The following is a 64,409-nucleotide window of genomic DNA, read 5'->3' on the forward strand; positions in this document are numbered from 1 at the left end:
GTGGCCTGGGAGACCCAGGAACCAATAGAGGAGATTTGCAGTTTGTTCGGAACTACAAATTGGACAAGTTCGCTTCTGCGGAGGAGGCGTTTGGGAGGCGAGACTTTCAGGGCATTCATACCAGCTTAGAGACCCTGAACTCAACAGCTTCCCGCCCTAGTGACACTTAGCTTGGGACCCTCCAAGCAGCACACAGGAAAATGACCATTGGCTTACCTGAGGGGTTGTTTACTGTGTGCTGCGGGAGAGTCCAGCCTCACCCACGGGTCTTTCTCCGCTATTCTGTACAGACCTTTTTTGGGGGAGATTTTTATGGACTTACTTGGTCAACCTTTCAACGCGCAACAGTCTACTCCTTGAAAAAACTGGAAGTCAAGGCAACACCAGAGGCATAGCTAAAGTAGTGCTGGGCAGTTTGGCTGAATTTAATCCATGCTTTCCCGCACTGCACAGAAAACAACCCTTCAGGTAAGCCAATGGTCATTTTCATCCTCTTACATGATTCCTGCCAAAAGCAGGTTCCTTCACTGTGAATGTTGCTGTGTGATAGAGCCAACTGTAGATCTTGTGCATAGTTGAAGGAATAGTTTGGATATTAAGAATGAGAAAACAGGCCACCATTCAGAAGAGATGCAAACTGTGGTGCTTGCATGAATCTCTTGTGCTAATTTGTGTTCAACGTTTATTGCTGACCTGATCTGTGGAAACTTGGATTTTGTGATCTCTGAGTACAGTATTTTGATTAACCTGCATTCCTTATCTCTTCATTTGTGTCTCCAGGATCACCTCAGCATGAATCTACTTTTATGTCTTACATACCAGATGGCGATTACAAATACCCTGATTTGCCCATCTCAAGATACAAGGGAGAGGTTACCAATTTATTTTTAAATATAGCTAAAATTACAACTGTGTTAGGTCTTTCTTCCCCCCTGCCCCATCACTTTTCTTTGATTTCTTTTGATTTTGTCCATTAATGGTTTTTGTGATGCTGAATTAACTTTATTTTTCAGTCTTTCAAGCATGTCTGCATAAATATAAGTTTACATTAGGCTAACTGGGTTTGTTATTCATCCTATTTTAATGGGAAATTCACTGCCTCAGAAGGTAACAAGTGCAGAGCCAAAGATGCTGATAAATATGCCACTTACTTTGCAGATTCAAAAGACATATGTGTCCTGAAATGTTTTTCTTCAGCAGCATTGATGTGACAGTGGTAATCTTTTCTTTAGTTTGAATAATGTTGTCACAGTTATTTACACTTCAATAATGTCTCAAAGAAATTATTCAGAAGCATGGAGTCTTATATTTGCCAGGCATTTGACTTAAACACAATTTTCCAGAGCATTCTGTCCTTGTTTGCTTGTTTTAATGGAAAATGAATTTAACAATACAGTAAACGATCTTCTGCTGATTGTACTCCAGCAATCTAAGGGATGCTTCATAAATTAAATATAAGTGAACTAAAGGAGTGTTGGTTAAAAAGGATTGGAGAATAAAAGGAAATTCATGTATAAACAAATGTTTTATGGAATATGGCTTAAAAGTATGGGTTAAAAAAACAACAACAGTTAGTATTTAACAATATCTGGAGACTTGCTCTTAATGTAGATCTAGAGGAGAATATTTAGCAGTTGAATCAGCAAAAAAGGAGAAATGAATAATAATTTTTAGGGGTAGGCATCCAAATATGGTAGAAGTGGAGGAGGCTAAAAAGCGAGACAAAGCAGTTTTGGAAACTGTAAAGATACTCCCAAGAATTTTCTACAGAGAATATAGAAAAGAGACATCCTGAAAGAAAATGGCAAGGCATAAAAAAGAAGGCAGAACTGCAAAGATACTTTAAGATTTGGGTCTCTCATCCTTTTAATAACATTTTTTTTAAAATTTCAGATGCTTTCATTGATAGAAAACCACTCAGTGGTAATTGTACATGGATCTACGGGTAGTGGCAAAAGCACACAACTTCCACAGTATGTTTTGGATCACTGTGCGCAGCACTCAATTTATTGTAACATTGCAGTTACACAGCCCAGGAGAATTGGTGCCAGCAGCATTGCAAGATGGATTAGCAAGCAGAGATCATGGCCCTTGGGTGAACTTGTAGGATACCAGGTACAGAAGTGTGTTACTCCTCATCACATGATATCTCCAATGGAAATCACATGCAGGTTTTGCTTCCCCCTCCTTTTAAACTTCATTTACTGTGCTGTAAGAGACAGTTCATTTAATTTATTTCATAGCTTCTGGGCGTATTAAAATTAGAAATGTTGAAAAGACAGTGGTCAAAATACAAAGTTGTATAAGTGGAACAGGAGTTTACTTTCCCATCGTTCCATCAGTAGCTTATTTATGTCCAAATTTGGTCTAAACAGTTATTAACTCTTGGGAGTGGGTCTTGAGATTGAAGGAGGAATGAGAAATTCAATCTGTATAGCCTTTTGGCCATTGAACCAACCATCTTGTTATTTTGGACGCAAGCTTATGGTTGAGGCTTCTTGGATTCCTTCCACTGATAAATCCTATCCTTGACTCAAAAGTATTTTTTATGGTCTATCATTAAGATCCTCCAGTTTGATGACTGAGCTCATATTTTTATATTTTCTTTGTAAATATGTTTGTATAGTTCTTCTGAATTTGTCTTTAATCAGACATTTAAAATGCTTCTGTTGCGGTGTTTTATTAATGCATTATGCATTGTTTTTTTTTAACTTCAAATTGTTATAATTTAATCTTGTTTTAAATTTTCATAAGATATTCTGGGAAATCTTCCTTTCATCTAAAGCAGGCCTATCAAACCCTTGGACTGCGGGCCGGATGTGTCACACGCTGACCACGCCTATGCCCAGTTTAGCAAAGGGTGGAAAATTCCCGATACATTACAATACACCAATATGCGTGATGACGCATGTTTGACACCCCTCATCTAAAGAGTAGAAGTCACTACCTTAAGCATCAAAATGTATTTGACTTTATGACACTGAAGTACATTACTACACACCATATACAAATAATTGGAATCCAGGCACAAATGTAAAAGACACATAGTGGCAGCAACTTAAACATGGATAATACCAGCTACAATGAGGGATAATGCAACATTAATGCTCTGGGATAATTTTAATTTTTTAAAGAAAATTTTATCACATGATAAGTTTTGTATCCTTTTATTTATTCTCAACCATTTGTGTGTGTAATGTCTTAAAGACCATGGAATTATTTTGGCAAGTGAGATTACAGTACTTGCTGCAACACATGCTGTTCATTCAAATAAATGTGGGGCTTCTATTTAATACTTCAATATTTTAAAATGTAATGGTGAGTTTATCTCGGATATTTATAGTTTTCCTAATTATTTCTAAATAAATGCAACATGTGCTGTACCTTTACAACATTCCAGGTTGGTTTAGAAAAAGTTGCAACAAAGAACACGAAGCTGATTTATATGACAACTGGTGTCCTCCTGCAGAAAGTAGTTGGAGCCAAAAGTCTTTTGGAGTTCACCCATATCTTCATAGATGAAGTAAGATGGAGAAAAGTAGAACATCACTTTAGAACTGGCCTGTTTATTTTGAATACATCTGGTTTCTTTGGATTATGCATATGTAAAATTATATTTAGTCTTGTTTTTATCACAGATACTTTCCATGGATGTCTTCATGAGACTTCTGTTAATGATATACAGTATAAAACATTTGCTTAAACAATAAAATCATTGATATATTAAGATCTATGGTGATTCTCAGTCATTCAGGTTACGGTTGTCCCAAAGGTGGTTTTTCAAAAGGCAACTGGACTTTCTTTGTTTTTCCTTGAAGGTGTTTCACTTCTCATCCAAAAACTGAAGAAGCTTCTTGGATGAAAACTAAAATGCCTTCAAGGAAAAAACAAAGTCCAGTTGCCTTTTGAAAAAGCACCTTTGGGACATTAATACCTTAGGAATAAGTTTCCATTTCTTTGGAATACGGGTAGCCCTCGAGTTAGGTTCATAGTTGGACCAGAAGTGGCGCTAAGTGATGCATCACATTACTGCATATTCAGTCTTTAAGCAAATCACTGCAGCTGTTAAATGAATCGCACTGTCATTAGACAAATCTGACTTCCCCAGTGCTGCTTGTCAGAAGCCATCTGGGAAGTTTGCACATTGTGATCACATGACTGCAAGATGCTGCAACCGTCATAAATGCAACTAGTTGCCAAATGCTTAATTTGCGAGCATGTGACAGTGGAGACCATCATAATAATCATAACTGCAAGGGAAGGTTGTCATGTTTTTTCTTATATTTATTAATAATATTGCATAGTATAAAAGACAAGTAAGTGAACCGGATCCAGCATTTCAACACAATTGTCATTGTAATATATAGGGCCAATTAAATTTGACTATGAGTAAGTTAGCTCGTCAAGGAGTGACTTATCTCAAGAACAAAGGACAGTCATCTTGTATAAGCCTACTCTGAAAAGTACTGTGCAGTGGCAAAGTTCTGTGCTGCTGCAATGTACATAAGAAAAAAATTGACTACAGAAGTATAGTACCATCTTGTACCAATTATCTGGACATACCTCTAACAATCTTTGGACCATTATATTATTATTCACTTTTAATGTCAATACTTTTTAATTACATTTTAATGTTAGTATTTTTTAATATAGTGTAAAAACTAATGTGTATTGCTGGTCTTTGACCGTAATAAAGATTTTACTTACTTTACTCTGAAAAGAAGAGTGTATAGCTGAGACAAAATTTATTTGATTTAATTGGAATTACATTAATATTTATTGTAATAAAATTAATATAATTACTCGTCAATCATGTATGTTATAACCCCTACAAGGGGTGTATGTATGTTATAACCCCTGCAGCCGAGGTGGCGCAGTGGTTAAATGCAGCACTGCAGGCTACTTCAGCTAACTGCAGTTCTGCAGTTCGGCTGTTCAAATCTCACCGGCTCAGGGTTGACTCAGCCTTCCATCCTTCCGAGGTGGGTAAAATGAGGACCCGGATTGTTGTTGGGGGCAATATGCTGACTCTGTAAACCGCTTAGAGAGGGCTGAAAGCCCTATGAAGCGGTATATAAGTCTAACTGCTATTGCTACAAAAATTCAAACTTAAAATTGGATAACTGTTGCTAGAAGCTTTTAGGACCAAATTCAAAGCTTTTAAAAATTGTACAATACTGTTGGGGCCTTAGGACATTCATGTCTGATTTAGCTCTTACGTTTATAACTCTCTCATTTAGGTCATTAACTGTATTTCAGCGAAGCTTTTTCACTGTGTACCTTCTTCTTTTATATAACTATTGAAAGCCTGCTGTTTGCTAATGGTTCATCTCAAAATCCATGTGCATCTTTAGTAAACTCATTTCAAGTTGGAGCTGTCTCATCTTTTAAAATAATGTTTTAGATACATGAGCGTACAGAAGACATGGATCTCTTGCTGTTGGTGATCCGTAAATTGCTGCGAACAAATTCACGATTTGTGAAGGTAACTGAGAATTTCCAGGATTACTCAATAATATAGTGATACTCTACCACAGCTGTGGGGAAAAGTTCTGAAGTTTCTGTTATTAATATTTACCAATAGGATATAGGAAGCTGTTTGTAGAAAGTTTTCATTGTTTTTGATCATGTACATACATTATTTTTCGCGTTTACAAAGCACAAATCAATCAATCAAATCACACCAATACTGGCAGTCCTTACTTAATAACTGATCATTTAGCAACTGTTCACGATTACCATGGAACACCCCCCCCCCCAAAAAAAAGACCCAGTTAGTCCTTGACTTCAACAGTTCATTTAGTGACCAAGGTTACAATGGTACTGAAAAACATGATTTATGTCCATTTTTCACAATTAACAAGCTTTGTAGCATCCCCATGGTCATGTGATCAAAATTCAGATGCTTGGCGACTTCTGGTTCATATGACCATTGCTGTATTCCAAGGTCATGTGGATAACCTTTTGCGACCTTCTGACAAGCAAAGTCAATGGGGAAGCCAGATTCACTTAACAACGGGATTACTAACTTGTCAACTCCAGTGATTCACTTAACAATTGTGACAAGGTCATAAAATGGGGTAAAACTCACTTAACAAATGCCTCCCTTAACAACAGAAATTTTGGGCTCAATTGTGGTTGTAAGTTAAGGACTATCTCTGTTGACCCCCCAAATTCAAAATTGTGATGTCACACACTCCTCCTTGGTCACATGATTGCATTTGGGATGCTCTGCAATCAATCCACATTTATAGGTGTTTTGTGGTCAGATGACTATGATTTACAATATTTGGGGGGGGGGGGCTGGAAATTAGCATTTACTTTTGATTTCTTGCAAAGAAACACCCAAATGACCATTGTAAACAATGGATTAGTTTAGCAACCACAATGTCCATTTAATAATCATGGCATTTGCTTAATGACCGGCACAAAAAATAATGTAAACTCAGTTACGTGATCACCTGCTGAAGAACTGATGTGACATTCAACTGTAATTTCAGGCTCAATTACGGTCATAAGTCAAATAATACCTGTACCTTATTCTTAAAATGTTTGGCTTCAGCATTGCCCTATATTTAAGAAAGTGAATAATCTTTAGCTTAAGATAAATTCTTCTCACTCCTGAATTCGTTTTCAGTCTTTTCTCCACTGCCATCTGCTACTAATGCTTAACTTGTTCCCCAGCTGATGAAAAGCTAAACTCAATCCTCTTAAATCTAAGAGTTGCAGTTAAGTTTATTCTGAAACAATTCCATTGTCCCAGTCCCCCCCCCCCCAATATTGGGGGATCACTCTTCTCCTCTGGAGAGTTCAAAGGTCTGCATGACATTAATAAGGGGCCAGCCATGAAAGTTCAGAGTGCCTCTTGTGAGCATCCATCTTTAAACATTGGCTTCTGCCTTTAAAATGCTTGAAGGGATAACTCTGACATTAACAACTTTATGGCACTGAAAACTATGCAGAGTTTAGTGTGCTATATTGATGGCTGTAAAATTATTTTCTCTCAACTGTGAAAGAAATTCAAGAGGAACCACTGTGTAGTGTAGTGTCTCAACAGACATTGACAGTTGACAACCCCAGGGATACAGGTGGGTGCGGATAAAAAAACGAAGTAGGCAGCTAAAAATATTGTCCTGAAACGGAAGTGTTGCATCTTAACAACTCACTCAGGTTTTAATCATCAGTCCTAAACCCAAAAATGTTTTATGACATTTTCCCATATATAAAATTGGAATTGATTTTAGACATATAAGAAAGTTTCTTCTTCTTCACATTAATGTGATATTTTCTCATATATGTATCATTTTTAAATTGGAAAGATATGACTAAAATTGCACATTCTATTAAGGAAATTCTATTTTATGTGATGTTGCTTGGATTATAAAGGCCAAATTGAAAGGGGGGGGGAGTGTGCAGTCACAAGCCTGCATTTTTATATTTGCATATAAAATGAAAAACTTCATTTTTTTATTTAGGAAGTTTGAGGAATGGACCAGATATGAATTTCTTTTTATTTATTTTATTTATTAAATTGATATTCCTACCACTGCTCCATTCACTTAAACATTTTCCTGCTTATATGTCCAAAGTTCGATTCTTTGGATAGATTCATGACTCCCCTAAGTCTTAATGTGATTTATTTAATCTTGCCTTGGCAAATTTCTTAAACCAGATTTGTGAATGGTAGATTATGATTTAATACAATAGATGAATGCAGCATCACATGTGGCCTATTTCACACATAATACCATTTATGCAATTTCTTTAAGTTTGTTAATAAAAAAGAACATTGCAGTTTTAAAATGAGAATTAGTGATTAGCAAATTGCATATCCAAACTTGGAATTGATCATTGTATGAAGCATTACAAATTTATCAAGCTAAATGGATTAGTAAAGATAGAAATACTGCAAATTTATAGTTTTGGAGTATATGTGTTTGTGTTTGTGTGTGTGTGTGTATGTATATATTTTTCGTAGATTTTCACGGGTGTAGGTATGCTGGTCTTGTTGTATTCGGGTCTTTTCCCTTGTAAGATTGAGATTGTTTTGGCAACGTTTTGGCGAGGTCTTGCTCACCATCTTCAGGCTGGGTTTTGGGCTTAAAGGGCCCAAAACTTTAAGCCCAAAACCCAGCCTGAAGATGGCGAGTGAGACCTCGCCAAAACGTTGCCAAAACAATCTCAATCTTACACGAGAAAAGACCCGAATACAACAAGATCAGCATGCATACACATACACACACACACACACACACACACACACACACACACACCTCTGGATAATAAGCCCAATCGGGCTTTTGAGCACATGTGCTAAAATAAGCCCTCAGCTGAAAATAAGCCATCCCCAAAAATATTGTAATACAGCAGCAGTCATGAGGTGACCATGCTTGTCGCCTCCTGCACTTCAAAAAAAATAAGACCTCCCCAAAAATAAGGCCAAGTGCTTATTTCGGGGATCAAAAGAAAATAAGACCCTGACTTATTTTCGGGGAAACATCGTATACAATCCAAAACAACTTAGGTCCTTGAAGTCAGTTTGACTTCTGGTGAAATTTTTTTCAAAAGTGATTTGCCTTTGTTGTCTTCCTAGAATTGAGTATGATTAACTTGGCCCAATCTGGCTTTGTACCTTGTGTAAGGCAGAACTAGAACTAATGGTCCTCTAGTTTCTAGCCTGCTGCCTTAACAACCACGCCAGACTGGCTCTCAAAATACTTGATGTCAAAAAACAAAACATCCTTATGTTCTGAATTATGTTCTACAATCTTTGCAGCAAAATCAATAGCGTATAGTACATGTCCATATACATCTCTAAACCACTCCAGGAAGTAAACTCAACATTTTCTAAAACACTGTGAGATATTGGAAAACTCAAATGATTCTAACTTTTTGAACAATCAAAATGTGTTGTTGCCTAGACTGACCTTCTAAAATATTGTTTTTAAGGTAATTCTGATGTCTGCAACTATTGACTGTCAAGAGTTTGCCAACTATTTTGCACTACCAGTTCGCAACAAATTGTATCCAGCCTACGTATTTCAAGTGGAAGGAAAACCTCATGTGATTGACAAATACTACTTGGATGATCTGAAGCCTGTCCTTAGTCATATTAAGGTATGGAATAACCAACTTTGATTTATCTGTCATTGGATATCTAGAAGGTGGGGCCCTTCTGGTGCACGGCTTAGAATGCAGTATTGCAGGCAAACTGCCTATAGCCTGGAATTTGATCCTGACTGAGCTCAAGGTTAATTCAGCTTTCCGTCCTTCTGGGGTTAGTAAAATGAGGATCTAGATTGTTGGAAGCAATATGCTGCCATTGTAAACCACCCAGAAAGTGCTGTAAAGCACCATGGAGTGGTCATTAAGTACTATTACTATTTCTATCTAAAATATTTAGGTAGCAGAGATGATTGAAATTGAGAATTTTCCCAATTAGTTTTGAAATTATCATTATTAGCGTATGGCTTTTTTACAGTAGCCAGGAGACCACAATGCAAGTGCAAAGTAATAGTTTGGCTTGTCAAGGTACCAGCCCTATTGTAGCACACACTTGCACCATTCCCAAGATGCTCCACAGGAGGGCGAAGTGGTTTCACACCAATGAGAAAGATGAGGGCTTCCTGCAGCATTACCCAAGGCCCCTTCCCAGAGCTGCCTCGCAATAGGCACAGTAATCAGGAAGGTTCAGAGCTGTCAGGAATCTGACTGCCTGCACAGAGCACCAACTAGTCCCCTCATCGAAATGTTACCTATCGATCCACTTGCATAAAACATGCTTTCTAATAGTTACAAGGGCAGAAGCTGAGGCAAGTGACAGGAGCTCACCCTGCCACACAGTGCTAGGTCTTGAATCATCGAAGCAAAGGCCATCTCAGTGTCATTAAGTCTCCGAGCCACTGCTCTTCCAGTTTAGAAATCATACTGGTTTTAAATCTAACGAGATTCCATGCTATCATTACCTGAGCACATACATTTGCTATGTGTCATGCACTGTTTCAACGAGGATTTCTTGAATAAATTATAGCCATTTAAGTTAAAGAAAGAAAAAAAAATCTGAATTCAATGAGCAAGATACACTGGTTACAAATCATAATGGCTAATATTTTTAAACTCTATTATAGGGGTTTATCTAGTATGATGCAGTTGAAATGGTGAATCATACCAGATAATTGATTAATAGTTATAAAAGTTATGTGTTAGGAATTACAGGGAATGGGAAATGAAGATGATTTACTCTATGCTCTAGGCAGAGAGAATAGGCTTGCAAAAACATTGAAAGAATAGAAACTCTTCAATAGGATTTTGTCAATTATGTGTCAGTTTCAGTGGGTAGTGTCAGGAGGGAAGATTTAATAGTATTTGACATTTTTGAAAGATTGCTGGTGATGGGTTGACAACTGTAAAAATAACCAGGATGTTCACTGGATGACCTTTTGCTGTTGGGATAGATCTGTCAAATGTGCAGTTGCCTCAAGGGTAGATTAACTGGCATTCTTCAACCCCAGCATCCTCGTGAATGGGAGAGGAGTTATTTTGGCTTACTTTTTCATTATGTGACTTTAATCCTCATAATTTTTTTTTAAATCTGGCTGTGTATTTCTCCCCCCCCCCCCGCAATCTGTTTCCTTAGTAGCCTTAATTCCTTAACTGAGGATGAAAACTAGGATGCTATAGATAATGGTTTGTTTTACAGCTCCAGTGCAGTTTTAAAGGAGGTTTGCTTGGAATAGAAGGCTTTGCATTTCAGCTTGTTTAAATGATGGTTGTCCAATTCTAAAGTATAGAAATGAAGTCACAGTAGAACAGACAGAATGAATTCAAAAAACCTGGTTGATTACCGTATTTTTTGGAGTATAAGATACTCTGAAGTATAGGACGCACCTAGCTTGGGGAGGAAAACAAAGAAAAAATATCTCCCTCTGCCTCCCAGCAATTTCCCTCCTTGCAACAAACAGCAAACATTACAGACAATATACACGGGTGGTAGTATTACATTTTAGACTATACTTGTACAGATGCTGTTAAAATTGATGTGCTTTCTGGAAGTATAGTTATTCTCGTCTATTTAAAAGAAGATACAATAGTACTGGACCTCTGCAGATCAAGCATTCATTTTAAAAAGCTTCTTCATTTTGTTAAGCTGTCTAGAACAATAATAAAGCAGTCTTTTAAAAAATAAGTCTAAATTTGAACATTATATAGGCATTTATAGTTATTGACTTACCTCCTTGAAGCAAACAGCCTGATTAGCACAAGAAAAAAATATCTACCTCTGCCTCCCAGGATTTGTCTCATGAAGCAAAGAGCAAGTTTCACTTTCAATGTCTCCCGATCATCAGCTGTTTCAGGCTGCAGGGATTGCTATAGCCTATTGCAGCCTCCGCAAGCCCCTGTTTGCTGCAAGGAGATAAATTTCTGGGAGGCAGAGGCCAAAGGGTTGGGGCCAGTGGGTGGGTGGGTCTACATTCAGTGTATAAGACGCACCTAAATGTTCACCCTCTTTTAGGGGGGAAAAGGTGTGTCTTATACTCTGAAAAATATGGTATATAAATATGCTTAGAGCCTTTAGCCTAATATTGTGTAAAGAACTGCAAACCAAGTTGTGTTGAGGATATGGTGCAGCAGAGCTAAAACAAGCTTTAAAGTAACATACACCTTTTAACTATGTCCTTTCTTCCAGCCAGCTCACTAGAGATGAAATATCCTTTCTCATGCCACCTTTCCTGGTTTATTTATGCAAAATAAACCCATTTGAGGCAAAAGCATATCACATGAAGGGGCTCTTAGAAATTATTCTGTACTCTTCTTCACCAATCTGGTATACAGGTAGTTCTCAATTTTCAACAGTTCATTTAGTGACTGTTCAAAGTTACCATGATACTGAAAAACATGAGTTTTATGACCGTTTTTCACACTTATGACTTTTGCAGCATCCACATGATCCTGTGATCAAAATTCAGATGCATGGCAACTGGCTCCTATTTATGAGCGTTGCTGTGTCCCAGGGTCATGTGATCACCTTTTGTGATCTTCTGACAAGCAAAGTCAATGGGGAAGCCAGATTCACTTAACAACCAGGTTACTAACTGATCAACTGCAGTGATTCACTTAAAAACTATGGCAAGAAAGGCCGTAAAATGGAGCAAAACTCACTTAACAAGTGACTCACTTAACCACAGAAATTTTGGGGTCAGTTGTGGTTGTAGGTTGAGGACTACCTGTATTCCGGATGAGAAAATATTAACAAATCAGTTGTAACATCTGTTCTCTGCCCTCAGTCAAATTCTCTCAAAGTCTTTGTTTGGTCTTTGCATATCTTGTTTCTGTTCCATTGCCTACCATGAAAGAATGGCTTATGTAGTGCAAGAATGCCAGTAATGACTTTACTCCCCTCTTTTTTTCTCCCGAGATTCCTCTTCAAATTATTGAGGAACCACTGATTCACCCAGTTATGTACAAAGCTGCTATTGCTCTAATACAGTGGTTTGATGAGCTGGAGACAAAGGAAAATGGGTAAGATGTTTTCTTCTTCATAATTTCTATGGACTGATTCTATTCAATAAGTCTTGGAACATTGCAGAATCTTGCAGAGAGTTGACAGATGTATACCTTGATTTTGTTTTAATGTATTGTTATTAGGCGTCAAGAAGAAAGATTGTACCTTAATTTCTTGATGGGTTGGTTATTTAAAGTAATATGTCCTTGGCTTAAGAACATTCTGTTTTGCTTTTTAATTACTTTAAAACAAAGACAAAATTTGTGCTTCTTAAAAATCAACATACCCTGCCTATACTTATTCTTGGAGACTGGCCCAGATTAGATCATTGCTACCTGTATGAAGGAGTTATCAGGTTTAATTTTTTGTGTGTGTTGTAGTATTAGAGTCTGTGATGGGGAAAAATCCTTGTTGACCTTGGTTGCCTCATGGTAGCATCATGAAGACATTATCAGTATTACTTGGACTTTGTAAGGCTATTATGGAAGTTGTAAATAATCCTGTTTTGAAATCATTTACTGATTTTGAGTATTTCTTTTCCTTTCCTTAAAGAGGTGGCATATTTGTCTCTCATCACCATAACTGGCATAATTATATATTATTGCTATGCTAAAATAGACATTGTCAACTCTAATTAAAACATGCAGGAGATATTAGTAAAACATCACCAGGAGATGTCCCAATATTTGATTATATTCTGTTTTCTTATACTTTTTTTTTCAGAGTTATGCAAACTTTTGCTCAGATTAATCAGTGTTTACATATTATATTTTTTAAAAATATGTTCAAAATATTCTCAGTAACAACTATATATGGGTGAGTTGCCAAGCAATCTTGAATAAGGAGGTTGCTTTGTTAGCTGCAGGCAAGATGCTTAATATGATTCCCTTTTGTAGACATGAAATGCTTTAAGGGAAAATGCTTGAAGGGAAATTATTCAGTTTATCTGGTTTTGATACATAAAAGTCAAATATGTATTCACAGTGCAAAATAGAGTAAAGCAATTTCATTTAATAAGTATTTTGAAGCTTGGGGAGGTGCAGAAATATAAACTACAATGTATATTTTTAATCAAGACTTTTTGTACTTTAAATTGTATACAAGTATAATTTTAAAAAAGACAAGTCTGGTACAGTGTTTTTTTTTTTTAAACTCATTACATTGCATTACAGCAAGAAAATAATTGATGGAAAAATTTTTGGACAGTTAATTATTCTGCATCATGAAAACACAAGATCTTTTTCAAATAATGCTATATGGCCATGATGGCGAACCTACGGCACACAGAGCCATATTCGATGGAAGGCCAGCCGTCAGCTCCTGCGCACATGCGTGTACTGGCCAGCTAATTTTTCACCCATCCGTTTCTGGCTTCCAGAAGGCCTCTGGGGGGACTGGGGGAGGCCGTTTCGTCCTCCCCAGGCTTCAGAAAAATATCTGGAGCCTGGGAAGGTGTCATGTGCGCATGTGCATGGGTAGTGGTGTCAAGCACGCATGTGCAGGTGAGCGGGAAGATTGAGTGGGCTTGTGCGCGTGATAGCGTGCACGCGCACAATTTTGCCATGCCGTAAGAAAAAGGTTCACCATCACTGCTATAAGGCTTCCCTGAACCATCCTCCTCTCTCTGTTGTGTCTGACTTACCAAAGTCAAAATAAAATACTTACTACAACACCTTCAATTAATCCCAATACTTAAAATCTTGGATTTTTTGTTGAGAGTCTCATTCATACAAGGAAACTATGAAAATGAACCAAATTTGGATTAAATGTGGTAATATAGAAAATAACCTCATGCTAAGTTAGACCATTTGTCCATTTAGGTAAATCTTATACTGTATTCTCACGTCTTCTATATGGGTGAGGCCACCTTTCTGTTCTAGATATCTTTGTTATTGTGCAGCTCACAAAGATTCAGTTTGAGAAACCGAGAAATATATTCGAAGAAGAAAAGATATTGTTCAGTGGTGTTAACTTGATGGTGAAAGTTGCATGATTGCAGTAGGATACAAGTCCAATAAAATTCAAGGAAGGAGTTTGGAATTTTATTATAAGGCTCAAAATGCAATGCTGTTAATGTATTAATTTGCTTCTTCTGGTAACTACAGGGGATTGCCATGTAAAACTCCCTAAAAAGTGCAAATTTGGCAAATTTTGAAGGAACCATCAATCTCTTGTTTTAAGAGGAAGGTCATAGATAAAAGAATACCTAACATGTATGCAGAACATTGCTTAGTTGGTAGCCTGTTAAAAAGATCAGGTTGTGTATTCTGAAATACAACATGGCAAGCCATTATAGAAAAAGCTCATTTAGATGTAAAAATAATCTGAGTTTATATAAGAGTTGTTCTATTCCTCAGGCAGGGATAAGCAATCAAATGTGCCTATGGATGACTCCCCACACTGCCGGCTTTTATTTTTAAAAATCGTTTTAATTTACAAAAATGTTAAATGAGATGTTGACATGCTGTAAAGCAAAATGCCAGCTTCTAATTTCATCATTATTTGCACAAATGTCTCTAGGCTCCACATAGTTATTTCTTTGAAACAGTGAGTAGATAAATCTCAGTATTGCTTTTTGGAAGCAAGACAGGATACCTTAATTGCCTAGGAGGAAAAACAATTTAAAACAAATTGGGGTAGTAGGAGGGCATGTTGGGGAAGTAGAAGGGGAAAAAAACAAGTATGCAATGTATAGCATTTTGCTCTTAAGATACAGTTGATTGCACTTGGAATCAACTTCAAGGTCATCCAAGTTTTAAATGAGAATAAAATGCTATAGGATTGGATTGATGTTAACTATGGCAAGCATTTATGTCAGTGTTAGGGGAAAGCATATATGCATTTAGCTGAATATCATAAAGATGTATAAGGTAATTCGTAAAGCACACTTGCACATGCCTATTTTGTTGATCTTTTTTTTTTTTTTTAAACATTTTATTTTTTTCATTTTCATTTTCATTTTATACAATCACTTATATACTGTACATAACGAAAAACAAAAAAAAAGGAAAAAATCCACCATAAAAAAAAAACCCAACATGACACTTCAATCCCCCATACACCCTTTCTTCTCCCCCTCCAACTTTCATTTCTCCCCTCCAGCATTCCCCTCTTCTACTTCCCTTCCCCCTCAGACATCTCCCCCCCCTCCATCTCACCCTCCTTACATTCCCCTCTCGCTCCCTCTTTACTTCTCCCTCTTCTTTCCCTCTTCTCCTCACTTTGGTGTATCCCTACAATTAATCTATTCAGTTTATTTTTTAGAAAATAAAAGAGAGAAAAAAAAAAAAGAAAACGAGCCGCAGTATACAAGTGAATTCTTATTGTTCTAAGAATTGAAACTGTAATTCCACCCTCCCCCCTCCCCCCTATAATCCCCCCTCCCTAACCCCCTTACGGCTTCCCAGGTCCCATACCCGGCATAGTTCTTTAACAAGCACTTGAGTATAATAAAGCCAGCTAACTTTAAAGTTAAAAAAATAAAAGAAAAACAAAAAAAAAGGGAATAATAAAAAATAGAAAAGAAAAAAACACACACAGAAAAAAAAAGAAAAACAAGAAAGATCAATAAACCCACTACATTAACACAGCTTCCCATCATCTGTAAATCTTAAACAATGTAGCTCATTCCAAATTTCGGTTATTTTACTACTTGCAGGGTTTCAAACTATATTAGAGCCAGGTAAGTTAATCAATTAGAATTCCCCAACTAAAAGTCTCATTGCTTTATCTATCTATTCAGACCTTTAATTTATCTCTTTTTTATCCGAATATCCAAACCTTTCTATAAAACCATTAAACTCAAGTACTTCTTTCATTTTTCATTTCCAACACCTCCCATTCTATCCTTACCCAGATCCACATGTAAATTTTTTTACCTTCCACCCTGCCTTTATCCATATCCACATATATATTTTATCCGCGTCCATTGCTCCTCACATATTTACTCCACCTTCCTGGAGACTCTCTGACTAATCTTTCTTAACCTTATATTGAAATAGCAACTGGTACAAACATCAGCTTGCATTCTAGCCCCAAGTAGTCTAGTTAAGCTTTCGCTACCCTTCCCTCTCCCACGCGCCTCCCAACTCCGTTCGTCCCAGACCACAACTCAAAAAGATCGCGATCTCCGCTCTCCTCGCCTAGGAAAATAATTCATGCGCAATTTGAGTTAGAGTTCAAACAAATCTTATATACAATATGTGTCCACAATCAGCAACGCTTCTTTCAGTCTCCATGTCTCATCATCGATATACAACTTTTCCATTTTATCCCAGGCAGAAATCATAAAGTTTTAAGAACATCGCTAAGTCTTTATTCTTTACTCTTCTGCCCTTCCGGAAGAGGAAAGCAACACCCTCCGCCTTGTAGCCACGTGTCTCGCTGCTTGTCTTCTCCTTCTCCTTGTCTCTCTCCAGGTCCGGATGAATCAGGAAGTCCCGCCTTCAGGGTCTTGTAATAAAATTCTCGGGCTTCACAGACAGAATTAATGCGGTGTTTTTGATTGCCAAATGTAACTGTAATGCCAGCTGGGACTTCCCATTTGTATGGAATCTGAGAATTTCTGAGTTCTTCAGTTAAGAAAATGTAATCTCTCCTTGCTCTTAATATTTGAGATGGTATCTCTTTAAAAACAATCAAGTCCTGTCCATCAATTCTCAACCTCTTGTTGTAAAGCTTCTGTATTATCACATTTCTGGATTCCCTTGTGGTAAAGTATATAATTATGTCCCTCGGAAGCTGTCGCTGTTTTGCTACCCACGAATTCTGGCGGTAAATTTTTTGAATCTGCCAATCAAAGTTAAGTCCCGGACTTCCCACCGAGCGGCTAAGAGCCTCAAAGAAGATCTGTTTCAAATTCTCCTGTTCGTTTTCACGCAGTCCTCTAACTCTTATTGCGAAGGCAGTCTTATTATAATTTATCATGACAAGCTGTTTTTGAGCATTTTCAATTTCCTGTTGTAACGTTTGAATTTTGGATGTCAAATTAAGGTTAGTTTCTTCCAAAAGTTCCAATTTATCCTCCGTTTCAGCAATATAATCTGTCATGACTGTCATTACTCCGATCATATCCTCCTTTGCTTGAGCAATTTTAGCATCAAATTGATCATATAAATCCGATATCAGTTGATTAATTTCCTGTCTGAAATTATTAAGCGTTTTGAGAAGAAATTCTTGTGTTAACAAATCTCCAGTGGAGGACGTAGGAGGCAAGGGTAGCGGCTTCATAGCAGTTTTTTGAGATATGTTATTAAGGAAGCGCTTCTGCTTAGATTTGGGAGCCATTCCAGAATAAAAATAAAAGACAAGCAATCAGGCTAGCCAAGAATCAAAGTCTGTGCTCCCCTCAGTTAATCTTTTAACAGTTAATACGGAGAAGCCTTCAGGAGAGTGGGGCTGACTAAGTACGTCACATCAAACACAAAAGCTATAAGATCGCCATCTTGTGACGCAGCTAGAAAAGGGAGCCTTTTGCAAAGTTGAAGCTGGTATTTTAGATAGTAATAAAAAAAATTCCTCAGGAATGGTCCCCGCCCGGATTAATTTTTAAATAGCTTAGCTTTGTCCTGGGGGGGGGGGGCAATCTGCCTAGGGCTGCAAAAAAGGCAGCTGCGGAGAACTGGCTGGAGTAAAAGCTCAGCTAATGTTGAACCTCTTCTCCATTCACAGCAAAAAAAAAAGCTATGAATTACAAAGAGATCCTAACGACTGACCTTCTCCCTGCCCCTTTCTGCCAGAAAGGGGAGATATCTATAGATCTTATAAGATATACAGACCAGAATCCTGAGAGGAGCTTCGTTGAGCTCCCGACGGCGGCAGACTCCTCCCCCCGAAGCCCCGATCTTATTGTTACATTCAGTGCATAACTATGTTGTAGCATATATAAAATATTATGACTTAAAACAGGTAGACTTAACTGCTCAAAACCTGGAGTCGCCTTCCAAAAATTGCTCCGACTTGTAGCTTTTGAAGTGAAAAGAGAAAAACACAGGAAGGATAAATCACACTGAATGCTTTTAATTAATCAAATTAAATTTAAATGTAATCAAATTTAGTTTTCAACATGAATTGTTCCATTCTTTTCATTATGCACCCTAGGATGCTATTAAGGGCCTAAAATAGCTTTATGAGAATTTAAAGGTGAACAATTCACAAACTGCTTCTTCAGGTTGTGCTACATAAAATTCAGTAGAAAACTGGCTGATTTTCATTAGCGGGTGTGGGTATATATTCATTTACACACACACACACTCACTCACACAATATAGCCTTCCAAATTTGCAGCATTTTACTCTTGAATTTTGGCAGGATAATTCAGGCTATTTTCTGGACAATAAGAAAAGAAGGGGAGGATTTTTAAAAATGGAAATGGTAATCCAATATATTGTCTTTCATAGTTTCCATTCCTAATCTTATTGTGATGGTCCATTTTAGCCAGTTCTGACTTCTGGTTACTCCAGAGCCAAGTTGTAAGTGTCTGGGCAATATTTTTTGAAAGTGGCTCACCCATCCATCTTCCATGCCTCCAGCAAAACTGGAATTCTTCCAACTTCAAATCCATCCCAACTACTCAGGCAAACTAGCTTTTCCCCCCTATTTCTATCCTAATCTTAAAGGGACCAAAAGGAATTAAAATATTGCCCTCCCCTTCCTATTACATCATCCTGGTAATTCCATTTTTAGTGATACCACAAAGAGGAAGCACATTATGGTATACAGTGTTTTGCAGTATAACAGATATCAACACAACCTCATTAAAAATGCCGAGTTATATGATGTATCATAAATTATAACGATAACTCGCAAACAGCAAAAACATATCTGAGACAATCCAGTTCAACCTTTAAGCATCACTGTAGCACACATATCAACAAAACCTTTCCAAAGCATTTTAAACAAAATCAAAAACCCAATAACCAAACAAAAACAAAAAGCAGAAGTCCTCTACAACATGTAATGTAAAGGGAGTAATAGTGACTATGTAGGACAAATGGAGCAGATTGACAGAATGCATCCATGAACAACAACTGGCAGTCAAAATACTTTAAAATTCCTTAATCTCTCAACACATAGACAAATTCATTCAACCATTATTTAAGGGAAACTAATGTCATTTTAAGTTGTGCTAAATTCTAAGATATTGATTGAAATGCAAACATCATTGTAACTTGGATCACATCATTAACCTAGTTTTCTAAATTAATTACAATTAGCTGTGTTCAAACAACAAACCCAGCCATCTCTTTTGCTTGGTTTTGACCTTTGCTCTGTTATAATAAGCAACAATAAATACTTATTAATAAATAAACAAGCAAACTGAGCACCAAGTATTCCACAGTAAAACAAAGTTAGAAATCACTAAGAATCCAACAATATTACTTCAGGCCCTTCGCCTAGGAAGGTTTTTCCTTTCCCATCCCTGATGTAAGAGAAAAGTATCACACTGCAAAAACTTGTTACATAGCTCCAGTTTATTTCAAATTAAATATTGCATAAGTGAATAATTATCTTTCAGCTTCCCTCTCTGTATATATTACCACAAACCTAGCTTTAAGTAAGTCTTTGTGAATAGATAGATCTGTTTACCCAGTTAACTCATATTTCCTAACCATGGCCATTTCCAGAATTCAATTTCCCGTATTCTCAGTAGTCTGGTTTGGGACTTCTGGGATTTGATGTCCACACATAAAAAAGCTGCTTGGGTTGGAAATGCGCTAGAAAAAGTGTGTGAGTCAGTCTTTAAGCATATATGTATTGATGGTCTTCAGAGGAAATATTTGCTTTAATATAAACTAAAACAAAAACTGTGTTTTTAATATTAGGGATCGTAATTTGGAGTTTGTATCAGAACGTGGCAGTGTCCTAGTATTTTTACCAGGTAAGTTTTGTATTATTTTTTAATATATACGGTAGGAACTACAGTAGTTTTCTAACTCGGGGGAAAAATGTTAACCTTTTATTTTGGAAATTATGTCACCTGACTCCCAGAGACTCTGGGCAATGAACAAATTGTTTAACTATTTTAAAAAAAGGGAAACAAAACAAAAAGGAATACAGATGTCAGTTACGGCAAATCCAGATGAGAATAAAGAAAATGAAACAACCTAGAGAACTTAAACATAAATCTTCCCTGACTCCTGCTCCACCTGGGATCTCTACTGTCAACTAAGTACATTCTAAAAATCTGTTAGGGTTCCTGTCCCACTTGATTTTTGCATTTTAAAACCTCTTAATTAAAAGGGTAGAAAGCTGGCATGAGATAAAATACCCAGCCTCTAATACCATCTTTACTTTTAAGTATGACTCAAATAGGCCATAAAAGTTTTCTTAGTAAATGAAAATGAATGTAGCGACTACATTTATCTTCAGTGGCCATTGATGAGGGCACCCACCAGTCTGAAAAAGCTAGTCTCACCATTATTAGGTGAATATTTTTAAAGGAAAACTCATGGGAGATGCAAGTGATTGAAGGGGGTGGGGACATTTTGCATGCCATGTGCTCCATCTTTGGGGAAACTTATGGCTGAATTGAGACTTTCCTTAGATTAGGAGCCTGGCCTGATGATTTGCAATACTATAGATTGAGTGCATTTTGGGGGGAGCAGTCCTTGCCTTTGGCAGGTACTATAAAGCTTGTGGATTGACCAGATCTAGGGAAAGTATCTGTCTTCGATCAGTACTTGGTCAATGATGCCTGACTGCCTTTTTCATGGAGGGACTCTAGGTTTGTGAATAATCAATTTGTGATATGTTTACTACCAGGCTTAATGGTAAACTGGAGGATGAAATGCCAATATCATTGTAACTTGGTTCACATATTTAATCTATTTTACTAAATTAATTACAATTAGCTGTGCTCAGACAACAATCCCAGACATCTCTTTTGCTTGGTTTTGATCTTTGCCTTGTTATAATAAGCTAGCATAATTACTTATTAATTAACTAATAATTACACACCTAATAAGTATAATGACTAAAAATAAGAACATTAACCCATCATCTAAGCTGGAATCAGAGATGCTAAGATAGCTATTTTCAACTGAAGAAACTTCCAAATTATTCTTCTTAATAATTTTACATTATTATTTTTTATTGAGAGGAAACAGCATCATTACTTTTTATTTTCTACTCTTTAGGCTTGGCGGAAATAACTTACTTGCTTGAGCTTCTCACAAACATGGTTCACAGGAGGTAAGTCCAATTTTTGCTGGGTGCCTTTTCTGTGACAATGGGGTAAGGTTTAATGTGGTAGCACAGAATATCCCTGATAGTGTATGGATATTTTTTTTAAAAGGAGGAGGATTTTGAAATATACAAAGAGCATGAGAGGAAAAATGTGCTGTTGGTATGTTAATTCATCTCATTGCTACATGAGGTGAGATGCAAGAAATGGAAGCATTGTGGTCTTTTATCTGTTTGGTATCATATTCTTGATTAGAAGCCCCATTAAAGCATCAGATATGGGCCAAAGACCTGATGAATGGACTTTGAAATATTAAAGGACTATGTATTATATGATCCTTGGGTGTGCAAGCAACCCCATCATCTCCCACTCCTACATGAAATTGGCTTTACCAATTTCTCTCCCCCACCCCAAACATGCAACTCACAACTAGTTATTTGCGGACAACTTTGATCTGTTTTGTCCTTTTCCATGTGCTTAAGAGTTACAAATTTCCTACCCACTCCTGCCTGCCTTTTCTCCTTTTTGATTTTCTCTATTTCTGTAGGTAACTGAAAGCTTTTTGCAAGGGTTCTCCATTTGTTTTACTTCTTATGCATAGCCCCTTTAAGCATAAAGAGTAAAATGGAGGGAAAGGAATTTTCAGTGTGGGGGATTGAAGTGCTGGAATGAGCTGGTTTCTCTCTTTGCCTGCATGGCTCAATGCAGCTTTCCTTCTGCTAGATGATTACATTATTTTTGTCCTCTTTAGATGGAATCAGACAATAGCACATTTGTTGACTGAGTTAATACATTGAGATGCTATCAATTTTTAACAATGTTTTAAAAAATAAACCACAATTAACTAGGTTCATACAACAGGTTAAGTCATAAAACATGTATAAAGATGACTGAAACATAGGGAACAAGAGTGGTTGAAGTAGTGTCTTATTTCCATAGGGAATATTTCTAAGGTATCTGTTGAAAATTTCAACTATGTCGTTTTGGACTCAGCCTGGGGGAAATGTACATCTTTCTACATGTTCTGTTGTACAATTTCTCAAATGAATTTTTTAGGTTACAAGTATATCCACTTCACTCCAGTGTCACATTAGAAGAACAGAATAATGTGTTTTTGGCTCCAGTTCCTGGTTATCGAAAAGTGAGTTTTTAATTAGGGAATTTGTACTGTCATTTCTTTTTTTGAAGGCGGAAGGTGGGGTTGAGTAGGCAGCATTAGCTGACTTATGAATAAAAATGCTTACAGTAAAATATTGCTGAAGAAAAGGGAGAGATGAATTGATTAATGTATGGATGGCAAACAATTAATGAAACTCATTAAAATTTGATATTTTAATTCTGATCCCCCCCAAGTGCAAAATTACAATTTTACATTTTAAATACTATAGTTTTGTTGAATATGCTTAAGAAGAAATTAGTTATTTTTATTTGGGTTCCATTTAGATTTGGAGAAGCAGAATGTATAATTACATTTCGTAAGACGCCGAGCATCACTGTGAGATGGGCAGCATATAAATTTAATATTTATGTAAATAATATAATAGAATGACACATATCACTGTCTGTGATTGCATGAAATTATTGTAAATAAGATCAAGGATTAGATTTTTAAAATGTCTTAAATCTGATTTTAAAACCTCCTTGTAGATCCTTCTGTCTACAAATATAGCACAGAGCTCTGTAACAGTACCAGATGTCAAATATGGTAGGTATGTTTCTTATGGAAAAGAAATTTCTGCAATATTTTGTTTTTCTTTTATTCTGTAATCTGGCTTCAACAGTGATTAGAATCTTTAAACATCTTTGTTTAGGAGTACCCTCTGAAAATGATGTTTCTGTAAAGTGAAGGGTGCAGTTACTACAACTTTATTACAACCCTTCTCCCTTAGCAGCTTTTCAGAAAAGCACTGTTCTGTGTAAAAATCAAATTCTGTTAATGCCAATTTATACTTGTACAAAAAAGGGTGAAAAATGTTCGTACAACCAATTATTATTCTTTTATGACTACTAACTCTTTGGATTAAATTAAATATAGCATTTTAATTTGTTTTGATTCATTTGTTTTTTCAAGCATCAAGGGCAGTGCAGAAATTGGGTTTGTCTAGTCTAGTGAAAAGAAAACCTAGGGGTGACAAGATAGCAGTGTTCCAATATTTGAGGGGCTGCCACAAAGAAGAGCGGTCAACCGATTTTCCAAAGCTCCAGAAGGCAAGACAAGAAACAATGGATCGAAAGTAATCAATAGAGAAGAAACCTAGAACTAAGAAGAGATTTCCTGACAGAACAATTAACTAGTTGAATGGCTTGCCTTCAGAAGTTTTGCATGCTCCATTTAAGAAGAGATTGGACAACCTTTTGTCTGAAATAGTATAGGGTCTCCTGCTTGGACAGGGAATTGGAGTAGAAGACCTTCCAACTCAGTTATTCTGATCTGGCCTGTTCAATCATTTATCTTTGACAAACACCACAGAAGTAAGAAAGGGTAGAAATTATAGAGAGGAGAAGAAATGTGAGGTAGTTATTGTATGCAGACAAAGGATAAGACTATATAGAACAGTTGTAAACTTTCTTGTACCATTTTCAGCCCACAGCAGCTACAGGAGATCTTCCTCAAAACCATTTTGGTTTTTGTCAACTCGCATAAAAATCATAAATAGTACATTGGGCTAGAAATTGAAACTTTTCAAATTGGAAGTGACCAATTACAACAAACTAAATATTCTAACACTTGGCACTTTTATATGTTTTTATTTTATTAGCTTATTTTAATTTATTATATAATGCAAAAGAGGAAAAAACAACAAAATGCAAAATGATATAATTTAAAAATAAATATAAAATGCAAAAATAAACTATAAAGAGAAATTTTTTACACACCCATAAAAACACCTACACATATTATAATGACTGTATAAAGAGAAGTCAGTTTTGAAATAGTGAATTAAACCCTGCCCAAATAGAATCACGTGATAAAAAAAAGAATAGACATGTTGCATAGTAATAGGTAGGACCATAGGTTTAATGTAACAGTGCATGCTATAATAGTTTCATGGGATGTTATTCCCTGCTCTTGCATCAGGAAATTGTACTCAGGAAGTTAAGATTAAAGAACACATAGCATTCTATATGCCTTAGAAATCAGTGATATATCCGACTGGTTAATCTCACCAATTTCATTGATATTCACTTGACAAAGTAAATGTTCAGTGGTTATTGTCAAACCTAGTTCAATTCTTTCTCTCGTTCTCTCTCTCATTCTCTCTCTCGTTCTCTCTTATTCTCTCTCTCTCTCTCTTTTATATAGTAAATTGGAAATTCAATATATATTCTGCACGTACTGGCAGAGTAGTGCTTTTACTCTTTCATTTTGTTCACTTAAAGTATACTGTAGTTTTAGGACAATATTGAATGGAAATCAAAAAGCTATTGTATATTTAGCAATGTTATATCTTCTTTATGAGATAGTTTCTTTTACCTTTTTCCTCTGTAACCCGGAACAGGATAGTGAGAATTAACTTATATCTCATTTGGTTTCTGCTTTCTTTATGTGCATTTTCATTATTGGTTTTGCTTTCTAAAAAAAGAAAACACGGAAAGGAATTAAATGGAAAGAAGTCTTGGGAAGGAATCTTCGAATTACAGTTTAACACCCCCCCCCCCCACTCTTGCTCAGTTGAAGAGATACTCCTGAGTTAAATTACAGAAAGCCATGAGTGATTTCAGATATCATTGTAATATAATTAAAACCATTATCTTAATTTATCAGCTTCCAGAAAAGCAATGTTATTCTAGCAGGAAAAGATTCTAAATAGGGTAGTACTTGTCCTATCCCCACATCTACTTTATAATTCCATGCTGTTATTTCAGATTCTTCCCCCTCATTTAACTGAGTTGGGAGAACCATGAACTATGTTACCTCAGGTTGTATGTAAAAGTTTTGTTCTCACAAGGTGGAATTGAATCTAATTTCTCTTTAAAGTACTTCAGAATGTTCTAACATATTTCCTATTTATTTTTATCTTTTGCTTTTTATTCTACAGTCATTGATTTTTGTTTGAGTAAAAATCTTGTTTGTGATGAGGATACCAGCTATCAGAGTTTGAGACTTTGTTGGGCATCCAAGAACAGCTGTGATCAGAGGAAGGGTAAGGGGATTTCATTGTATAAAATTCCAGGTCTTTTGGAGACCCTAATCCTGAAAACATTTTATATATGGACTCTGTCTTACATATTTCCAGTAAAAGTATGTACTTAATCTGCAATTATGTGTTTGCATTAAGACATACATACGTGCTCTTCCTACTGGTTGTTTTAAGTTAGGGGTCCCAGAGCCTCGGGATGCGGACCAGTACTGGTCCACAGAACCAGGCTGCGGAAGCAAGGGAAGCTTCATCTGTAAATGCGCAGGATCTAGGTAGCACATAATACCATCCCCCTCCACCCTTCCTGATCCGTGGAAAAATTGTCTTTTCCAGAAACCAGTCCCTGATGCAAAAGAGGTTGGGGACCACTGGTTTAAGTAACCACATATGTATTTCAGAAATAAAAGCAGTGATGATTAGATGGCCAAGCCACTTTTAATGACAAAGGAATTTAACTTGACTAATTTCTGTATTCACAATGGAACAACTTGCCCCATGAAATCATGGATGCTCCATTCCTGGGCAGTCTTGTGCATGATGGTGTAAGGATTCATTTATTGGCCAGGAGTTGGACTAGAAAAACAGCTTCAAGGTCCCTTCCAACTCAATGATTCTATAATTCTACATTTGAAGTACAGTGATTTATGATTAAGAGCAGTGGTATTCATAAAATGTGTTAATTAAAATTATCCTGTATTAAATTAAAAAAATGGTGTCCCTTGTAACAATATATCTTAAATCATTATTTCACATCCTTTGTGTTATGGAATGTTTTGCTCATGACACGCAGGCAGAGTCAAACTAGGCATTTCCCCAATTTTTGAGAATCCTGAACCTAAGAGGTTCTCCATCATTGCACTAGACCGAAACAATCTTTTGATGAGTCCAGAAGCCTGTACTGAGGCATTGAGGCTTTGATTGTGAAAAGATAACCGGTGTGTTCCAATACTGGTCCCTGCTGCCATTAATAAGTATACGTGATATTGCAGCTTTTGAATTCTAAGTGCTGAAGATTTTTCTTTAATGTAAAGGTCGAGCTGGCCGTGTGTCTAAAGGATACTGCTACAGACTCGTATACAAAGACTTCTGGGCAAACTGTATACCGGAAAGCACTGTTCCTGAGATGATGGTAAGAATAACATGCACCCATTTGCTCGACTTTAGATTGGGAAGACCAGTTATATTTCTGCTGACCACCAAAAAATAGCCATTATGTTTAAGAACAATGGCAGGAAGTGATGAGAACACACTGATAAAATGTCAAAGGATGATAGAAGGGCAGTTTTACATTCTGACATTCTTAGAAACAATTGATAACTATTTAACTATTGTTAAGCCAGCAGCAAACAATTGTTACCTAAATCTGGTACATTCAATACACAACTCCGAAAGAGAAATATTTTTTTCTGACAGTTAACTTGATTCTTTTTTCTTTCTTTTTTTTAACAATTCATTTGATTCAATTTTACAACAATTTTTACAATGGTCATCATGATATTTCAGCGAATCATGTGACCATTAAACAAATCTATTCTCCTGAGTGATTTTTTCTCCCCAGAATCCAGCTAAAAATGTTGCAAACTGGTCTTTTGACCATGGGCCACTGCAGGCAGTCATAAATCCACAGAGTAATCCACTTATAGTAACCCCATGGTGAGATAGGTGACAAATTAATTTAACTAATAAATAAATAAATGGAAGCCTGTTGCCAAGTGCCTGAAGTGTGACCTTGTTTATGTGGATTCCACCACAAATGCGCGAACGACAAAAGTGCGCCTCACTAAACCGCGGTGACAAAACCGCGCCGACGAATGAGCGCTGAAGCGTGCCGACAACAGCGCGCCGACAGAAGCGCGCTGTAACATAACCCTAAACCTAACCCTAAACCTAACCCTAAACCTAACCCTAAACCTAACCCTAAACCTTACCTTAACTTAAATCGCGCTTCTGTCGGCGCGCTGTTGTCGGCGCGCTTTTGACATCGCGGTTTTAGCGCCGCGGTTTTGTCGGCGCGCTTTTGACGTTCGCGCTTTTGTCGTGCCACGGTTTATGTGGTGTGTGTTGCCATTTCAAGGACAGGTTATAAGTAATTTTTTGGAGGAGCTGTTTGCAAGATGTAAGCTGTTCCAAGAAAATTTGCCTTTTGCAATTGGCTGGTGATGATTTTGTCAATGCTGTTGGTGTTCAAGTGCTGCTTCCAATGTTTTGGGATTGCATTTGGCTGCATGAACTTTTGCTTTAGTGTTCATTTTGGAGAGTCACAAAGTCCATTGTTTTTACAGGTGGCATTTTTCTCTCGATCGTTTTCCTGTGTGGCCTTGGATTGTTGTGGTTGTCCATTTGGATCTGAGCAGCAAGATGGAAGCCACGTACTGTTAGAATGTGCAGTTTGAGGACTCAGATTTTGGCCAAGATTTTCTGCATTTAGTAACAAGGAAATGAGAAAAAGAATAGGGAATGTTGTATCATTCTCACTTCTTGCATTGCCAGTTACATGGCTTCCAACTTGCTGCTCAGCTCATTAATACTATTCATGGGTAAACTATAAATTTTACAAACTGTAAATTTTAAGTTTCCAGGCAGCCTTAACAGCAAATCAACTAAGGCACTGTCTCCTTGAAACATTTTCTTTGACCATACTAAACATCTGGGTGTGCTTCCTCTTTCATACCAGCTGAACTCCCCATATACTTGTTACAGTTTTCACTCATTTTTAGAAAAAGATAGTATTTCCCCTTATTGAATAAAAAGTATTACGATGTGTCTACATGGCAGGGAGTTGGACTGGAAGACCAACAAGGCGCCTTCCAACTCTGTTATTCTGTCGTTCTGTTATCTATAGGTTGCGCATAGCATAAAAGCAACTAGCTTTACCATCTACTATTGTTTAAAAAGAATCCTCAAAAGTATCCTTGTAGAATTGGGGAGTGTCAAACACAGGGCTTTTATTTATCCTTTTAGCGTTGTCCATTGGAAACTACTGTACTAAAAGTGAAGATGCTTGACATGGGAGAACCAAGAGCTCTGTTAGCAACCGCTCTCTCTCCTCCTGTTAGCAGTGATATTGAACGCACAATTCTGCACCTTAAAGAGGTGGGTGTTCTATTAAGTTAAAACAATTGTACACAATTCTTTTAAGTATGGGTTTGTTTGTTTTTTTGCAAAACCAAGCCATCTGTTTGGTTAGTAGGATGAAAAGTTAAATAATCCATAATATTTGTAATTTGTATATATTGGGTCACTGGAATTCAGCCTAACCAGTATGGTGCTACCTGCTGAGCATGGATAACCAATTCCCAGAATTCAATTTTGGGGAGATGACTCTGAATAATTAAAAATGAAATCAGGGAATGAGACCACATGCTTCACAAAAAAAGTATACTGTTTTGTCATTACTCTTATATGTGTGCATTCAGCATTGTTGGTTGCAAATTGTGCTAGCCTGACATTATTTGCTTCCAGGTTTTGAATGTAACTTTTGGCTTATACTAAAGGTTAGTCTTAAAAGTCATGATTGTGTCTCTAATTAATAATATTCTTTCTTTTGTTTTGAAATAGTTAGGAGCACTTGCTATTAATGATCATTTTGAAGAAAGAAATCCTTACGATGGTGAGTTGACCTTTCTGGGAAAGGTGCTGGCACAGTTACCTGTGAATCATCACCTAGGCAAACTAATAGTTCTTGGACATGTCTTTGGATGTCTGGAAGAAACACTTATAATAGGTGAGTAACAAATACAGACATATCTCAACTTGGTTAGTAATATCTTACAACCCGTTCACAATGGAAAAATAAGAGGGAGGCAGATCTTTAAACTTAGAAATGCATGACTATGGCCAAAGAGCCACCTAAAAATAATGTACTGAAATTGATGAAAGAAATTTGTTAAAATCAGTGATGCTAGATACTGCATGTAACGAGGAATGCATACATATATAAATATCCCATTAGTCTCCTGCATCTGCATTAATTATATAAATTCTGCACGTGGAAATAAAACTTGAGTCTGCTGCCTTTTTGTGATTAAAAGGCAAATACAATTTTTAGCAATGAATGTCATTCTTTCTCTCTCTTACAGCTGCAGCCCTCTCTTTGAACAGTTTCTTTGTGATACCTTTCAAGCAACATCTTGATGGATATAGGTATTTTCCCTAAAGCCACAATCTATTTTATTGACATTCGATCGTTCATTTTGTATGTGTGTATCATGGGTGGGTTCCTGAACCGGTTAGTTCTGGTTTGCTGCTCGTGTGCTCACCGGCCACGCATTGCTCGCACATGTGCAGTTGACTAAAAATTGTTCTGCACATGCGCAGAAACATGCCAGCAATGGGAGAAGAGACAGGGGGACCGGTTCAGGGGCGTGGCTGGCCTGGATCGCTGCCAGTTCTGCAACCCAGGCCAAATCACCACTACCAGTTTGGCCGAACTGGGAGCAACCCACCACTGGTGTGTATATACTATTTTTTATAAAATTTGCTCCAAGGTTCTAAACATATTAAAATTCCATAAAGACAAGCAACTGAGAAGTGGAAGGCAAGTTTTTATCCCACTTTTTCTTCAGAAGAGAGCAGTTTGGTCTAGTGCTTAAGGCACCAGGTTAGTAAGCCAGAGATTTGTGTTCTAGTCCTGCCTTAGCCATAAAAGCCAGCTGGGTAACTTTGAGCCAGTCACTGTCTCTCAGCCCAGCTTCCCTCACAGAGTTGTTATTTTAGAGAAAATAGGAAGAAGATGTATTGGATGTGTTCAAAACATATGAATTATTTCAGAGGTGGTATTCAGCCGGTTCTCTCCAGTTCGGGCGAACCGGTAGCGGTGATTGTGGGAGGCTTCGCCCACTCACCCTGACATAATGCATGAGCAATGCGCCTGCGCAGAGGTCGATGTGCAGACGCGGTGCGTGTTCTCACATTTGCGAACAGGTAGGGAAGGTAAGTGAATCCCACCGCTGAATTATTTGTAAAAATAATAAAGACAGGATACAAATAAATAAAGGAGCATTATGCAGTTGTAACAGCTGCATGTATTTAAGCTTGGTTATAAATAGATTTATATTAGACCTTGGGAGCTTCACAATATAAACCCTTGATATAATGTACCTAGGGCTGTGCGAAGCTTCTGATTCAGTTTAGTGTAAGTATATTGAAATGTATGGAACATAGGACTTCTATTCTTTAAAGCATTCACATTAGTTTCCATGATCCTAGGACAGGTGTTGGGTTCTTGTTCCTGTATGTTCTTAAGCCTTCCACATCAGATCCAAATATTTTAGACTTCTTGTTTCTGCTGTTTCTGAAGACTATCTGTAAATTGACTTGACCTTTTTCTTTTTTCATATACATGCAAATAATTTCAGAAATAAAATATGTTTTGCTGCATACATACTTTTTTTGAATTAATGGAATAAAAGGGTTGGCCAAAACAGAAAAAAATAGTATAGAGAACACTATATAAAAGAATATATATCTTGCTCTGCAGGAACAAGCTACAATTTTCTGGGAACAGCAGAAGTGATTGTATTGCAATTGTTAATGCATTTAAGGTAACTAATCTTCCTTATTCCCGCATTTATATATGTTACTGGCATAATTGGGGATTTTTTTGTGTTACTACCTGCATTTATTTATTTTTACTATCCATTAGTTATTATTACTATTGAATGAGCTACAGCAAGTTGTCCTTAAAATTTTAAATTAAAGGGCAATATAAAATGTTTTCCATGTAATAAAAATCACTATAGGATTTTGACTATTGGATTTTGGATCAATGTGCATTGCATATCCTGCATCAAGGTCAATTACAAATTATATTACTTCTTTTTTCATTGTTAGGAATGGCAAGGAAACAGGCAAAAAGGAAAACTTAGGCATCCAAAGGTTAGTTCTATTGGTAACCTGTTAACTTGGATATTTACTTGATCAAATGTTCTTTACACTGTGATGGGATGCATGTTCCCCTTCTGTGTCTTTCAGTAGTGTTGATTTGATCTTTCAAGATACAGGATTAGTGTCCTAAATTTAGAAAGAAGGAGAAACTGAGGGAAACCCATCCAATTGTAGGAGAAGAGATTAGCATGCAAAAATCTGTGTCTCAAATGAATCTTGATATTCAAATAGACCATCTAACAGCTGCGTGTAGAACATTTTCTTGCATCTGGTGTATGTTGACTAACAAGATTATTTCTCATCCAGCACTTGGTATTTGAACAGATTGGAAAACTCTGGCATTCAGAATATTACCTTGGCTGTTTGTTTTAAGAAAAGCAGCTAATCAGATGGGAATCCTTAAAGCATTTGTTTATTAGAATATTTCTGTCCTGTCTTAATCCATGAGATGATTGTTAAGCTTTTCTAAAGTTTTAAAGCTGCCAAACTATTTTGGGATAGAATAGGATAGGGTAGGGTAGGATAGAATAGAATAGAATAGAATAGAATAACAGAGTTGGAAGGAACCTTGGAGGTCTTCTAGTCCAACCCCCTGCTCAGGCAGGAAACCCTACACCACTTCAGACAAATAGTTATCTAACATCTTCTTAAAGACTTACAGTGTTGGAGCATTCACAGCTTCTGGAGGCAAGTTGTTCCACTGATTAATTGTTCTAACTGTCAGGAAATTTTTCCTCAGTTCTAAGTTGCTTCTCTCCTTAATTAGTTTCCACCCATTGCTTCTTGTTCTACCCTCAGGTGCTTTGGAGAATAGCTTGAACTCCCTCTTGGCAACCCATGAGATATTGGAACACTGATATCATGTCTCCTCTAGACCTTCTTTTCATTAAACTAGACATACACAGTTCCTGCAACCGTTCTTCATATGTTTTAGCCTCCAGTCCCCTAATCATCTTTGTTGCTCTTCTCTGCACTCTTTCTAGAGTCTCCACATCTTTTTTACATCGTGGCGACCAAAACTGAATTCAGTATTCCAAGTGTGGACTTATCAAGGCATTATAAAGTGATATTAACACTTCATGTGATCTTAATTCTATCCCTCTGTTTATGCAGCCTAGAAATGTGTTGGCTTCTTTTTTTGGCACTGATGCACTGATTCCACTTTGCTAGATTTCTCTAAGATTTTGTCTATTTGACAGTAATTATCGTAGAGAGCTGGGACTCTTGATTTCTCCCTTTTGGATTTGGCCCATCTGCAGAAATGCTTGTAGGATAGAGAAGAATTAACTGGAAGCTAAAGGGAACAACTTAGCCTGCCTCTGGAATCCTGGTTACACATATAAAATATCCTGCAACTAAAAATTGAGTGCATGGAGCTTTGTGTTCTCATATGATACATAATCAGTGGATGGAGGAGAACCTATATCTAGAGTAAAAATTATTATTTTTTGTTTGCTCTCTGCTCAACTGCCTGAATAGTTCTGGCAGGCTGCTAATGATTATAGGAACAAAACTTTGGTTTTAAAATAGGGCATGGCACAGAAACAAAAAACAGTTGAGGTTATGCAAGTTGTTTTTTCAACTTCTGTTCACAATTTGAGTTATTTTTAACTCTTTTGTTTCCCCCTCCAGAATGAAGTGGACTGGGGCCGTTCCAACTACATTCACATCAAGAGAATGAGAGAGGTGAATTTGATAATCTCTTTGCCTGTTTCACTGTTCTTCCCTTCCCATCATAAAAATAATTGCTTGGCCATCTCATTACATTTTTTTTGCAGCCCCCTAGTTGTATTGTTTGCAGCTTCCAGTTTACACTGCTGATATTTGGTAGTAGATGTGCCAAATTTTAGATAGGCTTTTTATTTTTGCAAAAAAAATTTCAGGGTAATAAAATTTTACTCCCGATGATTAGAAATATCCCCCCTCCAAATAGGTTATAATTTTTAAAGCTTCATTTACCTATGATGCCACTTCACTTCATTTATATCCCATCTATTATTTTTTATAAATAATCCAACCTATCTAGTACTCCTTTCTCCCCACATTTTTCCCACACAAGACCGGAAAGGTAATATGGGCCGAGAGAAAAGAAACTGGCCCAAAGTCATCTGGCCAACTTTCATGCCTAGGCAAAACTAGAGCTGAACATCTACCTGGTGCCTTTAAGATGGAAACAAAAGACCTGGCTCTCCACATATGACTTAGAAAGGCAATCCAGATTAATCAAATCTGCATTCCCAGGATGATGTCTATATCACTGAAAAAGTATTAAAAGTACTTTTAAAGTTTTATTTGAAGTAGGAATTTTCACATTAACTTTTGACAACAAACTGTTGTTTGACAACAAACTATGAATGATATAAGAGAGCTATGAATGATACAAGGGTTTTTTTACAGGGTTTTTTAAATCAAATTTTATGGGGTGGGCGGGTTGATTCGGATGGCTCAGACAGACTTGGGGAGGAGTCTGCTAGCACACAGGCCAGAACTAACTAATGGGTGCAGGTTGGGAGTGCTAGAAAGGGTTGGGATTCCGGGGGAGACATTAAACCATTCCATTGAGAGGTTTGCCATCTCTACTGTATGTGGGAGGGGCAGATACAGTGGGGGCCTAGGGCCAAATTATGTCCAAGGGACATGGGTTTGCTGTTTAAGAGCCATCTCACGCTCCAATCCTCATTGCCCCTCTGGCACCCCTGGGTGCTCGGGATTACAGGACCCAGATCTCCGGCTGATATTGCTTAACGCCAGGTCTGTGGTACATAAGGCTCCCCTCATTTACGACCTCATACAAGAGGGGAGAGCGGACCTGGCATGCATTACAGAGACCTGTTTGGGCCATGAGGGGGGTGTTCACCTCATTGAATTATGCCCACCAGGCTTCTGTGTGTTTCACCAGCCGAGAACCTAGGGCAGGGGTGGGTGGCGGTGGTTATTAGGGAAAGTCTTGGACCTCAGGAGGTCACTGTTCCTCAGATAGGTGGGTGTGAGTCCCTTTTTGTGAAGTGGGCCTTTTTGTTACGTACCTGTCTTCCCTGCTACATTTCATTGGTCCTGCTGGAGCTGCTGGATGTATTAGCCGGATTGGCGGTTGATTTCCCCACGCTTATGGTCTTGGGGGATTTCAATCTGCCTTCCATTGGCGAGACATTTGAGTCAGCTTGGGAATTCATGGCTTCCATGACGGCTATGGACCTAACTCAGTTAATTCAAGACCCCATTCATAACGGGGAACACATGCTCAACCTGATTTTCATCTCTGGACAGTGGATGAATGATCTAGATTTAGGGGATATTTCTAGCCAACCCTTGTCATGGTTGGATCATTTCCTCCTTAGGCTTGACTTCCATACTGCCACCCTTCACTGCAGGGAGGTGGAATTGATTAGATGGTTCCGCCCCAGGTGCCTGATGCACCCTGAAAGGTTCCTGATGGAGCTTGGGTCTTTTCCTGAATCCCTTGCTCACAGTTCGACCGAAGCCCTAGCAGAAGCCTGGGATAGGGCAGCTACTGGGGCCTTGGACCGCGTTGTGCCTTTGCGGCCTCTGACCCAGTGCCGATCCTGGGTAGCTCCCTGGTTTACCGAGGAGCTCTGGGAGATGAAACGCCAGAAAAGACACCTAGAGAGTGATTGGAGGGCCAGCCGGTCCAAATCTGACCGAACCCTAGTAAGAATTCATATTAAATCCTACTTAGTGGCAATAAAAGCGGAAAAAGGGCAACATTTTTCCACTATTATCGCGTCCGCAGATAACTGCCCAGCCGCCCTGTTTAGGGTGACCCGCTCCTTACTTAATCAAGGAATTGGGAAAGACCCCTTGCAGGGTATGGCTGAGGAATTTGTTCAGTATCTGCAGGATAAAATCGCTCAGATTCTGACAGGCTTGGACTCTGACTGGGTAGATTTGGGCGAGTCGACGGGGAATCTTGTGGAAACTATCTGGGATGAGTTTGACCCTGCGACTCCCGAGGGTATGGACAGGATTATGGAGAGACTCAGTGCTGCCACTTGTGTGCTGGACCTGTGTCCCTCTTGGTTAGTTTCGGCTTCCCGGGAGGTGACATGTGGCTGGCTCCAGACGATTACCAACACTTCATTGAGAGAGGGGTTCTTTCCCACCACCTTGAAGGAGGCGGTGGTGAAGTCCCTCCTTAAGAAGCCTTCCCTGGACCCAGCCTCTTTAAGCAACTATCGCCCAGTCTCCAACCTTCGCTTCGTAGTGAAGGTTGTTGAGTGCGTGGTAGCATGTCAGCTTCCCCAGTACCTGGACAAAGCTGCATATCTGGATCCATTTCAGTCGGGTTTCAGGCCCGGGTACAGCACGGAGACGGCATTGGTCATGTTGGTTGATGATCTCTGGCAGGCCCGAGACAGGGGTTGTTCTTCTGTCTTGGTCCTATTAGACCTCTCGGTGGCTTTTGATACCATCGACCATGGTATCCTACTGCGACAACCCGGGGGGTTGGGAGTGGGGGGCACCATTTTGCGGTGGTTCTCCTCCTACCTGTCAGATCGATTGCAATTCGTGTTGACTGAAGGGCAGAGATTGACCCCAAGGCACCTCACTTGTGGGGTGCCCCACGGATTGGTTCTCTCACCTCTCCTGTTCAACATATACATGAAATCGCTGGCGAGATCATCCGTGGTTTTGGGGTATGGTATCATCAATACGCTGATGATACCAAACTTTTCATCTCTACCCCAAACCATCCAAACAATGCCCTCGATGATGTTCCGATGCTTGAAGGCCACACGGATCTGAATGGGGATGAACAGGCTCAAGCTCAATCCCTCCAAGACTGAGTGGCTGTGGTTCCAGTCATCCCGATTTGTGCATCTTGTACCATCTTTGATGATAGGGGGAGAAATTTTAGCCCCCTCAGAGAGGGCCCGCAATCTGGGAGTCCTCCTGGATACGCAGCTTAGTTTAGAAGAACACCTGATGACCATGACCGGGGGTGGGGGGCTTTTACCAGGTTCGTCTGATATGCCAGTTGTGCCCCTTCCTGGATCGGGATGCCCTGTGCACAGTCACTTGCGCCCTCGTCCTTTCTCGCCTGGACTACTATCTTTTATAAGTATTAAAATGTCTCTTGTGTCCTGCATCTTCAGTAAACATTCTGCCAAATGCACAAATTCAATTATTGACTCTAGTTGTTTGCCGTGTATAGTCAACTCCATTTTTCAGATCAAACATAATTACTGAAAATTCAAACCTATATTCCTTTCTGAAGCATTCAGTTATATAACTGCAAAGCATGCATGATCTTAATTAACAAGGCACGTGACATGCAGAGAAAAGTACACGTATTCATGTCCTCAGTCAATACACTGTATTATTGAACTAAAGTGAATGAAATAGCCAAGGAGGCATGACTTATACCTGTTCAGTGTTGAACTGTTCGCTCAGCAGCCAGTTAATTTCCATAGGTGCTTTGCTTTATTTGTATCATGCAAAACACATGTTGCATTCAGCAGCCAACATTCAAATCTTATTCACACTGAGAATTAAGGATCTTAAGTCTTGGTAAACACTGGTGCATGTCACCCAAAACTTCATGGTGTGTCACTTCTGACACGCCTGTCATAGATTCATCATCACTGCGTTAGAATATGGGACAGCTGATTTTTAATAACTTCAATCTGTTGCTTAGGTAATATTAGGTGGGTTATCAGCAAAGGACATATATATAGAAAAGGACACATATATAGAAAAATACAAGAATTTATTTTCTACAAAATAAAGTGATGCATCTTTACCTTTTAGATCCCCATGTATTTTAAGACAGTTTTACAATTTTTAGATGGCTGAGTTGTATGAGGACTTGAAAAAAAGAGTTGGTGTATTCAATATGCACGTCAACACTCATTCTCCCATCATGGATCAAGAGCATGCATATAAGCAGCGTTTTATTTTGCAGGTGAGAGAGTTGGTTATATTAGAAATGTTTTCAAGGATATTCAAAACATTTATGAATCAGCTGAGACTTCAGCACAGGTTAATTTCAGAATGTGGCTTTGAATATTTTTTATTGTTTCTTTCCTATTTTAATTGTACAGTTTAGAAGCATACAAAGAAAAATAATTGGATAGACAATGGCTAAAATGGTGGTGATGATTGTTTGAATATGCTAATAGGGAAGGAAACCTTGAGCGAAGGTTTCCCTCTGGTCTGGCGGAAAAGACTGGAGATTTAAATGTATTGGTCCTCACTACAGGTGGGAAATTTCAAGAGATCTCAATGGCTGAGCTGTCAGAGAAGCTCCCTTTAAAAGAGGGAGCTACAGGATAGCTCTTGCACTTGGATATAGTGGGTTACCAATAAAGAGCTGTTGCACTACCAGAGAATCCTGCCTCTTTACTTGACACACACTTAACAATGATGACTCCCTCTTATTTCTCAGGTGGTGATTGCTGGAGCTTTCTATCCAAATTATTTTACCTTTGTGCACCATGATAAAGAGGTTGCTGTGAGGGAATTGTCAGGCAGAGATCCCAAAACAACGGTGATGGTATGTAAATTAAGTTTTAAGTGGCTATCACAATGGAGTCTTAATTTTCCACATAGTAGCTGCATTAATCTTTTGTGGCCAATGTAACAGAATTTTGTGACACTTTGAAGTATTTATTATGGCACACCTTTTCATGGCATATAGCAACCATAGCCGCTCCATTTCCCAGTTTATTTCAAGTCCACTTATAGAGGATTTAAAGAATATGAGGAAAAGAGCAAAATGTTGGAAGAGTAGATTGGGAAAAAAGAGGAAAAAAACCCAGAACTTTTCATGGCAGCCAGGAGACTATATTCTTCTAGCAGGAAGTAAGGTCACACTTGGCAGAAATTGGAAAATAATAGAAATTAGACTGCTCAAGATAGGAGAGCTGGATTTCAATAATTTCATGAAAATTGCCCTGGTAATCTCTTAAAATATATAAACATTGAATAATGATTTAAGAGTAATTCATGTTATTTAATTACTATTGTTATTTTTAAAATAATGTAAAGAATGCTACTTTTCTGAAGATGCATACTTTTTCCTTACAGTTAAAGAACATTCCTCACTATGGCTTCCTGTATTATAAGCAGCTGCAATCTCTGTTCAGACAATGTGGTCAAGTCAAATCCATTGTTTATGATGGAACCAAGTAAGCGGATTTGCATGTTTTCACTTTATGTTTTTGTTTGTTTTTTGTTAACCGTCTTCTGGTTAATCAGCTGCAGCTCTTCTCTTTCCTCTGACAGCCCTTCTGGCCTCTGCTCTTGTCCTCTGGGAATGTTCAGATTTCTATATTGTGGTTCTCAGATCTTTATATGTCGACTGTGTCTCTATTATAGCAAGAAGACGTCATTATGCCAGGAAGCGATAGAAAATGCTTAAATAGGACTCGCCCCTCTCTTGGTTCCTGCTCCCTTTTGCTTGCTCTAAATTTCCAGTTTTACATTACTTCCATCAATATTTAGAAGAGTCCTCCTGATAGCCAAGCTTTTGTTTCTGTATATTTCTATGGGAATCCTGGAGAATCAGATGGCACCAGGAACATTTCTTAGGACAGTTCTATCAACAATATCATATCTCACTTTATTCTTATTTTGCACATTCTCTCCCATGCACCTCACTTCCCTTCTTTCTTTCACCATTTGTGAACGAAGTGGCCTGCCTGCCTGCCTGCCTGCCTGCCTGCCTGCCTGCCTGCCTGCCTGCCTGCCTGCCTGCCTACCTACCTACCTATCTACCTACCTACCTACCTACCTATCTATCTATATCAGGGGTGTCAAACCTGCATCATCATAGCAATGTCACATGATGTATTGTGACTTTTTCCCCTTCGCTAAACTGGGCGTGGGTGTGCCCAGTGCATGATGCAACTGGCACTGCACCATGAGTTTGACAGCCCTGATTGTCTGTCTGTCTGTCTGTCTGTCTGTCTGTCTGTCTATCTATCTATCTATCTATCTATCTATCTATCTATCTATCTATCTATCTATCTATGTTCTTTTAAATATCTTAATAGCTATATATCTATATGTGTGTGTGCGTGTGCTTGTACACACACACACACACACACACTGTAGTCCCTATGAGACAGTTTTATTTCTTTTTAATTTTTTTATCTAGAGCCTTTGTAGAATTTACTCGGAATCCTACAGAGCGTTTTAAAACACTTCCCGCAGTGTATTTCGCTCTTAAAATGGCACAGATGAGGATTCCATTCGAACTGAACATCCATTCCCTAGAGGAGATAGAGGACAAAATGGCAGGTGGAAGTAGCACCATTCTAAGGGACATGAGGTATGTTGATATGAAACTGAATTTGGTTCCTTATCTGACAGGAAAGCAGTTTTGCTTTGATTCAACAACGCTTAAGCAGAACCAAAATATACTTTGCAAAAGTCTAATATGAAATGAGCTTTAAAAGAAACAAAATGCAGAGTTTGGAATACTAAAGAATGGGTGATGTGGAGCTCTGAAATGGAGAAGAGGCTTGGAATGTCCAAGAACATGACATGTGACTTTTTTGGCCTGATCTGGCATCTGATGACATGAATTAAGAGTAACACTCTCATCAGCTCCTTTCTACTCCACTGTTTGGAGTGCAGGTAAAAAACAGGTTTTTTAATACCTGTCAACAGTCATAGGCAAGAAATGGTTCTGTGGAAGGCGTGGCAAAACCATCCATCCTTTCTATAGAAAATAAAAGGGCTTTACACCCAGGAGAGAAATGCAGAGATACAATAAAGGAAATGTGGGTTCCCCATACTTCCTCTTCCAATCCTGATCAAGGTGTGTGTGTGTGTGTGTGTGTGTGTGTGTGTGTGTGTGTGAGAGAGAGAGAGAGAGAGAGAGAGAGAGAGAGAGGGAGAGAGGGAGAGAGGGAGAGAGAGAGAAACCAGGATTCATGGGCCATCTTTCAGGAATAGCGCTGAAGGTGTCTTACGACAGGGATGTCTTTAGATTATACATGATTAATGACTACCATTTATTTATTATTTTGATAACTTGTTTTTAGAGTGAACATTGACTTTCAGAAACATACCGTGACTCCTGTGCAGAAGTTTTGTAATGCCTTGGAAAAACTGCAGACTATAAATAGTCTTGATTTATCTATCTGTGTCACTGAGGTAGGTGATAAATATTTCTGTGTAGTACCAGTTCAGCTTTAGTGGGGTGAACTCTAAAAGGGAGGAGATTGAAAATCAACTTTCGGGTGTGAGTAAATTTTGAATGAATTACTCATGCATGCAAATATGTATTATTTCTAATCTATGGTAGTGCTGATAGAGTTAACAGTCATAAATAGAATAAAACTTAAACTCATTCTTACTCCAAAAAAGTTTGAAATGTAAATATTTATAATGTAAAAGTTTAAACTGTTAAACTGAATTCAAATTAAATCAAGGGAAGGGGCTGAATAAAACTGCCAGGAAACTCTCTTCCATATGTAGTAGTAACAAAGGAAAAGGATATCTCCTCTATTATGACCAAACAAATTCATATCCAGATGAACGGTTTCATAGGAAACTAAATCTTAAAATGACGTGTCAACCTTCACACCAGAAGCATTTATAAATCTCAACTCTCCAGTCATTTAATATCATGGCTTGACACAAGTGGGCAAGAGAGGTCTTTTTACTGGCTACAAGAACGAAACCACAATACATATTACATTTGCCTATTCTGCAAAGACTCGTGTGTTCCAGGATTTTTGAATGCTAGACTTTTCCCATCTGTCTTATAGAATAGAATGGAATGGAATAATAGAGTTGGAAGGGACCTTGGAGGTCTTTTAGTCCAACTGCTTAAAAGGGAATCCTATACCATTTCAGACAAATAGTTCTCAAATCCCTTCTTAAAAACTTCCAGTTTGAAGCATTTGCAACTTCTGGAGGCAAGTTCTGTCAGGAAATTTCTTCTTAATTTTAGGTTGCTTCTCTCCTTGATTAGTTTCCACCCATTCCTTCTTGTCCTACCCTCAGGTGCTTTGGAGAATAACTTGACTCCCTCTTCTTTGTGGCAGCCCATGAGTAATTGGATATAAATGTTCTAGAGTTGGGATATTTGGCCGGTCCCTTAATGGCTTTGAAAAGCACACATTTCTCTGTTTTTTTTTTTAAAAAAACCCGCTTCATTAGCTTGTGAATCACAATACAGGGAATCCTTGCTCAACGACTGTCCTGTTAGCCGCCATTTGAAGTTATCACAGCATTGAAAAAGTACCATATTTTTCGGAGTATAAGACGCACTGGAGTATAAGACGCACCAAGGTTTTGAAGAGGCATATTTTAAAAAAAGTTTTTGCACTCTGCAAACCTTCCCAAAACTGCCCGTTTTTCATGAAAACGGGCCCTTTCACTCATTTCTGTCTTCCCCAGCCCCCAGAATCTCTCTAAAAGCCTTCTACAGGCTCTGCACAGCCATTTTGGTGAAGGGGTGGGGTTTCGGGAAGCCAAAAATGCTGTAGTCAGTGTATAAGATGCACTCAGATTTTCAGCCTCTTTTTTGAGGGAAAAAGGTGCGTCTTATACTCTGAAAAATACAGTAAATTCAAGACCCATCCTTTTGTTTACAATCATTGCAGCATTCCCACAGTCACGTAATTGACATTTGAGTGTTTCACAGCCAGCTTTTGACAAGCAGAATTAGTAAAGAAGTTGACAGCAAAATTGCAAGTTGTGGTTATATAATTTCTTGTTTAATTAAATCCCATGATTTGCTTAACACTGTAGCGGAAATGAGGTCATAAATTGTTGCATTCATGTTTTGCCTCACTTAATGATCATCTTGCCTAGAGGCAGAATTGCCAATTACAATTGTCATTAAGCAAAGACTACCTGTAGCTTCATTCCTAAAGAGTAAACATGGTTAATTTTGCAGAAAAAAACATGCCCTTGATTTGCAATTTAGCTAAAAAAACATTTAAATGTTACAGAAGGTCAGAAATAATTAGCTCAAAATAGTCACTTGCCAAAGTACAATAATTTGGGGGTAAAGCCTGAGATAAATCACTTACATTTCTTCTATTTTTCTCTTGTCTGGATACTTGACACCCAAACTCTGCATTTAACTGAGTATTAACTGAATTCCTGTTAATTAACAGCGGTTTGAAAATCCAGGCTTGTTTCTGTGTGTGTGTTGTGTCAGAGGATGCTACAAACAAATCTTGCCCTTTTCAGATTGTAGAGGTTGGGCACTTCTGTGGATACAGAACAGATGAAAGAAGTATGGCGTTACTGCAAAATCTGTCTGTTGAGATCGGTCAGCTGGAGTTGACCTCTTTGCCTATTCGCCCTTATCCAGACTTGGTTTGTTTAGCACCTTTCACTGAATGGGAAAAAGAGACGTACTACCGTTGCCAAGTCCTGTATGTGTCTGGAGACAGTGCCGAGGTACTTCTTTTTCAAATCCTTGAGTATGTTCAAGTATAATCGTATGGAATATGTTTAAGTGCAGTGTTTCTCAATTTTGATGATTTTAAGATGGTTGGACTACAAATCCCAGAATTCTTCAGAGGAGAGCCAAGTTGTCTGGGGAATTCTGGAAGCCAAAGTCCATCCAATTTTCAACCAGAGTTGAAAAAATCTCTAGCATAACAGATGGCAACACCTGAATTTTTGTTTTTACTGGTTTCTGCTTACATTTTAAAAATACATTATGTACTGCTTGGAGTAAAAGCTGTTTTCCTTTACTCTCAGACCTCTTTTGGAAAGGAATAGAAGGCTGATTTTTTTTTTTTTAAAAAAATCCTACTTTGAATAGCAGGAGTCCACGTGTAGCTGTACAGTATTATCTTCCCATTTGAGATATGTTGAGCAATAAGTTATATTGTTTTGGCCAGCAGCAGTTGTGCTGCCTTGGAATGTATGTACTCCTAGTCACATAAAAATATTTGCTATTACTGTGTTTCTGGCATTTGCTGGCAGTAGCAGCAGAGGTGGTATTCAGCAGGTTCTGAACAGTTCTGGAGAACCGGTAGCGGAAATTTTGCATAATTCGGAGAACTGGTAAATACCACCTCTGACTGACCTCACCCCCATCTATTCTCTGCCTCCCGAGTCCCAGCTGATGGGGAAGAAATGGGGATTTTACAGTAACCTTGCCCTGGAGTGGAGAGGGAATGGAGATTTTACAGTATCCTTCCCCTGCCACGTGCACCAAGCCACGTCCAAGCCACGCCCACAAAACAGGTAGTAAACGTTTTTGAATCCCACCACTGACTAGCAGGGATATCCTTGAAGCATCCATGGGTATCCACAGATCAAATTGTTTTTCAGAGTTGTTTCTTTTGGGTGCTTTTGATTTGTTTTGGAGAAGTTTAAGTATAGCAGGGCCATGTTTCAATGAATGTTTGGAAAAAAATAGTCAATTACAATACTCTTTGGGAGAGATGATGGAAAAAGCTGACTGAAGCAACAATGGGAAATAGCATCCCGTTTTGAATGAAACATATCTCCACTTTCACAACATCTCTGCACTTTGTGCTAATCCACGTTTTGTTCAGTTTGGGTTTATGTAATGTGTTATATTTGTAATCCAGCTCACTGTCGCCTAGGATTGCACTCTTTTCTTCTCTAAGCCTTGGAAGAAGTTTCTTTTAATTGCTTTTTGTTGTACAGGTGTTCTATGTAGATTATGGCAATAGATCAAAAGTGGCTTTAGACCAGTTACGAGAGATTCCAGGCGACCTCCGAGAGCTTCCCTTTCAGGTAAACTTTTCTCTAGTTTTTAATGACTGACAGGACAGTATTCTGGGGAAAGTCAGAATATTTCATATTCTTGGAAAATATATATATATTTGTTTTAATATTTTTTGTTCAGGCTCTGGAATTCAAGGTGCGTAGAATACGTCCCTCTGCATGGTCTCTTGTTTGTGGAGAACAGTGGAGTTATGCTGCGAACCAAAGATTTGCTTCCTTGGTCAGTGGCCATGTTCTGACGGTGAAGATTTTCTCAATTGTCCATGGCATCTTGCATGTGGATGTGTTTCAAAGCTCTGGCATTGCGAACATGGTGAATATCTGCACCATACTTATTGAAGAAGGCTATGCAGAACCTGCAGATGACTCTTATGAATCAAAAGTAAGAGATTTTTCTCTTTATGTCATTTCTGTTAGGGAAACCATTTGAACTATAGTATGCATCTGTCTGCCTGTCCTACCACCCATCTCCTTCTTAGAGATGCTCTGGGTGGTTTCTTGAATTTGTGGATGGAAAAAACTAAGGAGTTGAGGATGGTTAGTGACACCCCTTAAACACTATTGTGCTTCTCTTTTGTGATTGTACACAGGAATGTATGCTATTTTGGGGCATGTTCCAATGCCCTTACAAAAGGACATTTAGAAAAGATGGATTTTATTGTGAGCTGAAATTGATTGGGAGATTTAACATTCTCATGATTTAAGTAGAGTGTAAAGTTACTAACACTACACAGCTCAACAGCATATAGTGAGGATAACTTTATTATATCAATTCAGCTTTTATTGCTCCCCACCCCCCACAATTCTGCCTTCCCCTCCCTTCCCTTCCCAGCTCTGTGCTAGGTTTTACATATGCAATGTGTAAAATTCTTCCATGCATCTAGTGAAAGGGACTGTGATCCATGAAACCTTAGACAATACACACCTTAGTTCCCTCTAAACATCTGTTGGTTTTTCCACCACCTAATAAATTTAGAAGACACAGGTAGAGTACCACAACTTCCATGCAATATATTATTTTTGTGAACTACATTATAAAACAAACGTCTTGAACTGACAATTTCTTCTCACAGCTCCTTTGGCAGACTAGAACCAGTTGAGCTTGCAGTTGTGGGTTCCCTTTCAATTATTTTCACTGATCTTCTTATTTGAGGAATACTGCCTATGACCTTGTGTTTGCCCTGCAAGAATTTTTTGTTCTCTATTCTTTGTATTCTACTTGTTGCTTGGACTTTGCTTCTCAAACTTTCCTTGGTGCAGTTGAGTCTTACAGTTTTCCTTATGTGTGAGAAAGAATTTCTCACTTGTCATGAGGAAGGGTGAAGATATGGAGTCTTCCACCAGAAGGATTAAAAGTAAGCTTGTTGAATCCTGTATTTGAAGTCAGAAGAAGTAGGAAATGGGCCACAGTGCTTTTTATCCATTGAAGAGAACGGGCTTTGGTAATGAGATGCTTATTGTGGGAGTCAGTGTGGTGTAATGGGTGGGGAGTGTGTTGCGATGTGACTGGAAAGTCTCAGGTTCATATTCATCCTTAGATAAACTTACAATGTAACTATGGGTTTCTCTCTCCCCCCACTCTCTCCCTCCCTCCCTCTCCCTCTCCCTCCCTCTTTCTCAGCCCACTTTACATCAAAGGAGATACTTGTAAAGCAAAATTAGAGGAGGGAGTGCTATAGATACGCACTATAGAAAAAGGCATGATATAAACTATTAAATAATAATATAAACTATTAAACAACAATATTGATAAAAAAATCAAGTATAGATAATGGACATTACAGTACCTGACTTGACAAAACCACAAAATATATAGACCTGCGAATAGAACAACTGTGGCAAAAGAAAGTAGAAATTGTAATAAGTGCCTTAGGTGTAATTCCAAAACATCTGGAGTACCACTGGAATGCCATTTGCATTGATAGAATCGCCATCATTCAGTTGCAAAAGCAGCTTTACTTGGAGCAGCTTAAAACAGGCGACATTGACCTATGTCAGCTCCTTGGGAAGGATGTGATTGGTGGATAAAAATGTCAAATCCAGTGTAAACTGACTGATTCACTGTTCAACCAACCATAATAATACAAATTTTTCTTCCTGCCTTCTCACTCACCTGTCAAAATCTTTCCCCCCAATCTCTTTAGCTAAATCATGAAACTCTCAAACAACTGTTTTCAAAGCCAGAAGAGAGTGAGAGGAATAAATCTGTATCCCTCCCGATGTGCTCAAGAGAAGAGAATGCCCTGACTGAAATACTGGAGAGTTGCTCTGCTAAGAGGATTAGTACCCCAAACTGCAAGGTAAATTTAAAGGGTATTAAAAGATCTTTGCCATTCCCCACCCCCATGTTAGCGGTGAGCATCTAATGATTCGCCTGAAGTATGAAATGCTGTTTTTTTCTGTTTCTATGAATAACAGTATTGCCTCATCATTCCATATTAAAACCAAAAGTTAATTTGTAATGCATTTGTGATGTTAATTTCTTGCTCATAGAGAATTAGACAATTTCTGGTTCAGAAAACGAACAAGACCAGGTCATAGGTGTAGGTGGGAGTTCACCTCTCTGGGATTTTATGGAAGAGGTTTCAAGAGCCTTCCTTCCTTCCTTCCTTCCTTCCTTCCTTCCTTCCTTCCTTCCTTCCTTCCTTCCTTCCTTCCTTCTTGTTTAATCTTACAATTTGTTGCAACAACCAACTTTACATTTTGAATTAAGAGACATTTGTTTCAAAATACCCTGATTGAGGTTAGTTGCAGTTTAGGTTTCACATGTTATTTAAATAATCCCTTTTTGGAAGTGACCAAAGAGAAGAGAAAATACATGTGTGCAAGATTTTTGTATCTTCAAAGAATGGCCAAGCATTATATTATTTATATTTTGTTTAAGTCAAGAGCTTTCTGCCTCCTTTTGGGCTGCATGCTAATCCTATAAACCACAGTTTACAATGCTAGTACAAGCTGTTTTGGTTCCTCTTCCGAGTTTTTTGTGGTGTATATGTTATCTAGGAAACCAAGACAAAAAATGAAAGATTGAATTTCACTTAATGTAGTAAAGACAACTCCCAAAATTAACAAACTGAAATGTTGCAGATGTCTTCTTAATCCCATTTTCTCTCTCTTTTCAAAAGGTCACACTACTTGGCCCCTTCAATGCCTACAACCTAAAATTCAGCAGTATGACCAGAATTTCCAGATTCAGGTAAGATGCAGTTCTACAGTGCTTTGAGGACAACTGGGTAAGATTATAAACTTCATGTTTTGCTTTTAGGCATCTCCAAGATATCTGGGGGACCATTGCAGAATACAGAACACTGCTTCAGATGGCCCTTTTATCCAGATGTTTGATTAAGAACTAAGGCTGAAAGCAGAACAAACTTTTTTTGTGTTTGTTTATTACCCTGTCCATTCATAACATTTTATGAAGGTTATGCAAACTGCAGATAACAGTATCTTCAATTCATTTCAGCACTCCCATTGTTCTAACCTTTCCTCTTTAGTTAACCAATAAGAAAATAGAATATAGAAAACCTACACATCCACCCCCCCGCCCCTTAGTAGTTCTTTGAATTCTTCCATCTGGAAGCACTCCTCCTTTTTATTTATTTTCTGCTTTCTGTCCTCTGCCGTTTATGTAATAGTTGTATGTAGAGAATTTTTAAATAGTGATAGCAGTATTTATTTTTAAACATTTGGGAAATTTTTAGTAAACTGACTGTCAACAAAATATTGCAGTTTTGGACTTTTAAAAGTTCTCATAATAATAAATCATGTTGAATTTCCCCCCATCCTTTAGAACAATCTTGGTAGAGAAGGAGAGCGTAAACTCTGTGGTTGTAGTTGATGCTCCTGAGAATGCATTTCAACAAATACTGGTTGCTGCTTCCATATCTGTAAATGCAACAGGTAAAAAAGTGCTTTGTCCAAGTATTTATGCTGACTGGGGAATTCTGGGAGTTGAAATCTATAGGTCTTAAAATTGCAAGTCTTAAAGTTGTCAAGGTTGGACACCCCAGGTTTATAGTAGGCAGTATAATCTTTCCTGCCTACACTATATTTCTAATCAAAGCTATAACTATTTGTATGACTTTTTTGTTTTGAAAGATCATAATACTTTGCTTTTTGTGGTGATAGGCTCAGTAATGATGCTAAAGGAAACTTCTCTCATGCCTCATATCCCGGGTCTCCCAGCATTACTGAGCATGCTGTTTGCTCCTGTGATAGACCTCAGGTATGTGAACATTTCTAAGGAGGAACTTGGGAATCACTGGGGAAAAAATGCTTCTACTCTCATTTTTCTTTGCATCCCCTGGAAATCTGCTTTCATTGGAGATGGGAGAGGGCAGTGTGGGGCTAGGAACGTGATGATGGAATAAGGAAGGTCTCAATTCATCCATCATTTTAACTGGAACCAGTTAAAAAAGCTTTCTGCAAATGGAAAGAATTCTTCCTTTTATGGAAATGATATAATGATGCAAACTCTTATGTCTGTATAGGACTGTTATAACATGTATCAGGCATAGGTGCTATATTTTCTTACACTTACTATTAATAATGTTGTTATTTCAGGGTTGATGAAAGCAGAACGAGATACACAGGTGTCCTATGTGGTTTGGGCTGGAACCAGTCTCTGGGAAGCCCAGTCCTCCAAGACCATGACATGGAACTTGCATTTGATGTGCAGATTGATGCAGATGACATAACACAGGTAAAATGTGCTTCAGCTTTTCAGATGTTATGCCAGCACATGATTGGAATGTCACATCTTAAGCTACTTCCTTGGTTTTCTTGGAATGAATCTGGCTTCTTCAGAATTGAGAAACTGTCTGGTTTCTGTGAAACAAGATTGCTTGGTTATAACCTATAGATAATTTTGCCTGTTCAATTGTAGGCATAGTATTATGTAACTGTTTTCTGAATCTTAGATCTGCAGCAGAATAAGGTAACAAAGCTGAAGAACTATAGCATCTCCGCCAAGTAGCTCCTAGATTTTGTTGGAGTTATAGAAACTACAAACAGTTTTATAAATGGGCCTCTGTTCTGAGGTAATCGGGTGAAGCTGATCCATTTCCGATTTATTATTCAGCTCCTAAAAATTAGGAGTTTGTAGTAAGTTTTTATTTGGGTTTCTTTTTTTGAGTTAAAAAAGGCTAGTAAAAATAATGATGACATAAGAAAACTTTCTGAATGTCTATGCTACTCTTGGAAAAGGAAAACAAATGTATTTGGTAATATGATAGGAAAATTCACTAATGAAATTGTGATGTTATTTAAATGGGCTGAAATGATTGCCATTTTTTTTTCTCTTCTATTTTGGGGACTTGTGGAGCTTAAGAGGCGGAATTATCCCTAATTTCAGCCTCCCTCTTTGGGGAAAAAATGAGTGATGGTATCAAGTTTCTGCCAGTCTTAAGATACCTGTTTGATTCTTAAAATTCCTAAATTTTTGACATATTTTTTTTAAAAGTTTCAAACATTTGACTTTACCCACTTAGATTACCAGGGCCTCACTAGAGAGTGCTGGATGCCAATTCTGGTCTTTCAAGCTGCTTTTTCTTGAGTTTTTGAATCAGGAAAGCAGCTCAGACTTAACAACTGTTTGGGGATGTCCACACTATGCATTTAAATCTGTTTAAAATTGATTGATTGTTCAGTTTTCCCTATGTATGCGCTAGCTTATAAAATACTACATTTTAAAACATTAACATTCATTCCCTGAAGGGGAAATAACAGTTTGCCTTCCAAATGTTTTAACAGCTTCCTTGGCAGATTGCCTGCATCTAATTGATGCCTGCCTTTATGTAAACAGGAACGTGGGTATATTCTTGAGCTCTATCCTAGGCTACTTGCAGATTACAAATTTCTAAAGACCTTTTAATGGCAAACCATTAAAAATATCAGTTAAGCGTAGTTTCATTTAATTGATGTATACCGTATAATATTGATGGGCAGTAAAGTCAGAAATAATCTGAATCATCAGAAGTGCAGAGAACTAGGTCTTGTGTCTGCAGTTGCAAAATTGAAAATTGCTATTAGTGGAAAAGTTTGGCGTTTGGAAATCATACAATATTTTGTAATTTAATCCCCAATCTGAAATGCCCAAAATACATTGGAACAATAGCTCACATAGTTCCAAGGGAGTATGATTATTTGCAGTTTAATGGACCATTTGTGAAGGCAAGTTGTTAGTATATTGCAAATTGTTGAAAGTAAGATTATTGTCAAACTCGATTTCATTGAGGGCCGCATCAGGGTTGTATTTGATCTTGGGAAGCTGGGATGGGTGAGGCCAGGGTGGGCGTGGCCAGCTTGATGTCATGTGTCAGAGGCGCCTGTGGTGCCTGAGTGCTCTGCCAGCAAAAAGGGCTCCCGAGCTCTGTTTTCGGCTCAGGCAGCCTCCTGCTACCCTCTGCCAGTGAAAACGGCACATGGGAGGGCCACATGCGGCCCTCGCGAACTCTGTGTTGGACCATGATGGCCTCCTGCAGTCCTCTGCCAGCAAAAATGGAGCGGGGGGAACTGCATGCGGCCCTCACGACCTCTACTTTTGTTGGCAGAGGCACCGCGGACCTTCGCTGTTTACAGGGCATCTCTGAGGACCAGATCTAAACACCCCATGAGCTGGATCTGGCCTTCGGGCTTTGAGTTTAATACCCCGATTTAGACAGATGCTGAATCTGTAATATGATGTCTTTAGGTTTTGGATTAGTATAATGTCCTACCTCAGGCACAAAACCAGCTGGGTGACCTTTCTCTCCGTCCTAGGAGAAAGAAGAAGAAACCACTTCTGAAAAACCTTACCAAGAAAACTGCAGGATTTCTCTAGGCGATCTCTGAGAATCTGATATGATTGAAGCGAAAGAAAGAAAAATAGCACAAATTAGGCCACATTAACTTTTTCAACAGGGATGGCTTTAAAAATCTTGATTAATTATTCTGTCTGAACCAGGCTCATGTGCTTTTTCTTTTTAAGGCGGTAACATGAGTTGATTAAATTGTATGGTCTTTCTCTTAAGAGGAATCTGGGACATTCCAAATGCCTCAGAATTCAGTTTCTATGATTTTTCCCCAGTCCAATTAATGATTTAATGGCTGGAGGTTAGCCAGAGAATCTGGATATCTCAAATTTTAATAGGCTGAAAGTTGAATCTAAATCTAATCAAGTAAATGCTTTTTGTTGGAAGCTAAAAAGTTTATTTTATTTTTTAAAACATAATTGCTGACTGCCACTGTTTTTGTTTTTAAAAAATCACTATCTTCATAGATAAACATTCTGAGGACATATATTAACAAATTAGCCTCTGATGAACCAAAAGGCCTGCTGCAGTTTGACCCTGAGAAAATTGCCCAATTGCAGAATACAGCTCGCGAAAAGCTTTTAAGGTAATGTTTTTCCCTTTACCTCTTCAATATTTTAAAGTTTGTTTCTATTCTTCATAATTGCCATGTGTGAACAAACAAATGTGGCTGTTTGTTTGTCTAATGTGCTATAATTATATTAATCCCTATTTGCTATAATTGGGCAGTCTCTAAACCCAGAGAAAAATGCACAAGGCTGCATCTTTGTATAATGTCTAAAGAAGGCTCCTTGGAAATTTAGCTTTTCCCCCTCATATTAGCCTTGAGCCAAAATACCCCGGCTCCACGTTTCATGTAGTAAATTGTACGGGAAGAGGCTACGGGCATTCACAGGAGAGATACATGATGAAATGAGTTCTGACATCATGATGCAAACTCTGCCTCTTTTGTGCCCCAGATGTCACATGGAAATGCATAAGGAGTACAGCTTGCATTGTGATGTTGTGACACATGCTTTGTCATTTTAACAAAATCTTGGCTTGCTGCAGATGACCCTGGAGGGGGCATTTCAGTAATTACAGTAGGAAGGACAATTTACTTGAGTCCTTCCAACTGGAAGCCAGAGTCTGTCAGCCTAAATCAAGCCTAGAGGAAGGCTGGTTAATAGGTCTCTCTCTCCCCCCCCCCCCCAAATCACCTTCACCTTTTCTCTAAGGAAGTGCTATCTATCTCTGCTGTCTTAAACTCCTGAGTGAAAAGTAAGTTTTGTATCGGAGAAATACAGAAGCCAGAAATGGAAGGAATGAAAGCAGTGATTGGTTTTGTTTTGTTTTTTGCTCTTTCTTTATATATTATCTCAATAAAGATGCCAATTTAAACCTGGGAAACTGTAGGGTGTAGTCCCATCAATGCATTTTAAAACCCTGTAGCTAGTTTTTCATCAAAATATGTGGAAAGATCTAATTACAGATCACCAATAATATAAAACAGGCTCAAGTGGACCTTTTCATATGCTGTATGGATAGTTCTCTGTTGTGACTCAGCAGCAGTCTTTTGTGAGTCTTTTCGGAATGCAAGATTAACGATGCAGCTGGGTCTCGTTAGTGGGGTTTTGGAAATAAAAGGACGGATGCTGCCATGCCCTAGTCGCAGGAGTCAACGTTCCTTGGTTCGTTCAACATTGATTGATCATCAGTCGTGGTTTATGTAAGATACACTTGGAAAAGTGCTTTGTTTTCTGTAACCCTGATTCAAGAAGATACACTTGGAGAAGTGCTTTGATTTCTGTAGCCCTGATTCGTAGAGACTTTGGAAGAAGTGCTTTGCTTTTGTTTTGTTCAACTTGTGTTGCCGTAAGAGAGATTTGTTTTGTATTCTGTTATCTGGTCAGAGACTGTATTTATGTTATTTTTGGGCTCACAGCCAGTCTGAGTCGAGAACTGATAAAGAGAGTTCCTTTTAAGTTTGCCTGCTTGCCGTTTGTTAACGAGCGGAGAAGGGGGGACAGAACAGTTCTCTACAGCAATTTTATTGAGCATCCAGATGATCTTGTCATTTTTTAGTATCAACCAGTGATTTATTTCTCCTAACACTCTTAGCTATAAGTGGACTGAATCAATTTAATTATGAAAGCCTATGTTGGTAGTGGAAATCTCCAATGATACGGAGCTTAAAAAACCCTATTGAGAAAGTTTTGAGGATAGAAGAGAAATAGCTACCTTCTAATAGGCAATTCTACTGTGTGTCATTTGGGGTGAAAGGGTTAGTTTTATAGACTTGAATTCGAAAAGAACAAACACACACTTGTTACAGTTGGAAGTGCTGGAATTTGGAAATGGATGGATGGAAAAATAAAGTGGAAGAAATTAAGTGCATGCGACTGTGTAAAAGAGCTGTGCTTATAATTTTATGTGTTGTGGCAGTGGAAAGAGGCTGAGATGAGTTGAAGAAGCATATTCTTCAACTCATAGACAATAGAGCCAAGGTGGCTCAGTGGTTAGGGTGCAGTACTGCAGTGGTTAGGGTGCAGTACTGCAGGCCACTTCAGCTGACTGTTATCTGCAGTTCAGCGGTTCTAATCTCACCGGCTCAAGGTTGACTCAGCCTTCCATCCTTCCGAGGTGGGTGAAATGAGGACCCAGACTGTGGGGGCGATATGCTGACTCTGTAAACCGCTTAGAGAGGGCTGAAAGCCCTATGAAGCGGTATATAAGTCTAACTGCTATTGCTATTGCTATATTCTGTCATTATCCGCTGGGATGTAATGTAAATTTTAAAAAATAAACGCAGAATACGAACACGTTGTATAGATTGTACGTCACTATGCCACAAACAATAAAGACAGAAGTGCAATGGGATAATATTAAGGTTCACATCTGGATACAACGTTCATTTGAGTTTCACTTGGTTTGTATGAAGTTATAGTTAGCTACAATGTAAGTAGCCCGTGATTTCTGATGCCTTAAAAAAAGACAAATCAGAAGTGCAAATCTCCCCAAAATAGAAAGACATTGAAAGAAAATAATTTCAGGTTTTATGATAGGAAGTGTGGAAATATTGTTGCCTTGTTCTCAGCACAATCTTTCTGATCAGGTAAGGATGCATATTTGTTGGATTCCTCTGTATGAAAAATACAAGCAATAACAGCATGCAAGAAAAAAAATTCTTACCTTTGCAATTCTGCAATTCTAGGAATAATGTTAAAACTATCTTTCAAGGAGAAATTGAATGGATGGTTTACTTTCCTTCCCAGTTTACCTGCTCTGTAGTTTTTTTTTTTTTAAATAGGATTAGAAAAAAATTAATAATGTGCCTGGATCCCAAAGTGCATTAAAAATAAAGAGGGGAATGACTTCATAAAATCATAGCCAAATCATATATCTGCATTTTAAGTTAATTGTATGTCTTATGTGTCTTCACTACTTAAGAGGAAGTTATGTATTTGAAAAACACATGTCTAGACAGAATGAATTAGAATACAAATACTGCTTTACTTTGCAGAGTTTAGAGAGGAAGGAGTTGGCAGAGAAAGAATCTGTAGCAATCGAGTTCCTGTACACAATAAGACATTCTAAAAATAGCCAGCATAGCTTTCCTTTCTATGGATGGATGAGTAGATAGATAGACAGAGGCACAAACAGTAAATATATTGTATATACATACATCCATCCATATTCATCATGGAGAAAACCTATGTGATCACTAAAAATCACTCCTGACTTGATGGCACATAATTATATGTATATACCTGGCTAGTGCAGAGTTTAAACACTGTGACTAAAATTATAATTTTAAAAATGTCTCTATCATCAGAATGTACTTAATAAATTCTTCCAGTTGGTATTTGAGCTGCTAGGATATGGAAGCAAGGAGAGAGAAGTACCTACCACCCTAGCTCAGGGGTCTCCAACGCCCGGTGTGCAGACTGCTACCAGTCTACAGCCTGTTGGGAACCGGGGCACGGAAGCAGTGTATGAGCATGCAAAGCTCCATTTGTGCAAAGTAGCCGGCATGTGCATGTGAAACCATTCTCTGCTCTCTGCCGGTCCATGGAGCCAGAAAGGTTGGGGACCCATGCCCTAGCTACTTTATTAACCTTAGATTGTGCGATAATTTGACTACCTTGTATAGATTTAGAAGTGGAGCTTCTGGATTTCGTTAAAGGCCATGTCCCTCCTATTCATACCTTTCAACGTCCCGTCCCCCCCCCCCCGCCTTTCTTATAAATGCTGAGAGTTACAACCCAATACATATGGAGACCACCCAATAGAAAAAGCTGATACAGGGGAAAGAAATCTCAATTGTTCTGAATCATAGATCACTTGATCGGCTCCAAGCATATGATATATATCTTGCATTAACCCTTTACAGGTAGTCCTCAACTTATGACCACAATTGAAGCCCAAAATTTACGTTGTTAAGTGAGAAATTTGTTGAATGAGTTTTAACCCATTTTACGAGTTTTATTGCCACATTTCTTAAGTGAATCACTGGAGTTGTTAAATTAGTAACACGGTTATTAAGTGAATCTGATTTCCCCATCGACTTTGCTTGTGAGAAGGTTGCAAAAGGTGATCCCGGACTATGGCAACTGTCATAAATGTGAGTCAATTGTCAAGCATACAAATGTAAATCACATGACCATGGGGATTCTGAAAAAATGGTCATAAGTCACTTATTTCAGCACCGTTGTAACTTTGAACAGTCACTAAGCAAACTGTTGTAAGTGAAGGACTACCTGTACTTTTTATTTTTTAGCGTTAGGTCCAAAAAAATACAGAATGATAAAATCTTAAGAGTTGGAAATGACCTTTTCGGTTTTGAAACCCAACGCTCTGTTTATTCCAGGAGCCCAAATCTAATTAATTAGATGGCTTGAGCACATCTAGTGAAGCATCACTCTCTGAATAATTATTTCCGCTGTTAAACTTCATTTATTGTTAAGATTTTTTTTTTAAAAAAGAAAAACCATTACTCAGAATCAGCTCTCTTATAACGTGAGTACTTTGTTCTGCACTCTGGAATGAGACCAAACAAGTCTTGACCTTCTGTGTGACATCCTTTCAGCATTTGAAGTGCTATTGTTTTCCTATTAATCTGCTCTCCATTGAAGGGATATTATTCATACGAATTTTTCTTTTATTTGCAATTCCTCTTTCAGCTTGATTTGCAAATCAAAACCTCGTGAAGCTGTTCCTCCCACGTGGTATAAGAAGTCATACGAATGGACCCAGGTAGATTTTGTTCCCAGTTTTAAATCTTGCTTTAATATATGAGCAAAACCTCTTTTAGCTTGAACTGCAAAGATGATGGGCTAAAAATAAAAAAGTTCTATCTGTTTCTACAAAAGATAAATATATGAAAGAAAAAAAAGGAACTGAAAATGAAAAATTGTTTAACTTTGTACCTGAAGACAACTTTTGGACTTTGGCTTGAAATTGAAAAAAATGAAGTTTTAATTTTGGGATTTGATAGCAATAGCACTTAGATTTATATACTGCTTCATAGTGCTTTACAGCCCTCTCTAAGTGGTTTACAGAGTCAGCATCTTTCCCCCAACTACCTGGGTCCTCATTTTACCCACCTCGGAAGGATGGAAGGCTGAGTCAACCTTGAGCCTAGTGAGATTCAAACTGCCAAATTCCAGGCAGCCTACAGTCAGCAGAAGTAGCCTGCAGTACTGCACTCTAACCACTGCGCCACTGTGGCTCTTGATAATTAGAACTGTTTATGATTCAGCAGGTTCTGACAGGTTCTGGAGAACTGGTAGCAGAAACTTTGAGTAGTTTGAAGAACCGGCAAATACCACCTCTTGCTGGTCCCAGAATGGGGAGGGAATGGGGATTTTGCAGTATCCTTCCCCTGGAGTGGGTGAGAAATGGAGATTTTGCAAGTATCCTTCTGCCATGCCCAGAGAACCTGTAGTAATTTTTTTGAATTTCATCACTGTTTATGACTATAGAAATACTATAGAAATAGTCCTTGACTCACAGCAGTTCATTTAGTGACCATTCAAAGTTACAATGGCACTGAAAACAGTGACTTATGACCATTGTTCAAGCTTACAACTGTTGCTACTTTCCCATGATCATGTGATCATAATCCAGATGCTCGGCAACTGAGCCGTATCTATAACGGATGCAGTATCTTGGGGTCATGTGATCACCTCTTGCAACCTTCTTACAAGCAAAGTCATTGGAGAAGACACATTCACTTAACAACCATATCACTAATTTAACAACTGTAGTGATTCACTTAACTGGGACAAGAAACCTAGTAAAATGGGGCAAAATTCACTTAACAAATGTCTCATTTAGCAACAAATGTTAGGCTCAATTGTGGTCATAAGTTGAGAAATACCTGTACTATTGAATTTTAAAGAAAAGGTTAATGTATTTTATATTTGTAACTGTATCTGAGAAAGTTAGAAGTTACTCAGTTTTCTTATTTTACTTGATATGGGCCAAAGGCTAATCAATAAAGACTTACTTTACTTGCATAAAAATGTGGTTTATTACTAACCTCTTTCTTAATTTCCCCCTTTTAGGTGAGATCATCACTTATTATTGATCAATCTGATCAACCAGCTGTAATCAGGAAAAATTCCTCTCTATTCCAGTTGCATAAGTTGGTGTTATTAAATGCCTAAATTCATGTTGGAAGACGTTCTGTTGTTAATGCCTTTATTTGGCCTTTATTTTGGAAAAAAAGTGTATTTAAGATTTAATAAGTTACCTGTTCTCATAAAAAGCCTTTATGAACGAAGTTAATTATTTAAAAATGTTAAAGTTTTTTTTTTTAAAAAAAGGGGTTTTTTTACCTTTAAAAAGATTCTGAAAAATTATATGTCCTGTTTTGGTGCTTGTTTTCAGTTATTCTGTGTTAAATTTCTAATATGCCTAAAAAATAAAATTATTGAACTTTAAAGCACTTTTTGCAAAGAGAGTTAAAAGAAAAGCAAGTGAGCATAAAAAATGTCTTCATTGTTTCAAACAATTATTTTTTACCGAAAAGGAAAATTGTTTATTTTCAATGTATTTTGAATACACCATATTGAATACACCATATTGAATACAATATGTATGTATTTATTTTCTACCCAGTCCTGAACGACTCTGCAATATATGGAAATATAATTACATACAAGGCTTACATGTACAAGATACATGTTCTCAGTCAAAACCCACTAAAAGCTGATACCTTACTGGTGCAACACAACTTTGTAGAGATTCTCAATCATACCATCATTTGGGACAACCTTGCCTTGCTTATCCCAAAGGTGCTTTTTTCAAGAGGACTTTTTGGGTTTTCTTTGAAGACGTTTCACTTCTCATCCAAGAAGCTTCTTCAGCTCTGATTGGATGGTGGGGAATGGAAGAATTTGCAGACAGCTGGTCGTTTGCATTGTTTTGGAGCATCGTTGAGGCCACCTGGAGGTTTATTTGTGTCATCTGGCTCCCTTGAGGGGGGAGGGATACCACATCATCTATTTCCAATCTACCACACAGTCCTTTCAACAGTTCCAAAAAGACTTCACACCAATTTGCACCACTCAGATGACCCTGATGACACAGATAAACCTCCAGGTGACTTTAAAAGACCCACTAAAAGAATGCAAATGACCAGCTGTCTGCAAGGAGTATAAATCCTTCCATTCCCCATGCTCCAGTGAGAGTTGAAGAGGCTTCTTGGATGAGAAGTGAAATGTCTTCAAAGAAAAACCAGAAAGCCCAGTTGCTGCTTAAAAATAGCAGCTTTGGGACAAGACCTGGATGACTGAGAATCTCCATAGACATTTGTCTTGCTTATGAAATACAAACAAAGGACAGACTGTATGTGCCTCTGAGGAAAGAGCTCCTGAAAGTGGGGGCTGCTGCAGAGAAGGTCTGTCGTTTGGCCAATATCTCACAAAACGGGCTCTTCCTATCTAAGTGACTAGAATGCACCGTGTTGTGATAAGTGTGCAACTCACAAATGAGCTGCAATCCTTTGCAAATCTATGAGAGTCCCCTCCTCCCCCTTTCCCATTACATAAGAACTCCCCGAATTGTCCTTGTAAGAAATAATTTACAGCAAGCGGAATTAACCCTGAATAGCACCCCAGAGGGAAGAATCAGTCACAGCTCAGTGGTCCTTTAATTTAAATTGTTGACATTTACTGGCCCTAGAGCTACAATGCTGACCTAGTAGGAAGGGATAAGCAATACGGCTATCCAGATGGCTTGATCGAAAACATTCCAACATCATGCTATAATTTACACTGCCTTTCCCTTTCCCTTATCTTTGAAATCTAGCAGGCCAAGGATATATTAAGCTGTGGCTCTGCTTTCCCACAGGTCTGCTCAGCAAGCTGCCAGTGCTTTGCTGGAAATTCAGTGTACACAGTAGTTGTTTGCATGCTTAATACATTTATATTGTATTTTCAGAGGGTTTTGATTAGTTTAGATGAATAACGCTTTGGCCCAGCAATGGGCAGATTTTGTTTTGACAAGGCATTACCTGATATATTGTAGTGTGCTACATAGGCTTTATTTTTTTTATTTGAAAAAATTATGTTTCCAAGCATTTAAATTCAAACTCTCGGTAACTTTAAAGTTAATGACTAGGATTTGGGGTGGTGGTGGTGGAAAGTACCTTGGAACTAATGAAGCAACTTTAATAAAAGAATTCTATATTACTGGGTATGTCCTGCCAACAATCTGGCTGTTGAATTTTGTACCAGTTGTACCTTCTAGGTCAGGGATGGCTAACCTTTGCCGGACCGAGTGCCCAAAGCGCATGCACGCAGCCCAAACTGCAATGCGTGTGCGACCCGTTGCATGCACCCCACCCCTGCAGGTGCACGCACCCCACCATGTGCATGCGCCCCCGCATATGCCCCCCACATGCACACATGGCTCTGCATGTGCATTGCCCCTGTGCATGTGCGCACGGCTCCCGCATGTGCCCCATTCCCTACACATACATGCATGCCCCCCGCATGTGCCCTGGCCCCCACATATGCACAGCAGAGACCAGAAGACCAGCTGGCTGACGGGAGGCGTGTGTGCATGCATAGCAGAGCTCAACTGGGGCGACAGCTCACATGCCCACAGAGAGGGCGCTACGTGCCACCTCTGGCACATGTGCCATAGGTTCGTCATCACGATCTAGGTCATCTCCAAAATAAGCCCCATACAGAGCAAGTTATAGTAGCCCAGTTGGTGATTGGGGTAACTGGTGTAGAGCCTCAGTTGTGCGAAGATCCCTCTGACTTCAGCTTCCCCCAGCTGATTGAGTAGGAACCAAGATTTGTAGGTTTGAGTTACTTCTACCAGGGAGACCATGATCTGTTTCAGAATGACTACTGAGACAAGCGTTACTAGATTATCACCAATGACTGCCAACTCCATCTTGATAGGATTTAATCCGAACTTCATTTAACCCATCCTGATCCTAAAGCTTCCAGATATTGGATCTGCTCCCATCCCCCTCAAAACAAGCACATATCAAAACTTTGTGTAAGAGGATAAATTGATGGTCAGACTTCACTAAAGTTCTGGGGTTTCTTCTCCTGCAAGAGTCTTTACCGTAAGAAAATGGTAATGGTATTTAGGGATGACCACTGAATGACAGGTCGAAGAGGCAGCAGCCAGGTGAGATAAAAGGCAGCTGAGTCCACGGCAGGAATGTTTGCAGCATAAGAGGTCTCGGAAGGGACCCTCCCAAGTCCTTGGGCTGTGAAGGAGATGGGGTGGAAGGGGAGAGGTATACTTTCTGGCTTGCAAGATTCTGTTAATTATCGTAGAACAAAGTACAATGAGCCTCACTTGGCTTTATTTTCTATTTGGTCTACCTTGCAAGGCTGACAAAAGTTCTGATTATATAAGAACTACCAAATTTAAGATGGCACTTGTTCCAGTATAAATGGATGTAAGTCCTTTCTTGGTATTAAGTGCAACCGTGAAATTAAGCAGTTTTCCTCAAGTCTTCAGTATTGGAGGGAAAGGTTGCTGCCATACCATTGAATTGAAAATCCCCCATCTTGCAGAAATTTTTTTTTTCTTAAACAGCAATGAATGATATCCTCTGCACCACGTTTAATACACTGTTGCTTCCTTACCTTATTTTCCTGAACTACTAAGCATGGAATGTCTTGTGAAAGTATGTGGTATTGAAGTAAGTACCTAGCATGCTTCACAATTGGTACACTGCTGGCTGGGAATGTAGAAATGGCATCTGTACTGTAGTAAGGAATCACTTTGCAATTCCACGTGAAGTTTACAATAGGGAAACAAAAACTGTTCCTGCCTTCGTTCCCTATAGCCTAATATCTATGTTGATTAAGAGAAATTTTTTCCCCAGGAAAAAGCAAAGAATTTTCAGCTCTTATCTAGTGGTGAACTTCAGAAGTAGGAGTAACACCAGAGAGAAATGACCCAGTTAAGTGCCTGAGCTGAGTAAGTTACCAAGAAGCACTGCGGAATAAACTCGGTTTTCATTCTGTAAGTTAGAAAAACAGCTTTTTCACACTGAATTGATCCAAAATGGAAACGAGAGGCCACATTTATCCAGAAAGTAGATAAACTTACTATTTTGAACATTTCATAATATGAGATTTATTTTGGCATGGTGTAGTAGTAGTAGAACAAGTTAACCTGCACAACTGTATGGGCATCAACTCTCAGAATACCCCAGCCAGCTTGCTGGCTGGAGAATTCTGGGAGTTAAGGCAGACTGTATCTTAATATTACTGAGATTGAGACCAAGCACACACTCTCAACCCAATTTACCTTACCAGACAGGCTTTGTTGGAACTGAACATTGCAATAGCCAATTTTGGGAAATCTGCCGCCACCTGGTGGACACTGTAGGTGCAGAGCCATGTTTAGTTTATGGCAGTGTTTTTCAACCTTTTTTGTGCAAAGGCACACTTTTTTCATGAAAAAAATCACGAGGCACACCACCATTAGAAAATGTTTAAAAAATTTAACTCTGTGCCTATATTGACTATATATAAAGTAATTTTCCCACGGCACACCTTACACTATGTCACGGCACACTAGTGTGCCGCAGCACAGTGGTTGAAAAACACTGGTTGAAAAACACTGGTTTATGGTACCGAAAACTATCATTTGGAGTTTTATTTTTAACCCATCTTTATTAGTTTTATAAATAACTCAAGACAACAACATACTCCTTTCTCCTATTTTCCCAGCAACAACAACCCTATGAGGTGGGTTGGCCAAAGATTTTATGCCTGACAAATTTTATTGTAAGTCCTTATAATTCATTAGAATGATTTTTTTTTAGTCTTAAAAGATGTTACCAAAGTTTTTACTATGCATGCGCATTGTTCTTGTTTTTACAATAATGTTCAAAAATACAATAACATGTATTTGAACATTATTTTGATGGATGTACTTTTGATTTTTATTGCTGATGAACCACAGAGCAAAATTTGGAGTAGTTCACATGAGATGTTTTGGTTTATATAAAGGTAAAAGTTCCCCTCGCACAAATGTTCTAGTTGTTCCTGACTCTAGGGGGCGGTGCTCATCTCCGTTTCAAAGCTGAAGAGCCAGCTCTGTCTGAAGACATCTCCGTGGTCATGTAGCCAGCATGACTAAATGCCAAAGGCGCACGGAATGCTGTTATCTTCCCATCAAGGTGGTCCCTATTTTTCTACTTGCATTTTTATATGCTTTCAAACTGCTAGGTTGGCAGAAGGATACTTGAGGGAATACAATTAAGCAAATGTACACTGAAATGCACACTACATGCATTTCTGCTTCATTCTTGTTAAAAACTGGGGAGGGATCATGCGTGCATGTGCGGGGGGTTGCGTGTGCATGCACAGGGAGGCAGGGAGGATTGAATTAGTGTAGGCACACGTGCGCATAATAGCATGCAGGCACACAATTTTGGCACACCATAAGAAAAGGGTTCACCATCACTAGTGGTTTTGGTAGTGGAAAGGTGGGAGAAGATTAGAAATGTCCAACCTCACAATGATTCCAATGAGCTCTCTTTCATTCCTAAGAAGTTATTTATTCTCTGTCTTCTGCCAAGAGAGGAACCTGCTGTGTTCTTGCTGTTCTGCCATTAAGAGATATGTTGGACTTTCAAGGAAGGGCTGGAAGAGTATTTGCAGTGCTGCAGTGCTAGAGAGTCCAGCAAAACCAGTGGGTACTGCTGCCTCCTCCTCCTCCTCTAATGACTGTTGACAGGTCATTAACTTTAATTGTTTATATTAAACATTTACTTTTGTTTTTTGTCTGTTGCACTTGATTTTGTCGTACTCTGCCCAGAGTTCATTAGAATTGGAATAGGTAAATACCTTTTGTAAAATAAATTGCAAACAAGTGCTGTTTTGAGGCTGTTTTGAAATATACCACGTTTGACAGAATGAGAGGTCTGGAATGGTCAAGAAAGGCATACTTCTCTTACTCAGTTCCAACCAAGGTCATTCTGTTGGAGTGACCCATGCTGTTTCCATTAAATGTTTGAATAAAGGGGTTCAAATATTAAGCATTTTTCTAGGTTGTTTTCATAGATTCCCCCAATAACATTTCAACCACTTTCTCCAGAAAGGGAAAAATGGAAACTAAAAGAGTTATCAAAATGAACCGCTAAACTATTGCAGAATCTCCAATATTCCCTTTCTAAAGAAAATTGCTGAAATTAACCAGATCCAAGAAGTCCTCTTTAGGAAATGCTGTGCCACTGTTCGGCTGAAGGCTACCACAAACCCTTCTCCCAAATTAAGGTGATGCCAACTTTGAGATTGTGTCCTCTGTACCCTCCTGGACAGCATAGATTGAGCCTACGGGGCAGAAGGCTAAAAAGGGGACACAGATGACACAGACAGACTTTGTTCTAGTTGCCACATAGAATTAATTGCTCATGAACAATTAAAATCTGATTGAGTTTACTGGTGAAGTGCAGTACAAGTTGTTCATAGTAGATTGGCAGATAAACAAGGCTATTGGAGAGTGGCCCGATGTTCCAGCAAGAGAGGAAAAGTAGTGCTTCACCCTTGTAATCATTACAGATAGTTCTCAGCTTGCAACCAATTGTTTAGCAACTGTTCAAAGTTACAGCAGCACTGTAAAAAGCGACAGGATCATTCCGTGTAGTTATGATTGTCATTAGTATCCCCATGGTGATGTGTTCAAAATTCGGGTGCTTGGCAACTATCATATATTTACAATGGTTACAGCATCCT

The 64,409-nt window shown here is 38.4% G+C and overlaps 1 protein-coding gene across 1 annotated transcript; it reads left to right on the forward strand.

Annotated features, from left to right (window-relative positions):
- The first annotated feature begins 794 nt into the window (after positions 1-794).
- Positions 795-57,888, forward strand: TDRD9 (tudor domain containing 9). Its single transcript, XM_032235697.1, has 34 exons — positions 795-872; positions 1,894-2,115; positions 3,401-3,523; positions 5,405-5,485; positions 8,950-9,117; positions 12,416-12,519; positions 17,713-17,718; positions 20,326-20,381; positions 21,640-21,694; positions 22,743-22,827; positions 23,334-23,391; positions 25,727-25,831; positions 26,860-26,957; positions 28,790-28,925; positions 29,391-29,552; positions 29,908-29,971; positions 31,308-31,371; positions 31,661-31,705; positions 37,521-37,637; positions 38,121-38,228; positions 38,762-38,862; positions 39,834-40,007; positions 40,726-40,837; positions 42,890-43,102; positions 44,330-44,419; positions 44,532-44,792; positions 46,555-46,710; positions 47,536-47,606; positions 48,201-48,310; positions 48,539-48,635; positions 48,974-49,112; positions 51,669-51,787; positions 56,364-56,436; positions 57,750-57,888. Exons 1-34 carry the CDS (start codon positions 807-809, stop codon positions 57,849-57,851), a joined length of 3,741 nt encoding a protein of 1,246 aa, XP_032091588.1. The 5' UTR covers positions 795-806; the 3' UTR covers positions 57,852-57,888.
- Positions 57,889-64,409: the final 6,521 nt, after the last annotated feature.

The sequence above is a fragment of the Thamnophis elegans genome, chromosome 1 (genome assembly GCF_009769535.1).
Source record: "Thamnophis elegans isolate rThaEle1 chromosome 1, rThaEle1.pri, whole genome shotgun sequence".
NCBI classification, from domain to species: Eukaryota; Metazoa; Chordata; class Lepidosauria; order Squamata; family Colubridae; genus Thamnophis; species Thamnophis elegans.

What these genes read in the sequence shown, in the direction of transcription:
- TDRD9 (XM_032235697.1), top strand. Translation starts at nt 807, where the DNA reads ATGTCTTACATACCAGATGGCGATTACAAATACCCTGATTTGCCCATC. An exon ending in CAGCTGTGATCAGAGGAAGG is followed by an intron (nt 25,832 to 26,859) that starts GTAAGGGGATTT and finishes TTTAATGTAAAG; the next exon opens with GTCGAGCTGGCCGTGTGTCT. An exon ending in CAACATCTTGATGGATATAG is followed by an intron (nt 29,972 to 31,307) that starts GTATTTTCCCTA and finishes CTTGCTCTGCAG; the next exon opens with GAACAAGCTACAATTTTCTG.